The sequence below is a fragment of the Oncorhynchus masou genome, chromosome 9 (genome assembly GCF_036934945.1).
Source record: "Oncorhynchus masou masou isolate Uvic2021 chromosome 9, UVic_Omas_1.1, whole genome shotgun sequence".
Classification (NCBI taxonomy): Eukaryota; Metazoa; Chordata; class Actinopteri; order Salmoniformes; family Salmonidae; genus Oncorhynchus; species Oncorhynchus masou.
The window spans coordinates 8,806,908-8,860,964 of NC_088220.1; the positions used below are offsets into that span (position 1 = coordinate 8,806,908).

General features: G+C 45.0%; 1 protein-coding gene and 1 pseudogene across 1 annotated transcript; both read right to left on the bottom strand.

Moving 5' to 3' along the window:
* Positions 1–6,698: 6,698 nt before the first annotated feature.
* On the bottom strand, positions 6,699–36,905 carry LOC135545482 (ras GTPase-activating protein-binding protein 1-like). The gene is made up of 12 exons (XM_064973113.1): positions 36,761–36,905; positions 34,493–34,609; positions 13,379–13,460; positions 12,968–13,141; positions 12,754–12,844; positions 12,389–12,482; positions 9,381–9,609; positions 8,903–9,004; positions 8,485–8,602; positions 8,088–8,216; positions 7,613–7,722; positions 6,699–7,462 (listed from the first exon to the last, which is right to left on the bottom strand). Exons 2-12 carry the CDS (start codon positions 34,585–34,587, stop codon positions 7,220–7,222), a joined length of 1,467 nt encoding a protein of 488 aa, XP_064829185.1. The 5' UTR covers positions 34,588–34,609; positions 36,761–36,905; the 3' UTR covers positions 6,699–7,219.
* Positions 36,906–48,323: 11,418 nt separating this feature from the next.
* LOC135545483 (SPARC-like) overlaps positions 48,324–54,057 on the bottom strand; it is a 21,724-nt pseudogene continuing 15,990 nt past the window's right edge.

Sequence of the window (54,057 nt, forward strand, 5' to 3'; positions counted from 1 at the left end):
GGTGTACGTAACAACTCACTCCCCCTCCCCCTCTCCCAGACCACCCGGTCCCTTGGATGGCCCTGTAGTAAGTAGCAGGATACTACAGTGGGACTTACTGAAATGACATTACAGCTCACACTGAAAACCACCCCCAGGGCCTGAAGCCAGTGAAACATGAAGGCTTTGACAGAAATGTGTTTCTCAGTGTATGAAATAAGAGCATTTGGCCTCCCTCTCTGGTTCAGGCAAAAGATAGCACTTTTTGGCATTATGGTGATAGTTATGTTGTTTTACACAGACATTAGTTTCTCAGTGTTTAAAAACAGAGAATTTGCATTTGTTTGTGACCCTGCTCCCTATTTCACACTGAGAAACAAGCTCTGTTTTTGTTGTGTTGGTTGGTGATGACTAAAACCTTGGTGGTTTCACCACATGATAACGAAGACCTTGACATTTCTTCACACGCCAGGATGTGAATGTTAATAGATTCAAACAGTCTTAATGAGAGACTCGATCGCCTCCAACGTGTTGGCGTCTGTGTGCTTAAGTGCCTGTGTTGCATTCCTGTGTGTGTGTGTGTGTGTTCATTCCAGGGCTCCTCAGGCTATAGGCCCCTCTCTCTGGGTGAAACTGTGCTTGTATCCCTAATGGCACTATGTTCTAAAAGTAGTGCACTATGTAGGGAATAGGGTTTCACTATGTAGGGTATAGGGTTTCATTATGTAGGGAATAGGGTTTCATTATGTAGGGTTTTGCTATGTAGGGAATAGGGTTTCACTATGTAGGGTTTCACTATGTAGGGTATAGGGTTTCACTATGTAGGGTATAGGGTTTCACTATGTAGGGTTTCACTATGTAGGGAATAGGGTTTCACTATGTAGGGTTTCGCTATGTAGGGAATAGGGTTTCACTATGTAGGGGATAGGGTTTCACTATGTAGGGAATAGGGTTTCACTATGTAGGGTTTCGCTACGTAGGGAATAGGGTTTCACTATGTAGGGGAAAGTGTTTCACTATGTAGGGAATAGGGTTTCACTATGTAGGGGAAAGTGTTTCACTGTGTAGGGAATAGGGTTTCACTATGTAGGGGAAAGTGTTTCACTATATAGGGGATAGGGTTTCACTATGTAGGGAACAGGGATTCACTATGTAGGGTTTCGCTATGTAGGGAATAGGGTTTCACTGTGTAGGGGATAGGGTTTCACTATGTAGGGAATAGGGTTTCACTATGTAGGGATTCACAATGTAGGGAATAGGGTTTCACTATGTAGGGAATAGGGTTTCACAATGTTGGGAGTAGGGATTCACAATGCAGGGAGTATAGTTTCACTGTGTAGGGAATTGGGTGGGCTCTGGTAAAAAAAAAAGTAGTGCACTATGTAGGGAATAGGGTGCCATTTGGGAGGGGTTTGTCCAGCTGGAGGGTCGTATGCTCAGAGGGTTGTTGCCAGCTGTTCCAGCACCTTCTCAGCCCATGTGGGTCACAGGGTGGGGATACCAAATGTGATACGGCCGATACACCCTGAGAGGTTACGTTGCATCCTCCTCCACATCATGAATACTAATGAACACAGTCTCTGGCCAACTGCTTGAAGACCCTGTCCTTGTTCATGAGGAAATCTACAGTACCATTTGCTGGGGTGTGTTCATTAGAACACACTATAGCAACCCTAACCCTACATTCAGGTAGTAACTTTTATTTTATTTAACTAGTCAAGTCAGTTAAGAACAAATTGTTATTTACAATGACGGCCGACCAAAAGGCTAAATACCTCCTGTGGGGCCTCGGATTAAAAATACAAAAATAAAAAACAAATAACATATAGATAAAGAACAAAACATACATCACAACAAGAGAGACCACACAACATAACATAAAGAGAGACCACACAACATTACATAAAGAGAGACCACACAACATTATATAAAGAGAGACCACACAACATTACATAAAGAGAGACCACACAACATTACATAGAGAGAGACCACACAACATTACATAAAGAGAGACCACACAACATTATATAAAGAGAGACCACACAACATTACATAAAGAGAGACCACACAACATTATATAAAGAGAGACCACACAACATTACATAAAGAGAGACCACACAACATTACATAGAGAGAGACCACACAACATTACATAAAGAGAGACCACACAACATTATATAAAGAGAGACCACACAACATTACATAAAGAGAGACATTTACATTTTACATTTAAGTCATTTGGCAGACGCTCTTATCCAGAGCGACTTACAAATTGGAGACCACACAACATTATATAAAGAGAGACCACACAACATTACATAGAGAGAGACCACACAACATTACATAGAGAGAGACCACACAACATTACATAAAGAGAGACCACACAACATTACATAAAGAGAGACCACACAACATTACATAAAGAGAGACCACACAACATTACATAAAGAGAGACCACACAACATTACATAAAGAGAGACCACACAACATTACATAAAGACACCGAAGGCAACAACATAGCAAGGCAGCAACACATGACAGTACAACTTGGGAGTAACACAACATGACAACATGGTAGCAACACAAAACATGGTACAAACATTATTGGGCACAGACAACAGCACAAAGGGCAAGAAGGTAGAGACAACCATACATCTCGCAAAGCAGCCACAACTGTCAGTAAGTGTTCATGATTGAGTCTTTGACTAGGGGCTGTTGTAATGACCATATTACAGCCAAACTGTCAGTCGTTAGTCATGACCTCAGTAACATTACAGTGTGGGGGTGTTTTGCTGGTGACACTGTCTGTGATTTATTTAGAATTCAAGGCACCAGCATGGCTACCACAGCATTCTGCAGCGATACACCATCCCATCTGGGGTACACTTAGTGGGACTATCATTTGTTTTTCATCAGGACAATTACCCAACACACCTCCAGGTTTTGCAAGGGCTATTTGACCCAGTAGGAGATTGATGAGGTGGTGCATCAAATGACCTGGCCTTCACAATCACCCGACCTCAACCCAATTCAGATGGTTTGGGATGAGTTGTACTGCAGAATGAAGTAAAAGCAGCCAACAAATACTCAGCATATGTGGGAACTCCTTCAAGACTGTTGGAAAAGCATTCCAGGTGAAGCTGGTTGAGAGAATGCCAAGAGTGTGCAAAGCTGTTAAGGAAAAGGATGGCTACTTTGAAGAAGAAAAAATATGTATATATTTTGATTCGTTTAACACTTTTTTGGGTTACTACATTATTCCATATGTGATATTTCATAGTTTTGATGTCTTCACTATTATTAAACAATGTAGAAAATAGTAACAATAATGAAAAACCCTGGAATGAGTAGGTGTGTCCAAATATTTGACTGGTACTGTATAATTTTTTAGGAACTCAGTTGAAATTGCTAAATCTTCTCTACGCCCCATGGAGAAAAATGTGTAAAATTGCAGGAAACTTGCCTTAAAATGGAAACATATTCTCATCATTGTGTGGCAAAAATGTGCAGAATTCCAGGAACTGAACTTTAAAACATGGGTACTCATGATGAGTTCTGATTTGTTGGGGCCCCCATCCCCATCACAGTTCCCCATCCCTGGTCTAGCCTATACTCCAATGTTAAACAAATGATAGTAATCACCTTTTGAGTGTGGACTGTATTACTATGCATACTGGGTGGACAGGTTACCTGATGCTTTGCCCCAATACTTACTATCCATGAGTCTGGGAGAGAACGTATAGGCCTAGGCAATGCTGTTGGTTCATTGATTGTGCAGGGCGGCGTACAGTTAGCCTACACTTATAGTGACTGTCCTGTTGATGTTCCAAAGGTGTGCCTCGGCAGACTGAATGCGGCTTGAATGCATGGGGGTCTGGAGATGCTAAACATGTTTATGTTCATTGATGTAAATTACCATGAGACTTAGCATGACAATAAAGGCTGACAGAATTTCATGAACACCACAGCCCTGGTAATAACACTCTGTTTCAACCCTAAATTCAGGTAGTACCGACTAGTGAATACACCCAAGGTGTTCATTAGGCACCAAACTGAAGAAAACAGACTGGAACAGGGAGGCTGGACGTGTCCAATAACAAACTGATGTGTGTTTTCCTTTGGAAACTGGTGTGCCCTAATGAAGACCCTTGATATCAGTAGGATTTGGGAATGTTTTGCAAGACACGTTGACATTGAGGATAAGTCTTTGAGGCTTTGATTCAAGTACCTACATATCGGTAATTCAAGGATCTCATCTTTCCCTCGATCCTGACTAGTCTCCCAGTCCCTTCCGCTGAAAAACCTCCCCACAGCATGATGCTGCCGCCACCACCATGCTTCACCGTAGGGATTGTGCTCGGTTTCCTCCAGACGTGACGCTTGGCATTCAGGCAAAAGAGTTCAATCTTGGTTTCATCAGACCAGAGAATCTTGTTTCTCATGATCTGAGAGTCCTTTAGGTGCCTTTTGGCAAACTCCAAGCGCGCTGTCGTGCCATTTTCTGAGTGGATTCCGTCTGGCCACTCTAGCATAAAGGCCTGATTGTCGGAGTACTGCAGAGATGAGAGAACCTTCCAGAATGACAACCATCTCCACAGAGGAACTCTGTCAAAGTGACCATCCGGTTCTGACCAAGGCCCTTCTCCCCAGATTACTCAATTAGGCCGGGCGGCCAGCTCTAGGAACAGTCTTGGTGGTTCCAAACTTCTTCAATTTATAAATGGAGGCCACTGTGTTCTTGGGGACCTTCAATGCTGAAAAATGTGTACCCTTCCTCAGATCTGTGCCTCGACACAATCTTGTCTCAGAGGTCGACGGGCAATTCTTTCGACCTCATGGCTTGGTTTTTGCTCTGACATGCACTGTCAGATGTGCCTTTCCAAATCATGTCCAATCAATTGAATTTACCACAGGTGGACGACAAGTTGTAGAAACATCTCAAGGATGATCAATGGAAACAGGATGCACCTGAGTCTCATAGCAAAGGGTCTGAATACTTATGTAAATAAGGTATTTCTGTTATTAATTTTTAATACATTTGCAAACATTTCTAAAAAAAAAAAACAGTTTGTGTGTAGATTGATGAGAGGAAAGATAGTTTCATCCATTTTAGAATAAGGCTGTAACATAATAAAATATGGACAAGGGAAGGGGTCTGAATACTTTGCGAATGCACTGTAAGGCCTCTACTAGAGGAGTGCCACTGCTTCCGGTCTTCTGCCTTTTGGGGGATGTTCTCTCCTTTTCCGCGGCTCTTTGCCAGGTTTCTTTTTGGCGGCCACACTTCCTTTTCTAATAGTAATTTTAAAAAAAATGAAATTTACTGAAAATATAAAACTTAAACATCAGCTGAAATAACATATCCCAGAAATGTTCCATAAGCACAAAAAGCTTATTTTTTTGTAAACAGTGTTAACATCCCTGTTAGTGAGCGTTTCTCCTTGGCCAAGATAATCCATCCACCTGACAGGTGTAGCATATCAAGAAGCTGATTAAACAGCATGATCATTACACAGGTTCACCTTGTGCTGGGGAAACTAAAAGGCCACTAAAATGCGTAGTTTTATCGCAAAACGCAGTGCCACAGCGTGCAATTGGCATGCTGACTGCAGGAATGGTCAACAGAACCAATGCCAGAATTCAATGTTCATTTCTCTACCATAAGCCACCTCCGTTGTTTTAGAGAATTTGGTAGAACATCCAACCGGCCTCAAAACCGCAGACTACATGTAACCACACCAGCCCAGGACCTCCACATCCGGCTTCTTCCCCTGCGGGATCATGAGACCAGCCACCCAGACAGCTGATGAAACTGGGTTTGCACAACCAAATAATTCCTTTGAAACGGTCAGAAAACGTCTCAGGGAAGCTCATCGTCCTCACCAGGCTCTTGAACTGTTCTATGGCCACTGGCACAGTGGAGAATTGTGCTCTTCGCAGATTAAGTCTGGTTTCAACTGTACTGGGCAGATCGTGTATGGCATCATGTGGGAGAGCGGTTTTCTGATGTCAACATTGAGAGTTCTCCATGGTGGGGTTATGGTATGGCTAGGCATAAACTACAGACAACACAATTGCATTTTAAAACACAGATACCCATTGTCATGACATCTGCCACCATCACCTCATGTTACAGGATACCTCACCCATGTCGCAAGGACCTGTACACAATTCCTAAAAGCTGAATATGTCCCCGTGCTTTTTGTGGCCTGCACACTCAGATGAGTCACCCGTTGAGCATGTTTTGGATTCCCCGTATCAACCGCAGGTTCCAGTTCCTGACATTATCCCATCAACTGAACAGCCATTGGAGAGGAGTGGGACAACATTCCACAGCCAACCTATGCAAAGGAGACGTTGCGCTGCATGAGGCAAAATGTGGTCACACCAGACACCGACTGGTTCTGATCCACACCCTCTTTAAAAAGGAACCCGTGACCAGACGCAGGTGTCTTCAGTCGTGTCAAATCCATAGATTAGGGCCTAATGCATTTATTTCAATTGATTGATTTCCTTACATGCAATTCATATTTTTTTTGAAATCGTGGCATTTATATTCTTGCAGTGTATATAGAGGCAGCTTCCCCAGACACAGATTAAGGCTATACCCGCACTTAAGTTAAAAACTCAAATGGACAATCTACCAAAAACCTCCTTAATCTGAGTCCAGGAACCAAGTCCATAAAAAGCAACACAATGTATACAATACAAAAGTCAGGTTTAAAACAGTAAATAATGTTTATTCAGTTCTCTCATCGGCCGATTGGTATTGTCATGAGGAAGTGCATCAGTGAAAGGCAGACAGGACTTGTTACATGCTCGATAATAACCATTCAACCATGATTCAATTTGGCAATTTAAAATAAAACCATCACTTGCATTTGACCTGAAAAGATGGTGGTGGCAACACAGGACTGCCCAGGCAGCACATACACGTTCCTTTAAGAAACAGGGAGAGAACGCCAAAACCAAACTGGGCTGTTCCAATTCAACTAGTCTAAACTGACTCTTTACTTTCTTTCCACAAATTCAAGTTCGGGACGTAAAAGACGAGGAGAAAAGCCCAGATCATGTCAACGTCGGGAGAAAGGAGAGATGGATCACATTCCACAATCCCAGGGTAGAAAACAAAAAGAGAACGGGGAGGGAGGGAGGGAGAAGCCATCTTTGTACAATACTCGAGGAGACTGACATCAGCAGTTGTTAGCTGGCATGGTACATTAGACCAACAGTGTGATTTTCACTGACGAGGTCCCATGTAGCGACCTCCTTCACTGGGTCCAGTACCTCGTCCAGAGCCAAAGCTGGGTTTCTGTGCCATGCCACCCCTGGTGGGGGGGCCTCTGGGCCCTCCTATCCTCTCTCGGGGCCCTCCGGGGCCACCTGGACCTCTGGGGCGGATGTCTCGCCGGTCCCCTTCCCGGGCGGAGCGCGTCTTTTTTTCCTCCACGTTCAGTCGGATGTCTCCTCTGAACTTAATGGGCTACAGAAGAAAGAGGACTGTCAGTACTTTCATTAATATGATCAAAAACTACTAAAGATCAGAGTGAATCCAAGGCTTAACAAAGTAGAGTAAGGTTCATCAAATCAGTATGGGACTTAGTAATGAAAACATATTGAAACTCATTCTGACCCGGTTGCTTAGGATTTTCTGTACAGGATCAAAATCGTCAAACACCACGAATCCAAAGTTGGGAAGCTTCCCGCCACTGTTGATCCGTAGCTCAAGTACAGAACCATACTCTGTAGGAGGAACCAGGTCATATAAAAATTACAAATCAACCATTTCAATTCATGACTTCACTTGCTACAAAACATGTATCATATTCAGTGGCAGGGACACAGATCATTTAACATTACAGAACAATGATTTTAATACATTTCAAACCCCTTTTACAGGTCATTGGGGGGGGGGGGGGGGCTATGATTAATGACCAACAGAGTGACGTTCACTGACGAGGTCCCATGTAGTGACCTCCTTCACTGGGTCCAGTACCTCGTCCAGAGCCAAAGTTGGCACTTCGACACCCCAGCAGTCAGTTGAAGCCATACAGATCCATTCATTAACACTTTTTCACAGACCATTTAAATAAAAATGTGTGACATACGTTGGAAAAACTCCTTGAGCTCTGCCTTGTCCACATCATGGGGGACGTTTCCTACGAAGAGCTGGTGAGCGTCTGGATACCTCACCACACGGCGAACCTCCGACGTCTCTCCCTGCTCTCCTTCCCGCACTGCAGACCAAGAGCAGACATGAGAGGTCACTTTAGTAACGGACATGCAACTCTATCCACATGTCCGATGCTTCCTCAAACAAACCAGACCAACACAGATCGGATTACATTCAATGTAGACAGCACACTGTAGCAAAACTTAACAGATTTTTTTTATTTTTTAAATCCGTTCTTACTGGATGACGTCAGGTAGTACCGCCCAGTTTCGCTTCATTTCAAAAACGTTTTCTACATCCTAAACATGACCCAGCTGTCTGGTGGATGGTACCTCCTGGTCGGGGTCCTCTGTTGACTGGTGGGGGGCCTGGCCTTGCTTCCCGTGGTCTCTGGTCTCCTCTCGGTTGTGTTCTCTGTGCCGCGGCTTCCGTTTTCACCTCCACCCTGGGCTAAAGCGCCAAGACAAAACAACGACAAACCAGACTAGAAGACCAAGACAAGACAGACTTCAAGCGACACAACCAGTTGATTGAATGTGTTCATTGCCCTTTAAGAGGAAGCTTCATTAAAAAAAGTCAACAACTGTTTCTTAAACCTAATAGTTTTTCTTCAGCTGGAGGGATACATCCTAGATACGTAATAGGAGATTGTAGCCCATCTTAGTAATCAATGTAGTACATGGTGGTTGTTTCTCCTACTGGTATTTAATAGAGGATTTTACATTGAGAAAAGTAACAAAGTTAACGTACCGGCGCCGAGGGGACTTTGACGACGTGGGGGGGGATGCCAGAGACGGGGACAACGCCGCTAGGGGGAAGGTTCTTACTGGTGACAGACGCCCAGGAGAAAGGCTGGAGGAGAGACCAGACGGTATTAAATTAAGCTGAATGAGGTCTGCTAGCTGTACAGGGAAACCACTAGAAGCAAGGTAAAACTAATGAACAACATCAAGAGGCAAAAAGAATAAGGAATTTTTCAGCAATTGCTAATTTTGTAAATAAACAACTACCAAAGCCGATTGTCATGCAACCAAAATTGTTCTTAAACCAAAACAGAATAGGTGTCGACAGGTCACACATGGGATTGCCTAGTGACCTCAGCATTGACAGTGGATAACCAGCTAAAAACACAGCATCCAAAGACGATTAGACAGCCAGGTCACACATGGAAACCTGACCACCACGTTGACATGACCATACCGTAGCCAAAATGAGGGTTGAGCCCTACCCGGTTATCTTCAGCAGCGGGTGCAGGGGCAGGGTCAGCAGTGGTAGAGGGCAGGGGTGAGGAGACAGGACACTTCTCTGCCTGCTCCTCTGTAGTGTGGTGTTGCTGCTGCTGGGTCTCTGGCTCCAGGACCGGTTTTCCATCCACCACGTCTGGATCTGGCTCCGCCTCAGGTTCAGGCTCTGGGGTTACAGCTACCTCCTCCTCCACTAGCCCCTCTGGCTCGGTGCTGAAATAGCCCAGACACAGATCTAATAATAACCTCGAGCATATTTCTGGCCATAGACTTCACATAAAGAAAATAACGTAATTTGAGATTAGGAACAAGGAGAATATGCATTGCAGCATGCTACCTTCCATGTTACTCTTAACAAAAACTCAGGTGAAAGGCATGAACTGGTGCAAAACAGTTAAGAGGTGCCGACTAACGGAGACTAAATTGTAGGCTAGAAAAATCATGTTGCACTTATCTGGTAAACCAAGATGTCGGCATTAGTGCCTTAAGCGTTACGATGCATATAACCACATTATGCCAAAATGGTGGTTCTCCATCTACACACGTGGACACCTGCTCAAACATCTCATTCCAAAATCATGTGCATTCATATGGAGTTGGTCTCCCTTTGCTGCTATTAACAGCCTCCACTCTTCAGGGAAGGCTTTCTACTAGACGTTGGAACAGTGCTGCTATTAACAGCCTCCACTCTTCAGGGAAGGCTTTCTACTAGACGTTGGAACAGTGCTGCTATTAACAGCCTCCACTCTTCAGGGAAGGCTTTCTACTAGACGTTGGAACAGTGCTGCTATTAACAGCCTCCACTCTTCAGGGAAGGCTTTCTACTAGATGTTGGAACAGTGCTGCTATTAACAGCCTCCACTCTTCAGGGAAGGCTTTCTACTAGATGTTGGAACAGTGCTGCTATTAACAGCCTCCGCTCTTCAGGGAAGGCTTTCTACTAGATGTTGGAACAGTGCTGCTATTAACAGCCTCCGCTCTTCAGGGAAGGCTTTCTACTAGATGTTGGAACAGTGCTGCTATTAACAGCCTCCGCTCTTCAGGGAGGGCTTTCTACTAGATGTTGGAACAGTGCTGCTATTAACAGCCTCCGCTCTTCAGGGAAGGCTTTCTACTAGATGTTGGAACAGTGCTGCTATTAACAGCCTCCGCTCTTCAGGGAGGGCTTTCGACTAGATGTTGGAACATTCCAGCGGGGACTTGCTTCCATTTAGCCAAAAGACCATTAGTGAGGTCGGACACCGAGGTTGGGTGATTCGGCCTGGCTCACAGCAGGCGTTCCAATTCATCCAAGATGTTCGATGGAGTTGAGGTCAGGGCTTTGTGCAGGCCAGTCAAGTTCTTCCACACCAATCTTGACTAAACAGAGGAAAGGGCCTTCCCAAAACTGTTGCCACAAGTTGGAAGCATAGAATTGTTTAGAATGTCATACGCTGTATGGGGTAAGATTTCCCTTCACTGGAACTAAGGGGCCTCGCCAAAACCATGAAAAACATCCCCTGACCATTCCTCCACCAAACTTTAGTCGGCACTATGCAGTCAGGCAGGTAGCATTCTCCTGGAATCCGCCAAAACCAGATTTACCAGTCAAACATTGACACCTACTCATTCAAGTTTACATGTATTTTTATTACTATTTTCTACATTGTAAACATCAGAACTATGAAATGGCACATATTGAATCATTGAGTAACCAAAAGCTTTAAATCAAAACATTTCCTTATTTTAGATTCTTCAAAGTAGTCACCCTTTGCCTTGATAAGAGCTTTGCACACTCTTGGCATTGTCTCAACCAGCTTCATGAGGTAGTCACCTGGAGTGCATTTCAATTAACAGGTGTGCCTTCAGTCAATCTCTGGAATTGCTTTCCTTCTTAATGCGTTAGAGACCATTGTTTTGTGACAAGGAAGTGGTGGTATACAGTAGATTACACTATTTGGTAAAAAAAACAAGTCCATATTATGGCAAGAAACGCTCAAATACGCAAAGAGAAACAACAGTCCATTACTCTAAGACACGAAGGTCAGTCAATCCCGCAACATTTCAAGAATTTTGAGAGTTGGACTGCAGAGTGAAGGAAAAGCAGCCAACAAGTACTCAGCATTTGTGGGAACTCATTCAAGACACAGCATTCCAGGTGAAGCTGGTTGAGAGAAGGCCGAGAGTGCGCAAAGCTGTCAAGCCAAAGGGTAGCTACTTTGAAGAATGTCAAATATATTTTGTTTTGTTTAACACTTTTTTTGGTTGTGACATGATTCCATAGGTGTTTTTTCATAGTTATTTCAGTTCCAAATTGTAGAAAATAGTACAAATTTGGAAAAACCCTGGAATGACTAGGTGTCCAAACTTTTGACTGGTACTTGATGCAAGTGATTTCAGTATTTTTTTTGACCCCCACACATGTAAAAATGTCCAATAACAATTTAAAAAACGTTAATGGCTCGGCTAAATTAAATGAGAAAGGGCTAGATTGCGATTAAATTTGAAAACAGCCATTTCATTTAATTAAAATGTTCATGCAAAAATGGCCCATAGGACAGGTAATAGAAACAATACAAATATTACAGTAGGAAGTGTTTTTTTACTGTGTCGGAGACCTGTGCTAAGCATTTCAATTCATATCATTTTTCTTTATAGCAGGGATGAAGACGTAAAGGGCAATGTTTTGCTTCCCAATAACCCCTGTCAGTGTTGGTATGAGAACATTGTTCTACGTGGTTACAAATGAACAGGGTCATTTATATTCTGTTAGGATTAATTACAATAACCCAAATGTGGCTGAGCACCGTTGGTAGAGGTCCTAATGCGTTACACCCCCATAGCCGACACTCACTAACATACCGTCACACTATTATGAATGGCATGTTTGCCACCACTCATGCGCCAGTAATACAGACTTAACATTGAGGACATAAAAAAAAAAAGTAGAGTAGGATTGCTGATCTAGTCAAGACTGAAATGATATTAAGAGAAGATGGATAGGTTCCCTTACCATGGTGTCTGTTCGTAGAAGGCCGCAGCCTCTTTCTGGGTCACCTCTGGTGATGGTACCCTCTCCTCCATCTCCTCCACATCCTCGTCAGACTCTGAAACGTCAACATGAGTCCCCACTTACTGACGTTTTGGGGGCAGAATCAAATACCAATTCCATTTTAGTCATTTAGCAGAGGCATATTATTCACTAGTGTTCACTAGTGTTGACCCATATGCAAGGTAATGTATGAGTTAAAAAAGCACTACGATGGAGTTCAATAAGAGCAACACTTCTAACCATTATGTATTAGTCATGAGAAGTAAATGACATATGAAACAACCAGCCAACCGTAAAAGCAGCTTCCTAATCTTTAACAGGCTCACCTTCAGGGGGTTCTGAGTCAGAATCCCCAAACACTTCGTCTTGGTAACGGAATACATCGTTGTGAACGTAGAACTTGTTTGCTACAGTGCCCTGAAACACCAACGTCACTGAATTTTAACACAAAATTAACCCTATAGCTGAACTGGACCACACGAACACAATAATGAAAACGTTTCAAGGACAAATGTTCATCTACACAGTTGAAGGACCTACCTCAGGGGCCAGCACGAATGTCTGCATGAATTTGCGCATGGGCTGCATGTCGTTGGACAGCTCCCCCATAACTTGCACCACCACGCCCTCGTTCAAGGTCGCATGGGCGTCCACATGTCTGATCTTGGTGTGGCAGTCACGAAAGTTCAGCGCCAACACTTTTTTATGGATCTCCTTGTCACATAAATAAAAGACCTCGATGAGAATCTCAAACGTAAGTGCTAGCCTTGTATCAGAATGCCTAACTGATAATACATTAGCCATCTTTAATAACAATGATAGAGCAACGTCAAAATCATGAGTGGCTGTGTCACATTGGATATTTTACAAATTAAACCTATATTACTGCTTCACTAAGGTTTCATTAAGTATTGCAGACATAATTTAGGGAAATTGCTTTGCAGCACGCACCGACTGTCCATAGACCGCTTCAACTGGTTTGCCATTGTTGTCCAGACCTCCGTGTACATAGGAAGAGTTCTTCCCGTAAAACCTAAAACAAGTTGAAAAATCTGTTACTTCTTGTATTAGAGGCATAGAAAGCCCACTAATATAAACGCAGATCATTGAATAGATACTGGCGTGGGACCAATTCTCTAGCACTGTATTGGCTTTACCTGTGCAGGTAGTCAGGTGCCTGGTTGAGTAGTGTGTAGTACTGTATTGGCTTTACCTGTGCAGGTAGTCAGGTGCCTGGTTGAGTAGTGTGTAGTACTGTATTGGCTTTACCTGTACAGGTAGTCAGGTGCCTGGTTGAGAAGTGTGTAGTACTGTATTGGCTTTACCTGTGCAGGTAGTCAGGTGCTTGGTTGAGTAGTGTGTAGTACTGTACTGGCTGTACCTGTGCAGGTAGTCAGGTGCCTGATTGAGTAGTGTGTAGTACTGTATTGGCTTTACCTGTGCAGGTAGTCAGGTGCCTGGTTGAGTAGTGTGTAGTACTGTATTGGCTTTACCTGTGCAGGTAGTCAGGTGCCTGGTTGAGTAGTGTGTAGTACTGTATTGGCTTTAACTGTACAGGTAGTCAGGTGCCTGGTTGAGTAGTGTGTAGTACTGTATTGGTTTACCTGTGCAGGTAGTCAGGTGCCTGGTTGAGTAGTGTGTAGTACTGTATTGGTTTCCCTGTGCAGGTAGTCAGGTGCCTGGTTGAGTAGTGTGTAGTACTGTACTAGCTTTACCTGTGCAGGTAGTCAGGTGCCTGGTTGAGTAGTGTGTAGTACTGTACTGGCTTTACCTGTGCAGGTAGTCAGGTGCCTGGTTGAGTAGTGTGTAGTACTGTATTGGCTTTACCTGTGCAGGTAGTCAGGTGCCTGGTTGAGTAGTGTGTAGTACTGTACTGGCTTTACCTGTGCAGGTAGTCAGGTGCCTGGTTGAGTAGTGTGTAGTCCTGTATTGGCTTTACCTGTGCAGGTAGTCAGGTGCCTGGTTGAGTAGTGTGTAGTACTGTATTGGCTTTACCTGTGCAGGTAGTCAGGTGCCTGATTGAGTAGTGTGTAGTACTGTATTGGTTTACCTGTACAGGTAGTCAGGTGCCTGGTTGAGTAGTGTGTAGTACTGTATTGGCTTTACCTGTAATGGTAGTCAGGTGCCTGGTTGAGTAGTGTGTAGTACTGTACTGGCTTACCTGTACAGGTAGTCAGGTGCCTAGTTGAGTAGTGTGTAGTACTGTATTGGTTTACCTGTACAGGTAGTCAGGTGCCTGGTTGAGTAGTGTGTAGTACTGTATTGGCTTTACCTGTACAGGTAGTCAGGTGCCTGGTTGAGTAGTGTGTAGTACTGTACTGGCTTTACCTGTGCAGGTAGTCAGGTGCCTGGTTGAGTAGTGTGTAGTACTGTATTGGTTTACCTGTACAGGTAGTCAGGTGCCTGGTTGAGTAGTGTGTAGTACTGTACTGGCTTAACCTGTACAGGTAGTCAGGTGCCTGGTTGAGTAGTGTGTAGTACTGTACTGGCTTTACCTGTACAGGTAGTCAGGTGCCTGGTTGAGTAGTGTGTAGTACTGTATTGGTTTACTTGTACAGGTAGTCAGGTGCCTGGTTGAGTAGTGTGTAGTACTGTATTGGCTTTACCTGTACAGGTAGTCAGGTGCCTGGTTGAGTAGTGTGTAGTACTGTATTGCTTTACCTGTACAGGTAGTCAGGTGCCTGGTTGAGTAGTGTGTAGTACTGTACTGGCTTTACCTGTACAGGTAGTCAGGTGCCTGGTTGAGTAGTGTGTAGTACTGTATTGGCTTTACCTGTGCAGGTAGTCAGGTGCCTGGTTGAGTAGTGTGTAGTACTGTATTGGCTTTAACTGTACAGGTAGTCAGGTGCCTGGTTGAGTGGTGTGTAGTACTGTATTGGTTTACCTGTACAGGTAGTCAGGTGCCTGGTTGAGTAGTGTGTAGTACTGTACTGGCTTACCTGTACAGGTAGTCAGGTGCCTGGTTGAGTAGTGTGTAGTACTGTATTGGTTTAACTGTACAGGTAGTCAGGTGCCTGGTTGAGTAGTGTGTAGTACTGTATTGGCTTTACCTGTACAGGTAGTCAGGTGCCTGGTTGAGTAGAGTGTAGTACTGTACTGGCTTTACCTGTGCAGGTAGTCAGGTGCCTGGTTGAGTAGTGTGTAGTACTGTATTGGTTTACCTGTACAGGTAGTCAGGTGCCTGGTTGAGTAGTGTGTAGTACTGTACTGGCTTTACCTGTACAGGTAGTCAGGTGCCTGGTTGAGTAGTGTGTAGTACTGTATTGGTTTACTTGTACAGGTAGTCAGGTGCCTGGTTGAGTAGTGTGTAGTACTGTATTGGCTTTACCTGTACAGGTAGTCAGGTGCCTGGTTGAGTAGTGTGTAGTACTGTATTGGCTTTACCTGTGCAGGTAGTCAGGTGCCTGGTTGAGTAGTGTGTAGTACTGTATTGGTTTACCTGTACAGGTAGTCAGGTGCCTGGTTGAGTAGTGTGTAGTACTGTACTGGCTTTACCTGTACAGGTAGTCAGGTGCCTGGTTGAGTAGTGTGTAGTACTGTATTGGTTTACCTGTACAGGTAGTCAGGTGCCTGGTTGAGTAGTGTGTAGTACTGTACTGGCTGTACCTGTGCAGGTAGTCAGGTGCCTGGTTGAGTAGTGTGTAGTACTGTATTGGTTTACCTGTACAGGTAGTCAGGTGCCTGGTTGAGTAGTGTGTAGTACTGTACTGGCTGTACCTGTGCAGGTAGTCAGGTGCCTGGTTGAGTAGTGTGTAGTACTGTATTGGTTTACCTGTACAGGTAGTCAGGTGCCTGGTTGAGTAGTACTGTACTGGCTTTACCTGTACAGGTAGTCGGGTGCCTGGTTGAGTAGTGTGTAGTACTGTACTGGCTTTACCTGTACAGGTAGTCAGGTGCCTGGTTGAGTAGTGTGTAGTACTGTATTGGTTTACCTGTACAGGTAGTCAGGTGCCTGGTTGAGTAGTGTGTAGTACTGTATTGCTTTACCTGTACAGGTAGTCAGGTGCCTGGTTGAGTAGTGTGTAGTACTGTACTGGCTTTACCTGTACAGGTAGTCAGGTGCCTGGTTGAGTAGTGTGTAGTACTGTATTGGTTTACCTGTACAGGTAGTCAGGTGCCTGGTTGAGTAGTGTGTAGTACTGTACTGGCTTTACCTGTGCAGGTAGTCAGGTGCCTGGTTGAGTAGTGTGTAGTACTGTACTGGCTTTACCTGTGCAGGTAGTCAGGTGCCTGGTTGAGTAGTGTGTAGTAGTGTATTGGCTTTACCTGTGCAGGTAGTCAGGTGCCTGGTTGAGTAGTGTGTAGTACTGTATCGGCTTTAACTGTACAGGTAGTCAGGTGCCTGGTTGAGTGGTGTGTAGTACTGTATTGGTTTACCTGTACAGGTAGTCAGGTGCCTGGTTGAGTAGTGTGTAGTACTGTACTGGCTTACCTGTACAGGTAGTCAGGTGCCTGGTTGAGTAGTGTGTAGTACTGTATTGGTTTACCTGTACAGGTAGTCAGGTGCCTGGTTGAGTAGTGTGTAGTACTGTATTGGCTTTACCTGTACAGGTAGTCAGGTGCCTGGTTGAGTAGTGTGTAGTACTGTACTGGCTTTACCTGTGCAGGTAGTCAGGTGCCTGGTTGAGTAGTGTGTAGTACTGTATTGGTTTACCTGTACAGGTAGTCAGGTGCCTGGTTGAGTAGTGTGTAGTACTGTACTGGCTTTACCTGTACAGGTAGTCAGGTGCCTGGTTGAGTAGTGTGTAGTACTGTATTGGTTTACTTGTACAGGTAGTCAGGTGCCTGGTTGAGTAGTGTGTAGTACTGTATTGGCTTTACCTGTACAGGTAGTCAGGTGCCTGGTTGAGTAGTGTGTAGTACTGTATTGGTTTACCTGTACAGGTAGTCAGGTGCCTGGTTGAGTAGTGTGTAGTACTGTACTGGCTTTACCTGTGCAGGTAGTCAGGTGCCTGGTTGAGTAGTGTGTAGTACTGTATTGGCTTTACCTGTGCAGGTAGTCAGGTGCCTGGTTGAGTAGTGTGTAGTACTGTACTGGCTTACCTGTACAGGTAGTCAGGTGCCTGGTTGAGTAGTGTGTAGTACTGTACTGGCTTTACCTGTACAGGTAGTCAGGTGCCTGGTTGAGTAGTGTGTAGTACTGTATTGGTTTACCTGTACAGGTAGTCAGGTGCCTGGTTGAGTAGTGTGTAGTACTGTACTGGCTGTACCTGTGCAGGTAGTCAGGTGCCTGGTTGAGTAGTGTGTAGTACTGTATTGGTTTACCTGTACAGGTAGTCAGGTGCCTGGTTGAGTAGTACTGTACTGGCTTTACCTGTACAGGTAGTCGGGTGCCTGGTTGAGTAGTGTGTAGTACTGTACTGGCTTTACCTGTACAGGTAGTCAGGTGCCTGGTTGAGTAGTGTGTAGTACAGTATTGGCTTTACCTGTACAGGTAGTCAGGTGCCTGGTTGAGTAGTGTGTAGTACTGTACTGGCTTTACCTGTGCAGGTAGTCAGGTGCCTGGTTGAGTAGTGTGTAGTACTGTACTGGCTTTACCTGTGCAGGTAGTCAGGTGCCTGGTTGAGTAGTGTGTAGTACTGTATTGGCTTTACCTGTACAGGTAGTCAGGTGCCTGGTTGAGTAGTGTGTAGTACTGTATTGGCTTTACCTGTGCAGGTAGTCAGGTGCCTGGTTGAGTAGTGTGTAGTACTGTATTGGCTTTACCTGTGCAGGTAGTCAGGTGCCTGATTGAGTAGTGTGTAGTACTGTATTGGCTTTACCTGTACAGGTAGTCAGGTGCCTGGTTGAGTAGTGTGTAGTACTGTACTGGCTGTACCTGTGCAGGTAGTCAGGTGCCTGATTGAGTAGTGTGTAGTACTGTATTGGCTTTACCTGTACAGGTAGTCAGGTGCCTGGTTGAGTAGTGTGTAGTACTGTACTGGCTTTACCTGTGCAGGTAGTCAGGTGCCTGGTTGAGTAGTGTGTAGTACTGTACTGGCTTTACCTGTGCAGGTAGTCAGGTGCCTGGTTGAGTAGTGTGTAGTACTGTACTGGCTTTACCTGTGCAGGTAGTCAGGTGCCTGGTTGAGTAGTGTGTAGTAGTGTATTGGCTTTACCTGTGCAGGTAGTCAGGTGCCTGGTTGAGTAGTGTGTAGTACTGTATTGGCTTTAACTGTACAGGTAGTCAGGTGCCTGGTTGAGTGGTGTGTAGTACTGTATTGGTTTACCTGTACAGGTAGTCAGGTGCCTGGTTGAGTAGTGTGTAGTACTGTACTGGCTTACCTGTACAGGTAGTCAGGTGCCTGGTTGAGTAGTGTGTAGTACTGTATTGGTTTACCTGTACAGGTAGTCAGGTGCCTGGTTGAGTAGTGTGTAGTACTGTATTGGCTTTACCTGTACAGGTAGTCAGGTGCCTGGTTGAGTAGTGTGTAGTACTGTACTGGCTTTACCTGTGCAGGTAGTCAGGTGCCTGGTTGAGTAGTGTGTAGTACTGTACTGGCTTACCTGTACAGGTAGTCAGGTGCCTAGTTGAGTAGTGTGTAGTACTGTATTGGTTTACCTGTACAGGTAGTCAGGTGCCTGGTTGAGTAGTGTGTAGTACTGTATTGGCTTTACCTGTACAGGTAGTCAGGTGCCTGGTTGAGTAGTGTGTAGTACTGTACTGGCTTTACCTGTGCAGGTAGTCAGGTGCCTGGTTGAGTAGTGTGTAGTACTGTATTGGTTTACCTGTACAGGTAGTCAGGTGCCTGGTTGAGTAGTGTGTAGTACTGTACTGGCTTTACCTGTACAGGTAGTCAGGTGCCTGGTTGAGTAGTGTGTAGTACTGTACTGGCTTTACATGTACAGGTAGTCAGGTGCCTGGTTGAGTAGTGTGTAGTACTGTATTGGTTTACTTGTACAGGTAGTCAGGTGCCTGGTTGAGTAGTGTGTAGTACTGTATTGGCTTTACCTGTACAGGTAGTCAGGTGCCTGGTTGAGTAGTGTGTAGTACTGTATTGCTTTACCTGTACAGGTAGTCAGGTGCCTGGTTGAGTAGTGTGTAGTACTGTACTGGCTTTACCTGTACAGGTAGTCAGGTGCCTGGTTGAGTGGTGTGTAGTACTGTATTGGTTTACCTGTACAGGTAGTCAGGTGCCTGGTTGAGTAGTGTGTAGTACTGTACTGGCTTACCTGTACAGGTAGTCAGGTGCCTGGTTGAGTAGTGTGTAGTACTGTATTGGTTTAACTGTACAGGTAGTCAGGTGCCTGGTTGAGTAGTGTGTAGTACTGTATTGGCTTTACCTGTACAGGTAGTCAGGTGCCTGGTTGAGTAGAGTGTAGTACTGTACTGGCTTTACCTGTGCAGGTAGTCAGGTGCCTGGTTGAGTAGTGTGTAGTACTGTATTGGTTTACCTGTACAGGTAGTCAGGTGCCTGGTTGAGTAGTGTGTAGTACTGTACTGGCTTTACCTGTACAGGTAGTCAGGTGCCTGGTTGAGTAGTGTGTAGTACTGTATTGGTTTACTTGTACAGGTAGTCAGGTGCCTGGTTGAGTAGTGTGTAGTACTGTATTGGCTTTACCTGTACAGGTAGTCAGGTGCCTGGTTGAGTAGTGTGTAGTACTGTATTGGCTTTACCTGTGCAGGTAGTCAGGTGCCTGGTTGAGTAGTGTGTAGTACTGTATTGGTTTACCTGTACAGGTAGTCAGGTGCCTGGTTGAGTAGTGTGTAGTACTGTACTGGCTTTACCTGTACAGGTAGTCAGGTGCCTGGTTGAGTAGTGTGTAGTACTGTATTGGTTTACCTGTACAGGTAGTCAGGTGCCTGGTTGAGTAGTGTGTAGTACTGTACTGGCTGTACCTGTGCAGGTAGTCAGGTGCCTGGTTGAGTAGTGTGTAGTACTGTATTGGTTTACCTGTACAGGTAGTCAGGTGCCTGGTTGAGTAGTGTGTAGTACTGTACTGGCTGTACCTGTGCAGGTAGTCAGGTGCCTGGTTGAGTAGTGTGTAGTACTGTATTGGTTTACCTGTACAGGTAGTCAGGTGCCTGGTTGAGTAGTACTGTACTGGCTTTACCTGTACAGGTAGTCGGGTGCCTGGTTGAGTAGTGTGTAGTACTGTACTGGCTTTACCTGTACAGGTAGTCAGGTGCCTGGTTGAGTAGTGTGTAGTACTGTATTGGTTTACCTGTACAGGTAGTCAGGTGCCTGGTTGAGTAGTGTGTAGTACTGTACTGGCTTTACCTGTACAGGTAGTCAGGTGCCTGGTTGAGTAGTGTGTAGTACTGTACTGGCTTTACCTGTACAGGTAGTCAGGTGCCTGGTTGAGTAGTGTGTAGTACTGTATTGGTTTACCTGTACAGGTAGTCAGGTGCCTGGTTGAGTAGTGTGTAGTACTGTACTGGCTTTACCTGTGCAGGTAGTCAGGTGCCTGGTTGAGTAGTGTGTAGTACTGTACTGGCTTTACCTGTGCAGGTAGTCAGGTGCCTGGTTGAGTAGTGTGTAGTAGTGTATTGGCTTTACCTGTGCAGGTAGTCAGGTGCCTGGTTGAGTAGTGTGTAGTACTGTATCGGCTTTAACTGTACAGGTAGTCAGGTGCCTGGTTGAGTGGTGTGTAGTACTGTATTGGTTTACCTGTACAGGTAGTCAGGTGCCTGGTTGAGTAGTGTGTAGTACTGTACTGGCTTACCTGTACAGGTAGTCAGGTGCCTGGTTGAGTAGTGTGTAGTACTGTATTGGTTTACCTGTACAGGTAGTCAGGTGCCTGGTTGAGTAGTGTGTAGTACTGTATTGGCTTTACCTGTACAGGTAGTCAGGTGCCTGGTTGAGTAGTGTGTAGTACTGTACTGGCTTTACCTGTGCAGGTAGTCAGGTGCCTGGTTGAGTAGTGTGTAGTACTGTATTGGTTTACCTGTACAGGTAGTCAGGTGCCTGGTTGAGTAGTGTGTAGTACTGTACTGGCTTTACCTGTACAGGTAGTCAGGTGCCTGGTTGAGTAGTGTGTAGTACTGTATTGGTTTACTTGTACAGGTAGTCAGGTGCCTGGTTGAGTAGTGTGTAGTACTGTATTGGCTTTACCTGTACAGGTAGTCAGGTGCCTGGTTGAGTAGTGTGTAGTACTGTATTGGCTTTACCTGTGCAGGTAGTCAGGTGCCTGGTTGAGTAGTGTGTAGTACTGTACTGGCTTACCTGTACAGGTAGTCAGGTGCCTGGTTGAGTAGTGTGTAGTACTGTACTGGCTTTACCTGTACAGGTAGTCAGGTGCCTGGTTGAGTAGTGTGTAGTACTGTATTGGTTTACCTGTACAGGTAGTCAGGTGCCTGGTTGAGTAGTGTGTAGTACTGTACTGGCTGTACCTGTGCAGGTAGTCAGGTGCCTGGTTGAGTAGTGTGTAGTACTGTATTGGTTTACCTGTACAGGTAGTCAGGTGCCTGGTTGAGTAGTACTGTACTGGCTTTACCTGTACAGGTAGTCGGGTGCCTGGTTGAGTAGTGTGTAGTACTGTACTGGCTTTACCTGTACAGGTAGTCAGGTGCCTGGTTGAGTAGTGTGTCGTACTGTATTGGCTTTACCTGTGCAGGTAGTCAGGTGCCTGTTTGAGTAGTGTGTAGTACAGTATTGGCTTTACCTGTACAGGTAGTCAGGTGCCTGGTTGAGTAGTGTGTAGTACTGTACTGGCTTTACCTGTGCAGGTAGTCAGGTGCCTGGTTGAGTAGTGTGTAGTACTGTACTGGCTTTACCTGTGCAGGTAGTCAGGTGCCTGGTTGAGTAGTGTGTAGTAGTGTATTGGCTTTACCTGTGCAGGTAGTCAGGTGCCTGGTTGAGTAGTGTGTAGTACTGTATTGGCTTTAACTGTACAGGTAGTCAGGTGCCTGGTTGAGTAGTGTGTAGTACTGTATTGGTTTACCTGTACAGGTAGTCAGGTGCCTGGTTGAGTAGTGTGTAGTACTGTACTGGCTGTACCTGTGCAGGTAGTCAGGTGCCTGGTTGAGTAGTGTGTAGTACTGTACTGGCTTTACCTGTGCAGGTAGTCAGATGCCTGGTTGAGTAGTGTGTAGTACTGTACTGGCTTTACCTGTGCAGGTAGTCAGGTGCCTGGTTGAGTAGTGTGTAGTACTGTATTGGCTTTACCTGTGCAGGTAGTCAGGTGCCTGGTTGAGTAGTGTGTAGTACTGTATTGGCTTTACCTGTACAGGTAGTCAGGTGCCTGGTTGAGTAGTGTGTAGTACTGTATTGGCTTTACCTGTGCAGGTAGTCAGGTGCCTGGTTGAGTAGTGTGTAGTACTGTATTGGTTTACCTGTACAGGTAGTCAGGTGCCTGGTTGAGTAGTACTGTACTGGCTTTACCTGTACAGGTAGTCAGGTGCCTGGTTGAGTAGTGTGTAGTACTGTACTGGCTTTACCTGTGCAGGTAGTCAGGTGCCTGGTTGAGTAGTGTGTAGTACTGTACTGGCTTTACCTGTGCAGGTAGTCAGATGCCTGGTTGAGTAGTGTGTAGTACTGTACTGGCTTTACCTGTGCAGGTAGTCAGGTGCCTGGTTGAGTAGTGTGTAGTACTGTATTGGCTTTACCTGTGCAGGTAGTCAGGTGCCTGGTTGAGTAGTGTGTAGTACTGTATTGGCTTTACCTGTACAGGTAGTCAGGTGCCTGGTTGAGTAGTGTGTAGTACTGTATTGGCTTTACCTGTGCAGGTAGTCAGGTGCCTGGTTGAGTAGTGTGTAGTACTGTATTGGCTTTACCTGTGCAGGTAGTCAGGTGCCTGATTGAGTAGTGTGTAGTACTGTATTGGCTTTACCTGTACAGGTAGTCAGGTGCCTGGTTGAGTAGTGTGTAGTACTGTACTGGCTGTACCTGTGCAGGTAGTCAGGTGCCTGATTGAGTAGTGTGTAGTACTGTATTGGCTTTACCTGTACAGGTAGTCAGGTGCCTGGTTGAGTAGTGTGTAGTACTGTACTGGCTTTACCTGTGCAGGTAGTCAGGTGCCTGGTTGAGTAGTGTGTAGTACTGTACTGGCTTTACCTGTGCAGGTAGTCAGGTGCCTGGTTGAGTAGTGTGTAGTACTGTACTGGCTTTACCTGTGCAGGTAGTCAGGTGCCTGGTTGAGTAGTGTGTAGTAGTGTATTGGCTTTACCTGTGCAGGTAGTCAGGTGCCTGGTTGAGTAGTGTGTAGTACTGTATTGGCTTTAACTGTACAGGTAGTCAGGTGCCTGGTTGAGTGGTGTGTAGTACTGTATTGGTTTACCTGTACAGGTAGTCAGGTGCCTGGTTGAGTAGTGTGTAGTACTGTACTGGCTTACCTGTACAGGTAGTCAGGTGCCTGGTTGAGTAGTGTGTAGTACTGTATTGGTTTACCTGTACAGGTAGTCAGGTGCCTGGTTGAGTAGTGTGTAGTACTGTATTGGCTTTACCTGTACAGGTAGTCAGGTGCCTGGTTGAGTAGTGTGTAGTACTGTACTGGCTTTACCTGTGCAGGTAGTCAGGTGCCTGGTTGAGTAGTGTGTAGTACTGTATTGGTTTACCTGTACAGGTAGTCAGGTGCCTGGTTGAGTAGTGTGTAGTACTGTACTGGCTTTACCTGTACAGGTAGTCAGGTGCCTGGTTGAGTAGTGTGTAGTACTGTATTGGTTTACTTGTACAGGTAGTCAGGTGCCTGGTTGAGTAGTGTGTAGTACTGTATTGGCTTTACCTGTACAGGTAGTCAGGTGCCTGGTTGAGTAGTGTGTAGTACTGTATTGGCTTTACCTGTGCAGGTAGTCAGGTGCCTGGTTGAGTAGTGTGTAGTACTGTATTGGTTTACCTGTACAGGTAGTCAGGTGCCTGGTTGAGTAGTGTGTAGTACTGTACTGGCTTTACCTGTACAGGTAGTCAGGTGCCTGGTTGAGTAGTGTGTAGTACTGTATTGGTTTACCTGTACAGGTAGTCAGGTGCCTGGTTGAGTAGTGTGTAGTACTGTACTGGCTGTACCTGTGCAGGTAGTCAGGTGCCTGGTTGAGTAGTGTGTAGTACTGTATTGGTTTACCTGTACAGGTAGTCAGGTGCCTGGTTGAGTAGTACTGTACTGGCTTTACCTGTACAGGTAGTCGGGTGCCTGGTTGAGTAGTGTGTAGTACTGTACTGGCTTTACCTGTACAGGTAGTCAGGTGCCTGGTTGAGTAGTGTGTAGTACTGTATTGGTTTACCTGTACAGGTAGTCAGGTGCCTGGTTGAGTAGTGTGTAGTACTGTACTGGCTGTACCTGTGCAGGTAGTCAGGTGCCTGGTTGAGTAGTGTGTAGTACTGTATTGGTTTACCTGTACAGGTAGTCAGGTGCCTGGTTGAGTAGTGTGTAGTACTGTACTGGCTGTACCTGTGCAGGTAGTCAGGTGCCTGGTTGAGTAGTGTGTAGTACTGTATTGGTTTACCTGTACAGGTAGTCAGGTGCCTGGTTGAGTAGTACTGTACTGGCTTTACCTGTACAGGTAGTCGGGTGCCTGGTTGAGTAGTGTGTAGTACTGTACTGGCTTTACCTGTACAGGTAGTCAGGTGCCTGGTTGAGTAGTGTGTAGTACTGTATTGGTTTACCTGTACAGGTAGTCAGGTGCCTGGTTGAGTAGTGTGTAGTACTGTATTGCTTTACCTGTACAGGTAGTCAGGTGCCTGGTTGAGTAGTGTGTAGTACTGTACTGGCTTTACCTGTACAGGTAGTCAGGTGCCTGGTTGAGTAGTGTGTAGTACTGTATTGGTTTACCTGTACAGGTAGTCAGGTGCCTGGTTGAGTAGTGTGTAGTACTGTACTGGCTTTACCTGTGCAGGTAGTCAGGTGCCTGGTTGAGTAGTGTGTAGTACTGTACTGGCTTTACCTGTGCAGGTAGTCAGGTGCCTGGTTGAGTAGTGTGTAGTAGTGTATTGGCTTTACCTGTGCAGGTAGTCAGGTGCCTGGTTGAGTAGTGTGTAGTACTGTATCGGCTTTAACTGTACAGGTAGTCAGGTGCCTGGTTGAGTGGTGTGTAGTACTGTATTGGTTTACCTGTACAGGTAGTCAGGTGCCTGGTTGAGTAGTGTGTAGTACTGTACTGGCTTACCTGTACAGGTAGTCAGGTGCCTGGTTGAGTAGTGTGTAGTACTGTATTGGTTTACCTGTACAGGTAGTCAGGTGCCTGGTTGAGTAGTGTGTAGTACTGTATTGGCTTTACCTGTACAGGTAGTCAGGTGCCTGGTTGAGTAGTGTGTAGTACTGTACTGGCTTTACCTGTGCAGGTAGTCAGGTGCCTGGTTGAGTAGTGTGTAGTACTGTATTGGTTTACCTGTACAGGTAGTCAGGTGCCTGGTTGAGTAGTGTGTAGTACTGTACTGGCTTTACCTGTACAGGTAGTCAGGTGCCTGGTTGAGTAGTGTGTAGTACTGTATTGGTTTACTTGTACAGGTAGTCAGGTGCCTGGTTGAGTAGTGTGTAGTACTGTATTGGCTTTACCTGTACAGGTAGTCAGGTGCCTGGTTGAGTAGTGTGTAGTACTGTATTGGCTTTACCTGTGCAGGTAGTCAGGTGCCTGGTTGAGTAGTGTGGTAGTACTGTATTGGTTTACCTGTACAGGTAGTCAGGTGCCTGGTTGAGTAGTGTGTAGTACTGTACTGGCTTTACCTGTACAGGTAGTCAGGTGCCTGGTTGAGTAGTGTGTAGTACTGTATTGGTTTACCTGTACAGGTAGTCAGGTGCCTGGTTGAGTAGTGTGTAGTACTGTACTGGCTGTACCTGTGCAGGTAGTCAGGTGCCTGGTTGAGTAGTGTGTAGTACTGTACTGGCTTTACCTGTACAGGTAGTCAGGTGCCTGGTTGAGTAGTGTGTAGTACTGTATTGGCTTTACCTGTGCAGGTAGTCAGGTGCCTGGTTGAGTAGTGTGTAGTACAGTATTGGCTTTACCTGTACAGGTAGTCAGGTGCCTGGTTGAGTAGTGTGTAGTACTGTACTGGCTTTACCTGTGCAGGTAGTCAGGTGCCTGGTTGAGTAGTGTGTAGTACTGTACTGGCTTTACCTGTGCAGGTAGTCAGGTGCCTGGTTGAGTAGTGTGTAGTAGTGTATTGGCTTTACCTGTGCAGGTAGTCAGGTGCCTGGTTGAGTAGTGTGTAGTACTGTATTGGCTTTAACTGTACAGGTAGTCAGGTGCCTGGTTGAGTAGTGTGTAGTACTGTATTGGTTTACCTGTACAGGTAGTCAGGTGCCTGGTTGAGTAGTGTGTAGTACTGTACTGGCTGTACCTGTGCAGGTAGTCAGGTGCCTGGTTGAGTAGTGTGTAGTACTGTACTGGCTTTACCTGTGCAGGTAGTCAGATGCCTGGTTGAGTAGTGTGTAGTACTGTACTGGCTTTACCTGTGCAGGTAGTCAGGTGCCTGGTTGAGTAGTGTGTAGTACTGTATTGGCTTTACCTGTGCAGGTAGTCAGGTGCCTGGTTGAGTAGTGTGTAGTACTGTATTGGCTTTACCTGTACAGGTAGTCAGGTGCCTGGTTGAGTAGTGTGTAGTACTGTATTGGCTTTACCTGTGCAGGTAGTCAGGTGCCTGGTTGAGTAGTGTGTAGTACTGTATTGGTTTACCTGTACAGGTAGTCAGGTGCCTGGTTGAGTAGTACTGTACTGGCTTTACCTGTACAGGTAGTCAGGTGCCTGGTTGAGTAGTGTGTAGTACTGTACTGGCTTTACCTGTGCAGGTAGTCAGGTGCCTGGTTGAGTAGTGTGTAGTACTGTACTGGCTTTACCTGTGCAGGTAGTCAGATGCCTGGTTGAGTAGTGTGTAGTACTGTACTGGCTTTACCTGTGCAGGTAGTCAGGTGCCTGGTTGAGTAGTGTGTAGTACTGTATTGGCTTTACCTGTGCAGGTAGTCAGGTGCCTGGTTGAGTAGTGTGTAGTACTGTATTGGCTTTACCTGTACAGGTAGTCAGGTGCCTGGTTGAGTAGTGTGTAGTACTGTATTGGCTTTACCTGTGCAGGTAGTCAGGTGCCTGGTTGAGTAGTGTGTAGTACTGTATTGGCTTTACCTGTGCAGGTAGTCAGGTGCCTGATTGAGTAGTGTGTAGTACTGTATTGGCTTTACCTGTACAGGTAGTCAGGTGCCTGGTTGAGTAGTGTGTAGTACTGTACTGGCTTTACCTGTGCAGGTAGTCAGGTGCCTGGTTGAGTAGTGTGTAGTACTGTACTGGCTTTACCTGTGCAGGTAGTCAGGTGCCTGGTTGAGTAGTGTGTAGTACTGTACTGGCTTTACCTGTGCAGGTAGTCAGGTGCCTGGTTGAGTAGTGTGTAGTACTGTACTGGCTTTACCTGTGCAGGTAGTCAGGTGCCTGGTTGAGTAGTGTGTAGTACTGTACTGGCTTTACCTGTGCAGGTAGTCAGGTGCCTGGTTGAGTAGTGTGTAGTAGTGTATTGGCTTTACCTGTGCAGGTAGTCAGGTGCCTGGTTGAGTAGTGTGTAGTAGTGTATTGGCTTTACCTGTGCAGGTAGTCAGGTGCCTGGTTGAGTAGTGTGTAGTACTGTATTGGCTTTAACTGTACAGGTAGTCAGGTGCCTGGTTGAGTGGTGTGTAGTACTGTATTGGTTTACCTGTACAGGTAGTCAGGTGCCTGGTTGAGTAGTGTGTAGTACTGTACTGGCTTACCTGTACAGGTAGTCAGGTGCCTGGTTGAGTAGTGTGTAGTACTGTATTGGTTTACCTGTACAGGTAGTCAGGTGCCTGGTTGAGTAGTGTGTAGTACTGTATTGGCTTTACCTGTACAGGTAGTCAGGTGCCTGGTTGAGTAGTGTGTAGTACTGTACTGGCTTTACCTGTGCAGGTAGTCAGGTGCCTGGTTGAGTAGTGTGTAGTACTGTATTGGTTTACCTGTACAGGTAGTCAGGTGCCTGGTTGAGTAGTGTGTAGTACTGTACTGGCTTTACCTGTACAGGTAGTCAGGTGCCTGGTTGAGTAGTGTGTAGTACTGTATTGGTTTACTTGTACAGGTAGTCAGGTGCCTGGTTGAGTAGTGTGTAGTACTGTATTGGCTTTACCTGTACAGGTAGTCAGGTGCCTGGTTGAGTAGTGTGTAGTACTGTATTGGCTTTACCTGTGCAGGTAGTCAGGTGCCTGGTTGAGTAGTGTGTAGTACTGTATTGGTTTACCTGTACAGGTAGTCAGGTGCCTGGTTGAGTAGTGTGTAGTACTGTACTGGCTTTACCTGTACAGGTAGTCAGGTGCCTGGTTGAGTAGTGTGTAGTACTGTATTGGTTTACCTGTACAGGTAGTCAGGTGCCTGGTTGAGTAGTGTGTAGTACTGTACTGGCTGTACCTGTGCAGGTAGTCAGGTGCCTGGTTGAGTAGTGTGTAGTACTGTATTGGCTTTACCTGTGCAGGTAGTCAGGTGCCTGGTTGAGTAGTGTGTAGTACTGTATTGGCTTTACCTGTACAGGTAGTCAGGTGCCTGGTTGAGTAGTGTGTAGTACTGTACTGGCTTTACCTGTGCAGGTAGTCAGGTGCCTGGTTGAGTAGTGTGTAGTACTGTACTGGCTTTACCTGTGCAGGTAGTCAGGTGCCTGGTTGAGTAGTGTGTAGTAGTGTATTGGCTTTACCTGTGCAGGTAGTCAGGTGCCTGGTTGAGTAGTGTGTAGTACTGTATTGGCTTTAACTGTACAGGTAGTCAGGTGCCTGGTTGAGTAGTGTGTAGTACTGTATTGGTTTACCTGTACAGGTAGTCAGGTGCCTGGTTGAGTAGTGTGTAGTACTGTACTGGCTTTACCTGTACAGGTAGTCAGGTGCCTGGTTGAGTAGTGTGTAGTACTGTATTGGTTTACCTGTACAGGTAGTCAGGTGCCTGGTTGAGTAGTGTGTAGTACTGTACTGGCTGTACCTGTGCAGGTAGTCAGGTGCCTGGTTGAGTAGTGTGTAGTACTGTATTGGTTTACCTGTACAGGTAGTCAGGTGCCTGGTTGAGTAGTGTGTAGTACTGTACTGGCTGTACCTGTGCAGGTAGTCAGGTGCCTGGTTGAGTAGTGTGTAGTACTGTATTGGTTTACCTGTACAGGTAGTCAGGTGCCTGGTTGAGTAGTACTGTACTGGCTTTACCTGTACAGGTAGTCGGGTGCCTGGTTGAGTAGTGTGTAGTACTGTACTGGCTTTACCTGTACAGGTAGTCAGGTGCCTGGTTGAGTAGTGTGTAGTACTGTATTGGTTTACCTGTACAGGTAGTCAGGTGCCTGGTTGAGTAGTGTGTAGTACTGTATTGCTTTACCTGTACAGGTAGTCAGGTGCCTGGTTGAGTAGTGTGTAGTACTGTACTGGCTTTACCTGTACAGGTAGTCAGGTGCCTGGTTGAGTAGTGTGTAGTACTGTATTGGTTTACCTGTACAGGTAGTCAGGTGCCTGGTTGAGTAGTGTGTAGTACTGTATTGGCTTTACCTGTGCAGGTAGTCAGGTGCCTGGTTGAGTAGTGTGTAGTACTGTATTGGCTTTACCTGTACAGGTAGTCAGGTGCCTGGTTGAGTAGTGTGTAGTACTGTACTGGCTTTACCTGTGCAGGTAGTCAGGTGCCTGGTTGAGTAGTGTGTAGTACTGTACTGGCTTTACCTGTGCAGGTAGTCAGGTGCCTGGTTGAGTAGTGTGTAGTAGTGTATTGGCTTTACCTGTGCAGGTAGTCAGGTGCCTGGTTGAGTAGTGTGTAGTACTGTATTGGCTTTAACTGTACAGGTAGTCAGGTGCCTGGTTGAGTGGTGTGTAGTACTGTATTGGTTTACCTGTACAGGTAGTCAGGTGCCTGGTTGAGTAGTGTGTAGTACTGTACTGGCTTACCTGTACAGGTAGTCAGGTGCCTGGTTGAGTAGTGTGTAGTACTGTATTGGTTTACCTGTACAGGTAGTCAGGTGCCTGGTTGAGTAGTGTGTAGTACTGTATTGGCTTTACCTGTACAGGTAGTCAGGTGCCTGGTTGAGTAGTGTGTAGTACTGTACTGGCTTTACCTGTGCAGGTAGTCAGGTGCCTGGTTGAGTAGTGTGTAGTACTGTATTGGTTTACCTGTACAGGTAGTCAGGTGCCTGGTTGAGTAGTGTGTAGTACTGTACTGGCTTTACCTGTACAGGTAGTCAGGTGCCTGGTTGAGTAGTGTGTAGTACTGTATTGGTTTACTTGTACAGGTAGTCAGGTGCCTGGTTGAGTAGTGTGTAGTACTGTATTGGCTTTACCTGTACAGGTAGTCAGGTGCCTGGTTGAGTAGTGTGTAGTACTGTATTGGCTTTACCTGTGCAGGTAGTCAGGTGCCTGGTTGAGTAGTGTGTAGTACTGTATTGGTTTACCTGTACAGGTAGTCAGGTGCCTGGTTGAGTAGTGTGTAGTACTGTACTGGCTTTACCTGTACAGGTAGTCAGGTGCCTGGTTGAGTAGTGTGTAGTACTGTATTGGTTTACCTGTACAGGTAGTCAGGTGCCTGGTTGAGTAGTGTGTAGTACTGTACTGGCTGTACCTGTGCAGGTAGTCAGGTGCCTGGTTGAGTAGTGTGTAGTACTGTATTGGTTTACCTGTACAGGTAGTCAGGTGCCTGGTTGAGTAGTACTGTACTGGCTTTACCTGTACAGGTAGTCGGGTGCCTGGTTGAGTAGTGTGTAGTAATGTACTGGCTTTACCTGTACAGGTAGTCAGGTGCCTGGTTGAGTAGTGTGTAGTACTGTATTGGCTTTACCTGTGCAGGTAGTCAGGTGCCTGGTTGAGTAGTGTGTAGTACAGTATTGGCTTTACCTGTACAGGTAGTCAGGTGCCTGGTTGAGTAGTGTGTAGTACTGTACTGGCTTTACCTGTGCAGGTAGTCAGGTGCCTGGTTGAGTAGTGTGTAGTACTGTACTGGCTTTACCTGTACAGGTAGTCAGGTGCCTGGTTGAGTAGTGTGTAGTACTGTATTGGTTTACCTGTACAGGTAGTCAGGTGCCTGGTTGAGTAGTGTGTAGTACTGTACTGGCTGTACCTGTGCAGGTAGTCAGGTGCCTGGTTGAGTAGTGTGTAGTACTGTATTGGTTTACCTGTACAGATAGTCAGGTGCCTGGTTGAGTAGTGTGTAGTACTGTACTGGCTGTACCTGTGCAGGTAGTCAGGTGCCTGGTTGAGTAGTGTGTAGTACTGTATTGGTTTACCTGTACAGGTAGTCAGGTGCCTGGTTGAGTAGTACTGTACTGGCTTTACCTGTACAGGTAGTCAGGTGCCTGGTTGAGTAGTGTGTAGTACTGTACTGGCTTTACCTGTGCAGGTAGTCAGGTGCCTGGTTGAGTAGTGTGTAGTACTGTACTGGCTTTACCTGTGCAGGTAGTCAGATGCCTGGTTGAGTAGTGTGTAGTACTGTACTGGCTTTACCTGTGCAGGTAGTCAGGTGCCTGGTTGAGTAGTGTGTAGTACTGTATTGGCTTTACCTGTGCAGGTAGTCAGGTGCCTGGTTGAGTAGTGTGTAGTACTGTATTGGCTTTACCTGTACAGGTAGTCAGGTGCCTGGTTGAGTAGTGTGTAGTACTGTATTGGCTTTACCTGTGCAGGTAGTCAGGTGCCTGGTTGAGTAGTGTGTAGTACTGTATTGGCTTTACCTGTGCAGGTAGTCAGGTGCCTGATTGAGTAGTGTGTAGTACTGTATTGGCTTTACCTGTACAGGTAGTCAGGTGCCTGGTTGAGTAGTGTGTAGTACTGTACTGGCTGTACCTGTGCAGGTAGTCAGGTGCCTGATTGAGTAGTGTGTAGTACTGTATTGGCTTTACCTGTACAGGTAGTCAGGTGCCTGGTTGAGTAGTGTGTAGTACTGTACTGGCTTTACCTGTGCAGGTAGTCAGGTGCCTGGTTGAGTAGTGTGTAGTACTGTACTGGCTTTACCTGTGCAGGTAGTCAGGTGCCTGGTTGAGTAGTGTGTAGTACTGTATTGGTTTACCTGTACAGGTAGTCAGGTGCCTGGTTGAGTAGTGTGTAGTACTGTACTGGCTTTACCTGTACAGGTAGTCAGGTGCCTGGTTGAGTAGTGTGTAGTACTGTATTGGTTTACTTGTACAGGTAGTCAGGTGCCTGGTTGAGTAGTGTGTAGTACTGTATTGGCTTTACCTGTACAGGTAGTCAGGTGCCTGGTTGAGTAGTGTGTAGTACTGTATTGGCTTTACCTGTGCAGGTAGTCAGGTGCCTGGTTGAGTAGTGTGTAGTACTGTATTGGTTTACCTGTACAGGTAGTCAGGTGCCTGGTTGAGTAGTGTGTAGTACTGTACTGGCTTTACCTGTACAGGTAGTCAGGTGCCTGGTTGAGTAGTGTGTAGTACTGTATTGGTTTACCTGTACAGGTAGTCAGGTGCCTGGTTGAGTAGTGTGTAGTACTGTACTGGCTGTACCTGTGCAGGTAGTCAGGTGCCTGGTTGAGTAGTGTGTAGTACTGTATTGGTTTACCTGTACAGGTAGTCAGGTGCCTGGTTGAGTAGTACTGTACTGGCTTTACCTGTACAGGTAGTCGGGTGCCTGGTTGAGTAGTGTGTAGTACTGTACTGGCTTTACCTGTACAGGTAGTCAGGTGCCTGGTTGAGTAGTGTGTAGTACTGTATTGGCTTTACCTGTGCAGGTAGTCAGGTGCCTGGTTGAGTAGTGTGTAGTACTGTATTGGCTTTACCTGTACAGGTAGTCAGGTGCCTGGTTGAGTAGTGTGTAGTACTGTACTGGCTTTACCTGTGCAGGTAGTCAGGTGCCTGGTTGAGTAGTGTGTAGTACTGTACTGGCTTTACCTGTGCAGGTAGTCAGGTGCCTGGTTGAGTAGTGTGTAGTAGTGTATTGGCTTTACCTGTGCAGGTAGTCAGGTGCCTGGTTGAGTAGTGTGTAGTACTGTATTGGCTTTAACTGTACAGGTAGTCAGGTGCCTGGTTGAGTAGTGTGTAGTACTGTATTGGTTTACCTGTACAGGTAGTCAGGTGCCTGGTTGAGTAGTGTGTAGTACTGTACTGGCTGTACCTGTGCAGGTAGTCAGGTGCCTGGTTGAGTAGTGTGTAGTACTGTATTGGTTTACCTGTACAGGTAGTCAGGTGCCTGGTTGAGTAGTGTGTAGTACTGTACTGGCTGTACCTGTGCAGGTAGTCAGGTGCCTGGTTGAGTAGTGTGTAGTACTGTATTGGTTTACCTGTACAGGTAGTCAGGTGCCTGGTTGAGTAGTACTGTACTGGCTTTACCTGTACAGGTAGTCAGGTGCCTGGTTGAGTAGTGTGTAGTACTGTACTGGCTTTACCTGTGCAGGTAGTCAGGTGCCTGGTTGAGTAGTGTGTAGTACTGTACTGGCTTTACCTGTGCAGGTAGTCAGATGCCTGGTTGAGTAGTGTGTAGTACTGTACTGGCTTTACCTGTGCAGGTAGTCAGGTGCCTGGTTGAGTAGTGTGTAGTACTGTATTGGCTTTACCTGTGCAGGTAGTCAGGTGCCTGGTTGAGTAGTGTGTAGTACTGTATTGGCTTTACCTGTACAGGTAGTCAGGTGCCTGGTTGAGTAGTGTGTAGTACTGTATTGGCTTTACCTGTGCAGGTAGTCAGGTGCCTGGTTGAGTAGTGTGTAGTACTGTATTGGCTTTACCTGTGCAGGTAGTCAGGTGCCTGATTGAGTAGTGTGTAGTACTGTATTGGCTTTACCTGTGCAGGTAGTCAGGTGCCTGGTTGAGTAGTGTGTAGTACTGTTTTGGCTTTACCTGTGCAGGTAGTCAGGTGCCTGGTTGAGTAGTGTGTAGTACTGTATTGGCTTTACCTGTGCAGGTAGTCAGGTGCCTGATTGAGTAGTGTGTAGTACTGTATTGGCTTTACCTGTGCAGGTAGTCAGGTGCCTGATTGAGTAGTGTGTAGTACTGTATTGGCTTTACCTGTACAGGTAGTCAGGTGCCTGGTTGAGTAGTGTGTAGTACTGTACTGGCTGTACCTGTGCAGGTAGTCAGGTGCCTGATTGAGTAGTGTGTAGTACTGTATTGGCTTTACCTGTACAGGTAGTCAGGTGCCTGGTTGAGTAGTGTGTAGTACTGTACTGGCTTTACCTGTGCAGGTAGTCAGGTGCCTGGTTGAGTAGTGTGTAGTACTGTACTGGCTTTACCTGTGCAGGTAGTCAGGTGCCTGGTTGAGTAGTGTGTAGTACTGTACTGGCTTTACCTGTGCAGGTAGTCAGGTGCCTGGTTGAGTAGTGTGTAGTACTGTCGGACAAACTCCCGCCCCACGAGCTGGGCACTTGGCTTCTCCATCACCATTTCTTTGGTCAGCTGGAGAGAACTGAAAGGGGACATGGTGTAGTTGTCATCATGGTGTTGATCATTGACTGGGAGGTGAATAGCAGTCTGATCTCAAATTAAATTGGGTAGGTTGCATACAAATGATCTGTACCCGTTCTGGTCACCATCCGTTTCTGTTCAGTCTCTGAAATCCCACTAGCCATATAGTCAAGCTACTCTAGATGACCAAATGTATATGGACACCGCATCGAACTCTCCCCCCCCCCCCCCTTGCTGCTATAACAGCCTCTACTCTTCTGGGAAGGCTTTCCACTTGATGCTGGAACATTGCTGCGGGGACTTGCTTCCATTCAGCCACAAGAGCATTAAGGACCTGGCTCGCAGTCAGCATTCCAAATCATCGCAAAGGTGTTCAATAGGGTTGACGTTAGGGATCTGTGCAGTCAAGTTCTTCCACACCAATCAACATTTCTGTATGGACCTCGCTTTGTGCACAGGGGCATTGTCATGCTGAAACAGGAAAGGGCCTTGCCCAAACTGTTGCCACAAAGATGGACGCACATAATTGTATGCTGTAGCATTAAGATCTCCCTTCACTGGAACTAAGGGGCCTAGCCCGGACCATTATTTCTCCACCAATCGTTATAGTTGGCACTATGCATTGAGGCAGGTAGTGTTCAAGGCATCTGCCAAACCCAGATTTGTCCGTCAGGCTGCCAAATGGCGAAGCGTGATTCATCACTCCAGAGAAAGCATTTCTACTGCTCCAGAGTACAACAGCGGCGAGCTTTACACCACTCCAGCCGACGCTTGGCATTGCACACAGTGATTTTAGGCTTGTGTGCAGCTGCTCGGCCATGGAAACCCATTTAATGAAGCTCCTGACGAACAGTTCTTGCACTGACATTGCTTCCAGAGGCAGTTTGGAATTCGGTAGTGAGTGTTGCAACAGAAGATATACGATTTAATGCGCTTCAACGGTCCCATTCTGTGAGCTTGTGTGGTCTACCACTTCACGACCGAGCCGTTGTTGCTCCTAGATGTTTCCACTTCACAATACCAGCACTTAGTTGACCGGGGCAGAAATTTGACAAACTGATTTGTTGGCATCCTATGACAGTGACATGTTGTAAGTTAGTGTGCTCTTCTGTAAGGCCATTCTACTGCAATTGTTTGTCTATGGAGATTGCATGGCTGTGTGCTCGATTGTGGCTGAAAATATATATATATATATATATATACACATATATATACATATATATACACACACATACAGCCAATCATGAGACAAATGCAATCCGAGGACGTTACAGGAGGCTGTGCAAGAGCATAAATAATTTGCATTCCAACTGGCCTACTGTTAGCTAGCTAGAAATCTAGTCAAGTCAACCAAGAATTGGTTTCAGTTCAAAGTAGTATGAAATTCATTGTGGGAGACAAATGGGTCACCCAGACCCACCCAGCTAAGCTAGTTACCTAACGTTGGTTAGCCAATAGTGTCTACACCTAAAAATAAATAAAGGCCAAGATGCAACACCGGTCACGCCACGGACAGAATAATAAAATAAAAATGACGTTTTTGCTCTTCAGAAAAAAAGGGTATTTAGTTGTCCAGACAACTATCATATTAGCCAATCAGCTGACAGCTGGAACTAGCTTCGACATATTTCATAAACAGCACGTGCGGCGAAAAGAACGCTGCTGCCTAGCTGGCTAACTGGCTAGCTGGCTAACTTTTCCCCGTTCAGATTTTAATTCAGATAACAGTCTAAAACAGCAGACAAACTGTTCATCTTCGACAAACTGATATTGTAAACATTTCAACAAAGAGGCGTTGGATGGTAAAACATTTTTTTAAATACACCGCTAACTGGGCAAGCATGTCTCGCTAGCTGTTCCATTAGCTAAACTAAATAAATCAGTAAAGGCCTTTCAACCATCGGATTAGCTGACTATTTAGACAGTCAATTTGGGCATTGGCCGACTGATTAATCCCACGTCAACCGATGCAATGTCATTAGTCACACATTGAATAAATGAAGACACGAATTTTCTAGATGGAGTTGTATTCGTTAACAACTCCCAAGATGGATTTTAGCTTCATCATGCGAACTAGCGTTCACGTTAAGATTACGGGTATTAACAGCAGCGGATATTTATTTAATCATGCTACACAGGGTATTGTACTTACCAGGAGGCAATTGTTCAAATCGTTAATAAAGTGATTTCACTGAATCACCTCCGCTCTGCCAGGCGGTAGCTAGAATGATTGTTCTAGCAGGGCACCGCACAACGTGTTCGGCTGCTCTTACCGGTCTCAACTGTGGGACAAGGACAACCTACCGTGATTTTCCGCCCGAGATATGAACCAATTAATATACGGCAAGGGGAACTATGTCACCAATCAAATGTTTGTATTCTAAGCAGTTTAGTCTACAACCAATTGTTATGGAGTATGTGTTTACCTGTCGTCTCCTATTGGCTACATTAAGAACGTGGTGGATTCCGGTTATAGGCACGCTTGTTAAGAAATTTGACGGAGCAGCAGCACGCCGGATCATGGCCCCGAATTTAATTGTCGGGGGTATTTTTCCGTTGCACTTGGTTCAGCTCCCCCGGCACACATTTTTATTTAAGCTTTATTTTAAGAGGAAGTCGTGCTGAGACCAAGGTCACTTTCAAAGATGAGTCCACATAGCCGTATTTCTATTACAGCATATTGGATGACTGGAATATATTTAACAGTCACCCAGTTCAATCTACCATCAATAGGTTTTTAGGCTACCACATGATACTCAAATTGTCCCTATACCCATCACGAGGATGCTACAACCTAGCCTACGAATTAATGTTCACAATTTAGGTGCACACAGGTCGAGAGATTTGAGGTGATAGACAAAGACATGTAATGCCGCCTTGCACACTCTAGCCTGTATCTAGCTGATATAGTGCATGGTTTCTTAAACTCAGTCCCCTTGCACAATTGTTTTTTTGCCAAAACACTACACAGCTGATTCAAATAACCAATTCAGCATGAAGCTTTGATGATTTTAATCAGCTGAGTAGTACTAGGGCAAAAAACTGGGGCAGGACCAAGTTTTGATTACACCCTAGATCAGTGTTTAATCATTAGTCCCAACAGTTTCTATGGGACCAATACAGGTATGTTAATCCCCATTACATTCCGTTTAATTAAAATGTTTTTAACACAATTGGCAGAATGAATACAGCCCTGATCACATAAACAGTTCACTTTCATAGCCACAAAAAACAGATTGTTGTATTCCTTCTTGCATCTCTGCACTCCTCATCTCAACTTTTTCCCCTCGCTTGTGGACTTCAGTGCACAATACATCAGCTGTCTGACCAGGTGAAAAAAAAAAAACTTTCAAAGCCAAGCCTTCATATCATAACTGCTACATACAACTTACATCATTGTCACCATATTAGCTAAAGTAACATCATAGTCAACATAGCTAATAGATCTAACATGTTAGTAAACCCACTCTAATCATGCAGTACAGTCAGTAAGCAGTTTAGCAGTTTCACCGGCAGGCTCCGGTGGCAATACATTTATAAAACCAAAAGCTTACCTTGACTTGGAGTTCGTGTTGGATGGTCAGCCAGCTGGTTAACATAGCATCCCTCTGAGCAGGGTGTTTGAGTAGGCTAAACTAGCTAGCTAGCTGCATTTGCTCGCTAAATGACTGAAAACACTCCCCTCCATTTTTGGAAAAAATATTTATTCAAAATAATTCTCTTTCTAACTTTTAGTCAACTACTCACATGTTATGCGGTGCTAGCTAGCCGTAGCTTATGCTTTCAGTACTAGATTCATTCTCTGATCCTTTGAATAGGTGGACATGTCAGTTCCATCAAATTTCTCTTTGCTTACTTACAAGCCCTTAACCAACAATGCAGTTCAAGAAATTGTAACGATGTGTGTTGAGAGTCAGGAAGTGAGTGTTTTAGTAAATAAATGCAACACAGACATGAAACAATAACACCTGGGGAAGGAACCAAAGGGCGTGACATTATATATATATATAGGGAAGGTAATCAGGGAAGTGGAGTCCAGGTGAGTCTGATGACGCGCAGGTGCGAGTAATGACAGACGTGCACCATAATGAGCAGCCTGGTGACCTCGAGGCGGGGAGAGGGAGCACACATGACAGAAATAGAGTTTAAGAAAATATTTACTAAATAAACAAAAGTAAAAATAAAAAGTAGCACATGCTGCAAGAGCTCTGATAGGTTGGAGGATGTCCTCCGGAGGTTGTCATAATTATTTTGTTACTATGGAAGGGAATGAGAACCATGAGCCTCCTAGGTTTTGTATTGAAGTCAATGCACCCAGAGGGCAAAAACTAGCTGTCCTCTGGCTACACCATGGTGCTACCCTACAGAGTGCTGCTGAGGCTACTGTAGACCTTCATTGCAAAACAGTGTGTTTTAATAAATTATTTGTTGACGTAAATATAGTTTTACCTAAACGTTTCACAATTTTTATTTTTATGAAATCCACAGAGGATGGTGCTTGCCTTCCTCCTCTGAGGAGCCTCCACTGATCAATACACATTAAACACATCAATAGATTATACATATCAATGTACACATTTTACATTTTTGTCATTTAGCAGACACTCTTATCCAGAGCGACTTATAGTTAGTGATTTCAAACACATTCTTCAGTAAAAAGGTCTTCAATCAGCCTTTTGAATAGTGCAAGAGGCACCAAGTCATTCAACTTTAGAGAGCCTTGGAGATCATTCTACAAGTAAGGTGCAAAATAAACTAAAAACAGATTTACCTCTCAGTGGACATAGTTAGGGATCTCCAGAGTTAGCTGTCCCTGAGACCAGGTCTGGTATCTCGTACGTCTGTAACGATGAAGTAAAGTACAGTGGAAGATATACAAGGGGCCTCTGTAAACAAACAGAGTGCAATGCATCGATCTACAAGACTTCAAAGAGGGCCAGTTTACTTTCTTATACAGAATGCAGTAATGTGTCCTGAACCCATCCAGTCATTGACTGAAGCCATCGCCCTTAATAAAGCATGGTGCGCTAAGATAAACAGTGTCAAATGGCTTCAATACAGTGACAGCTTCACCTGGTGGGCACTGTTCTTTTTCAGCACCAATGGAATGAACCCAAAACTGAAACTTATGCCCAAAAGGTGCGACAGGCGAGTTAAATCAAGCCTGCCTATAAATTCTAGAGAAGTTACATATTCATCCACCAGGTGGCGGCACAAATCCACCCAGAACTCTTCATGTGACATGGCGTCTGGACTGAACTGTAACCGGTAGGGGTTATTCTCAATCCCTAGTTCTACGATTATGAATTTGTGTTCATCTGATGGTTGACCACTCATATGGAACCTTATCGTATATCAGAAGTTTTGCCCAACGTCTAATGAAATCATTTGCTCTGGGTCATCTTCCCTCCATTCTTTTGACTGTCATGATTCTTTTTTGTTGTTGAAGATATTACATTTTGCTAATTTTTCTAGGTTGGGTTATTAATGCATCCTGTTCAGCGACGACCCGTCATTCAGGGCAGTGCCCCACCTGTTATATATATAATATAAAATGTTTTCCTTGTTTTGCATGTTATTTTATTTTTCTATCGTAGCTTTGATTGGATGGTCAGGTCAACGTCATACTTTCAAAATATTAGCTTTCAATCATGAATCAAGTCGACAATCTACTGGCAAATCCTTTTCAATCTTTGTCATATGAAGAGAAATTATAGATAAAACGTCTAGGTGCTCATCATCCATTGGACATAAACATTACACAACAAGTTGTAAATATCGAATTCAACAATGAGTGCTGTAAGGAATCAGTGGCTAACTGCAAGCATTTCAAAGCTATCAGTAGCCTGCTATTCAGTGGAGTGGGTGTGTGGTCCAAGTCTGGGTTTAAGGGTCTCTTTTCCAAGCTTCCTTCACATGTCATGGGCCAGAAACGGTTGAATACATTGTCCATGCTGTCTATCCATCATGACTTCTACCGCATTCAAGACAACTGGAAACTCGGAACTGGGAAATCTCAGACTTCATTGAGTTCAAGACAACTGGGAACTCGGAACTGGGAAATCTCAGACTTCATTGAGTTCAAGACAACTGGGAACTCGGAACTGGGAAATCTTAGATTTCATTGAGTTCAAGACAACTGGAAACTTTGGATTTTTTTTTACTCCGACTGGGAAAATACGTTTTGAACGTTCATCCAACTCGGAATTCCAAGTCGGGAACTCCGGCCTCCTTCTAGAGCTCCGACCTAAAGATCACTGATGTCATGATTCGACCTTGTATCTCTCAGAATTCCAAGTTGTCTTGAAAGCACCATAAATCCAAAGAATGCCAGACTTTGATGACAAAGTTTGATGACAAAATTTGCCCACAAGAAGGACCGCAGGGCCACCTTCCTGTTCAAGTGAACACAGCACAACAAGGTGAGTCCAAAAATGACTAGTATGCTGCTGCATACATGATGTAATATTCCAGGGAGATATGCATACTGTAGCTAAGAAAGTAATACTAAGTGTCTGTTGTGTAGTAAGCTGTTAGTAGCCCAGGTGCCTCAAACCCAAATCGTTTGGTCCCTTTCCCCCTCATAACTTAACCCACTGCTCTGACTTGGTGGTGCACATGCAGTCTATAGCCTGTACATTTCCTGGCTCGCTCATTAATGTCTTCATCAAAATTATGGATGGCCTCTTATCCACTTGTCGTTCCCTTATGCCATAGTTTGTACATCTCAATAGTCAGTAGAAACCACATTTGTTTAATAAGCAAGTCAACCAGAGGTTGTAAACCAGCTTTGGCCTGGGCACGAGTGACACCTGAACATCAGACTGGCAAACTGACTGCTCATATAGCTGACCCTCCACACGTCCCAACAGATCAGAGAAGTACAGGCACATCCCTCCCCACAATCATCTCAAAAGGTAGCTTCTCCATTACCCCAACTTTGAGGAGGTATTTCTGACCCTGAATCTCAACTGTGAGCTCAGCTGTGGGCTGCTGTGACTGGTCACCATGGACACATTGGATCAGTGTCTGGTGACCGTAATCAATATCATTAACAGGGATATGACCTTTTCTGATCAACGACAGGGAACTGCCAGTGTCAATCATTGCAGTAAGACTTTTACCATTCCCTTTAACAGGTACCAAGCCTGACCCTTCCCCTCTCTGGGTACCATTCCCTTTAACAGGTACCAGGCCTGACCCTTCCCCTCTCTGGGTACCATTCCCTTTAACAGGTACCCAGCCTGACCCTTCCCCTCTCTGGGTACCATTCCCTTTAACAGGTACCAAGCCTGACCCTTTCCCTCTCTGGGTACCATTCCCTTTAACAGGTACCAAGCCTGACCCTTTCCCTCTCTGGGTACCATTCCCTTTAACAGGTACCAAGCCTGACCCTTCCCCTCTCTGGGTACCATTCCCTTTAACAGGTACCAAGCCTGACCCTTCCCCACTGTCTATTCTGAACCCTTCCCCTCTCTGGGTACCATTCCCTTTAACAGGTACCAAGCCTGACCCTTCCCCTCTCTGGGTACCATTCCCTTTAACAGGTACCAAGCCTGACCCGTCCCCTCTCTGGGTACCATTCCCTTTAACAGGTACCAAGCCTGACCCTTCCCCTCTCTGGGTACCATTCACTGTTACAGGTACCAAGCCTGACCCTTCCCCTCTCTGGGTACCATTCACTGTTACAGGTACCAAGCCTGACCCTTCCCCTCTCTGGGTACCATTCACTGTTACAGGTACCAAGCCTGACCCTTCCCCTCTCTGGGTACCATTCACTGTTACAGGTACCAAGCCTGATCCTTCCCCTCTCTGGGTACCATTCACTGTTACAGGTACCAAGCCTGACCCTTCCCCTCTCTGGGTACCATTCACTGTTACAGGTACCAAGCCTGACCCTTCCCCTCTCTGGGTACCATTCACTGTTACAGGTACCAAGCCTGATCCTTCCCCTCTCTGGGTACCATTCACTGTTACAGGTACCAAGCCTGACCCTTCCCTCTCTGGGTACCATTCACTGTTACAGGTACCAAGCCTGACCCTTCCCCTCTCTGGGTACCATTCCCTTTAACAGGTACCAAGCCTGACCCTTCCCCTCTCTGGGTACCATTCACTGTTACAGGTACCAAGCCTGACCCTTCCCCTCTCTGGGTACCATTCACTGTTACAGGTACCAAGCCTGACCCTTCCCGAGTCTGTCTATTCTGAACACCATCCCCCTCTCTGGGTACATAACAGTAACCTGAGAGCTTGGATTTACATAGCGGACACATTGAAGCTTTGTGCCCCTGTTGCCGGCAGTAAAAAACAGGTCAGACTCATCAGAGCGAACTGCATGATCCCTTACCTCCCTCCTCCCAGACACATAACACCCAGTTACCTCCACCATCTCTGATGTCCCTTGTGTCTCAGACTCCTTGGAGCGGGTGCTGCAGGTCGTGGTGGGCCCCCTTTACGTGCATTAAGGTACTGCAGTGCAAGCTTGGCCGCCATACGCCCGTCCTTGGGCTCGTGCTCTCGGACCCAGGTTCGAATGTCGTGTGGTAGAACTTGTAGAAGTTGCTCGAGGATGATGACCTCACCGATTTCGTCCTGTGTCTTCTCCTCCCGTCGAACCCATCGTCGGTAGAGACCCTTAAGGCGGTGGTACGTCTAGGTCGGCGACTCACCCGATGGCGTCGATGTAGCTCTTCAAGCCCTTGTAGATGTTGGACAGCCCCTCATCCATTGCTGTGTAAGCCTCTAAGGCCTTGCCCATGAGCAATAGGACAAGCTGGCAGGCCCACTCTACCTCCGGCCACTGCCACATCTTGGCCATGCTGTGGAGTTGAAGTCCCTGCTGCGTTGAGCCTTTGTCGTCCTGGTGTTGGCAGACCCAATCTTGGGCTCTCACTGACGAGTTCCACTTGGTGAGGAGCTGTGAGGATAGATTTTGCGTAGACCCTGTAACTCCTGCTTGAGGTCTTCGTCCCTCTCAAGGCAGGTGAACAGTGGCTGGAAAAGGGCTACCATGGTTGGGTGTAGTTCTGGTCCCCCAACTGCTCCTTCAGTCAGCTGGTCTTTTATGGCTGTATCTGCTGGTTCAACCGGTAGCTCAAACGGTTCTGGTTGTGTTTGGCCCCTTGGTCGAGCTCCTAGTTTCTCATACTTGACCTCTTCTTCACCAGACGATTCCATGGTATTCCACCCCGATTCAACTTCGGGTACCTTTTCTGACAGTTGATGCTGCTGCTGACAACGCAATCCTGTACTCATTCCTTTACCTCTCTTGTTGGAATTCACTGATTTGCGGAGCGCCTTCCCATCACTGCCACCATATGTCAAACCTAACCTCTATCACGTAGAGTAGGCCAGAAGGCTATACTGGAAAACCTAACCTCTATCAAAATAAAAAAGATGTCGGAGCCACAAAAGTTCTTCTGTGCTTCAGGGTGTTTATTTACATTGTGATTCCGGAACAAAAACCACAGTACTGCCATCAAACGTATACCTTATGGGACAGCTAAAAACAATACTGCCCCATTCACAGCTCAATCCAAAATGGCCTCTCCATGAACTGAAAGAGAGGCTCCTTTTGTAGGGCTAGCCCCTCCCCTCAGAACAATCAACACAAATTAATTAATCAATTACCTAGTCAAACCTACATTTTCCATTAACTAAACATACTAAAGGATATACATTGCAACACGTTTTTTTATGAAACAATATCCCAATATAACATTTACAACATTACATCATCTTTCAATATGCCCATTTACATGAATGAACCATTCGGGACAGGCACTACAAAGTCAGCCCAATTCCCTTAGCTCGGGTCCTTATCCAGCATACCCGGAAGCTACAGAGATAGAGAGAGAGGCACAGAACAAATAAACAACACGCTCATCCACAACATAGAGAAGTATAATAAATATTGCTTATATTGAATATGAACACTGACATGTGTGAAATGTATGTACTGAGACAGAAGTTAATTTGTGTGTCGACCCACATTGTTACGTTATCTCATAATGGAGCAGGGAGGGGTGATGAATGTGTGCGTTAAAGTACCACCTGCTGCCCGCGGCCAGTGACGGACCTCTACGTTAAGAGGCAGTAAATGAGGCTGAAGTAACTGTTTCTCTGCCAGACAAGGCTCCGCTGAAAGCCTGGTGTCGCGGTGGTAAGGATTTACTCCATGGTGCTGGAAAGAAAGATGTCGGGACAGCTTTGTGTAGGCCCTAACAGTTTATGGGAACCGTTTGTCACCGTTATAGTGCAATTCATGTATTATTTAGTGTTGTGTTGTGTAGTGGTTTTGCTGGCATGCACCTAAAATGGCGGCTTTTACCCACCAAGGTTTACATGCTAAAATGGCCACTGAGCTTTATGTTGGTCCTAGCAGTTTGTGGACACCGTTTGTCACCGTTAAAGTGAAATGAATGCATTGCTTAGTGTTGTGTTGTGTTGCGGATTTGCCGACATTCATCAATTGAATTGGTGTTTTTTGTTTGCCCCACCAAGAGTCACATTTTACATTCATACATGTTTTGTTTTTACTGTAGTTACATAGCAAGAATAAAGTAATTTGATATTTGCATATTTAATGAACAAAAATATAAATAAAACATGCAACAATTTCAAAGATTTTACTCAGTTTCAGTTCATAGAAGGACATCAGTCAATTGAAATGAATTTCACATGACTGGGCAGGGGAGAAGCCATGGGTGGACCTGGGAGGGCACAGGCCCACCCACTGAGGAGCCAGATCTGGCCAATCAGAATGAGTTTTTCCCTGCAAAATGGCTTTATTACAGACAGAAATCCTCTACCCACTCACCCCTCAAACGATCCCACAGGTGAAGAAGCCGGATGTGGAGGTCCTGGGCTAACATGGTTACACGTGGTTTGCGGTTGTGAGGCCGGTTGCTGTTTAATCAGCTTCTTGATATGCCACTCCTGTCAGGTGGATGGATTATCTTTGCAAAGAAGAAATACTCACTAAACAGGGATGTAAACACATTTGTGCACAACTTTGGAGAGAAAGAAGCTTTTGTGAGTTTGGAAAATGTCTTGAATCTTTTATTTCAACTCATGGAACATGGGACCAAGACTTTACAAGTTGAATTTATATTTTAGCTCAGTGTACATTACATCTAGAAGTATTTATTTTTATTTAACTCGGCAAGTCAGTTAAGAACAAATTCTTATTTACAATGTCGGCCTACCCCGGCCAAACGACGCTGTGACAATTGTGCACAGCCCTATGGGACTCCCAATCATGGCCTGTTGTGATACAGCCTGGAATCAAACCAGACAGATAGATAGTACTTACGCATTATAAATCGTGTTTTTAGTCATAACTACTATACAACATGAGCTTTTAAACCCACCCCTCAACTACTCTCAGTCCATCCCACCTATCTACATAAACCCACCCCTCAGCTTCTCAGTCCATCCCGCCTATCTGCATAAACCCACCCCTCAGCTTCTCAGTCCATCCTGCCTATTTGCATAAACCCACCCCTCAGCTTCTCAGTCCATCCTGCCTATTTGCATAAACCCACACCTCAGCTTCTCAGTCCATCCTGCCTATTTGCATAAACCCACCCCTCAGTCTAATCAGTCTAATGATTTCCATGTGCCATATATTTTTCAGCCATTCCTCAACCTGTGACCTGAAAACTGGTAAATTACATCGGGGCAATACCAACATAAGTAATCTAATGATTCTGTCTCTATGGTAGCAAAATCTACAGAGCTAAGATTATGTTCCATGTACATAACATTCTGTTTGTGGCAATCATTTTTGAAATAATAATTTAAATGGAAAAACTTGTAGTTTTGAATCAAGCGTTGTTTTGCGTATCAGTTCATAAACCATGTGACACAGAGTCGGCACGTCTAACATCTCTTCCAAAATATTTTGCAACCTGTATAGCGCGCAAGCAACATTTTGGTCTGTGTAAAGCTGATATATCATTTTTTTGTATTACTTTTTTTGTTGTTGCCAGTTTTGGTCTTTAATAATGGATAGATAAACAAGTTCCTCACCTTTTCCCCCTTCCACTTGCCTCCTCCCTTTTTTGTGGTAAATCTGCAATCAGTTTGTTGTAATTTTGGATAACTCCACCTTTCCTATTAATAATATCATTAAACAAAGATAATTAATTTTTCTTTAAAACATTTTCCACAAAGAATGATTTATTTAGTCTGGTTTTTTTTTCTGGGGGATGCAAGTGATCTATGGTCAATTCAACATCATGATAAAGGCGAAAATATTTAGTTTTAGTCAGAAGTATTTCTTTAATTCACATTCTTTATTCATCCCCAAAAAACATTGAGAATTGTTAACAATAATCTCATTGTATTCAACTGTTATTTCCTCCGTTTGTCTTGGAGAGAAGGGAGGACATTTCCCACTTGTGGAAGAAGGGGTGGTGCCTGTGGCTCAGTCGATGTGTAGGAGGCTCTACAGTTGTTCGGAGTTCCTGCCTAGCTGTACTGTCTGGCTGAAAGGGTAGAGATGGTAACAGGGTGCTGCTGTAACTCACCATAGGCTTCTCCTTTCCTCTGACTCTCATGGGACATTTCTTCGATTCTACAGAGAGGAAACTTTCAGCTTGTTCTGGTTTTTGACCAAATATGGAAATATGGCCATTTTGATCTTCTTTCTTTTCTGTTTTTAAGAGGATACATAAGATTAATTTCTCTGAAAAGTAAACTAAACTAAACTAGCCAGTTCCTGACAAACCTATTCATCTGGGTTCATTGGGACAGGTTGTCCAGCTGGTTTTTACAAACAATGCAATTCTATGGTTCAGTATTTTTCTCTTATGTCATTGCGTGCATGCCACAGAACCACACAGGACATTTTAACTGCATGAGGTGGTTGGTCTCGTAGGAAAGTTATTAGATATGTAGTTTATAGTTTCAAGCCAATGCAAAGTGCTGGTTTGAACTTTCCATACAGACTCTTAAAATAGAGGGTTAGAAAAAGTTTGCTTTGTGGAATATCAATGTTTTGACAAAAAATTACTGGATTCATGGGCCAGAACTACATTCATCACAGGACGTTGAGACGTGTACTGAGCCTGTAACTCATAGGACAAAGGCGTAGCCTACAATGCAGTACAGAACATCATGCACTGCAACTGTGTATGTGGCATTTCTTTCAATGAATTGATCCTTCATGATGATGTGCTTCATATCTGTGATATGGATGCTTTGGAGGTCTTTTTGTTTTGTTTTCAAAACTAATGTGTAAAAGACAACTAATTAAATGTCCCATGAAATGTTCTAGGTCAGTGTTTTTCCATTTGTACCAGTTGATATTGATCAACATTGTGAGGATACTGAATAAATGCAGATATGAAAGCATGCAGCAGTGTTGGAAATTCCAGTAACTTTTATTTAAGGAAAGAGATCTATTGTTGGTCACACAATGTCACAAAGTAGAAGAATGTCAGTAAACATGCTAAAGCTTGAGAAGAATGCTCAACCTGCAAGACGCCTTGTAGAGTTGAAACAATATTTCCTTTTATTCTCAATCATTTTTTTCAGTACACTTATGCCCTTGTTGTGTGGCAAAATCTATGTAAGAAAACAAACCTGAGGATAGTCAGGCCTTAATTTAAGCAGTAGTCAAGAGTCAAACAAAACAACGAAGATGACAAAATGAGTGAGGACACCAAAACAACTCAAATATTTTGAAAAAAAAGCAAATGAAAGAAGCATTTATTTAGAAACTTTATTTTTTTAGATTTTTACAAAACTTGTATCCTCCAAAGAATGTCCTATTTGATGTTATTAAATCCAAGCCCCGATCACATGAACACAATATACATGTTGTGAACAACCATTATCACAACCCATTCAACATACATTTACATCTTTCTCCCGCCAAAAGGTATCTTTCTGTTACCTCCTCTAATCTATCTGGTTAAAAAGGATTTTTTTATTTGCAGAAACAAGAAGAAAAAAAATTGTATCATGATCACGTTTTGTGATTTGTTAGTTCAGACTGTGCATATGTCTTTTTCAGCAATTTTAGTGGTGTCGGTTGGTCGTTAATTAGTTGTAGTTAGCACCGTTACTGTGTTCCTCTAATTTAGGGATCAGCTGAGCACCTCGTCCCAATAGAGACTTGTTTTCATACTGTAGGTCAGCTGATGAGCTTAGATGACAAGGTCCTGGTCGACATCCTCTGAAAAACAACAAAAACAAGCCCACCATTAACAAGCAATAATGAAATGGCCTGCTATGAACCGTTTCAATTCAAAACCAGACAGTAAAGTAGAAGGACGGGAAGATATGTCTGAAATGGTACCCTATGCCCTATACAGCCCATAGGACTCTGGTCAAAAGTAGTGCACTATATTGGGAATAGGATGCCATTGGCCATAGGACTCTGGTCAAAAGTAGTGCACTATATTGGGAATAGGATGCCATTGGCCATTCGACTCTGGTCAAAAGTAGTGCACTATATAGGGAAAAGGGTACCATTTCAGAAACAGACAATGAAGGCATTTGAATAGTCCAAAGAGGGCCTTGGTCCTCCTGTTTTTTTTCAGAGGCAGTAAAATAGCGAGTGTAAACTAAGAGCGAGGTGTTTTTAAAACTACTCACGCTCCTTGATGCTGAAGCAGTTGGCCCACTCCTCCAGGGCGATGTACTTGTCATTGTCAGCGTCACACTGCTCGAAGAAACGAGTGGTGCAGTGCTCCATGGGGATGAGAGGGGCGCGCAGGGGGGCCAGCTCTGTGTGGGACAGGAACCTACAACACCACAGAACACCTGTTACGAAGCACCTACGCAGGCCTTATAAAGGTTTATGAAGGCTTTATGAAGGCATTGTAAGCTATAGTGTTAGACCCTAGAAATGTATGAAGAGCACCAATGTAGCAATGTCAGCTTTTTTCGCTCATAAAACAATACATTCTGCCAATATCCTTTCTGAGACATGTTAGAAATGTTTCAGTATTGAAGTCCTGACGAGCACAGAGTTGAATCAAAGTTATAGCCCAAGAAAGCCTGTATTTGTGTGATGTTGAAACAATCCAGATGAAGCAGAAGACAGGAAACTCTTCTTCTCCTCAACCTACCCATCGACGGGGTGCTGGTCCAGCTGACCGAACTGCCAGTGGACGGGGAAAATGTACATGTTGTAGTTCTTCTCAAAGTCGTGGGCCAGCAGGTCCAGGGAGTGCTCTCCAGCCTGCAGTCTCTTCTCATTCTCATAGATCTTCCTCACCTGCAAGCCAAGTAAAACTGTTTTTTTTTGCAAACATTCGTTTGCCTAATAATCTTTCGAATAGAATAAACTGATAAATAAATCCCAGTAGGATTGGATACACAAAAGGAGTCGACTTCATAGTGAGAGCAGAATGTAAAATCCTATAATCATATTTTGGTTAATTCATTATTTGCGACCCATCTGCAGAGTTCGGTAAATGAACGTAAGCAAAATTAATTGGTTCTGTGCTGTGTTTAATAATGATTTTGACCCAATCTCATGAGGCAAACGTGCAGTAAATGGGTTCTGTGCAGTAAATGGGTTCTGTGCAGTAAATGGGTTCTGTGCAGTAAATGGGTTCTGTGCAGTAAATGGGTTCTGTGCAGTAAATGGGTTCTGTGCAGTAAATGGGTTCTGTGCAGTAATGGGTTCTGTGCAGTAATGGGTTCTGTGCAGTAATGGGTTCTGTGCAGTAAATGGGTTCTGTGCAGTAAATGGGTTCTGTGCAGTAAATGGGTTCTGTGCAGTGGCTATGTGGACTTACTCTGAGCTTCTGCTTCTCAGTCAGCAGGTTGCCTCGTCATGACTGGAGGGTGACCAGAAGGAGAATCTTCAGCCAGTCCCTCATACGCTCAGGGGAACTCATTCAGCTCAGCATCCATGCAGGCCTCGATGACTGGAGAATAAACAGGAAGGAGAATGAGTTATATGTCAGAGCTATTCTGTCCACACAGGGCTCAGTGACTGGAGAATAAACAGGAAGGAGAATGAGTTATATGTCAGAGCTATTCTGTCCACACAGCGCTCAGTGACTGGAGAATAAACAGGAAGGAGAATGAGTTATATGTCAGAGCTATTCTGTCCACACAGCGCTCAGTGACTGGAGAATAAACAGGAAGGAGAATGAGTTATATGTCAGAGCTATTCTGTCCACACAGGGCTCAGTGACTGGAGAATAAACAGGAAGGAGAATGAGTTATATGTCAGAGCAGAGGGCTCAGTGACTGGAGAATAAACAGGAAGGAGAATGAGTTATATGTCAGAGCAGAGGGCTCAGTGACTGGAGAATAAACAGGAAGGAGAATGAGTTATATGTCAGAGCAGAGGGCTCAGTGACTGGAGAATAAACAGGAAGGAGAATGAGTTATATGTCAGAGCTATTCTGTCCACACAGGGCTCAGTGACTGGAGAATAAACAGGAATGAGAATGAGTTATATGTCAGAGCAGAGGGCTCAGTGACTGGAGAATAAACAGGAAGGAGAATGAGTTATATGTCAGAGCAGAGGGCTCAGTGACTGGAGAATAAACAGGAAGGAGAATGAGTTATATGTCAGAGCACAGGGCTCAGTGACTGGAGAGACACACGGGAAGAAACATTAGGTACGGTCAGAGAGAAAAAAAATAAACAGGGAAGACCCAGGAACAGCTGAAGAAGGTTTTGTTTAATGACATATGGTCCCCAAGGTGCCAAAGGGTTTCATTTAATTAAGTCAAGTAAGTCATAGTCAGAAAGTTGTTTTGCAAGTAGGACATCCAAGTCAAACTCTCCAGTCCTATTTTTCAAACTATTATGGTCAAGCCCTTTGTCATAGATCATAAAACCAAAAACTCACACAAAATGTGACATTTGTGTCCATTGAAATGTATGGTTGATGCTCACAGCCCCATAGGCAATGATTTTGTACCTTCTTGTTTAATCCCGTGGTTGAATACTGTACCTGACATTTAGAGGCCATTGGTTTAAAAAAGTTTTCTTTAAAAATTTCTGCATCCACAATATGCAACAACATCATCTCCACCGGTGCCCTTCAGTCCTAAGGTACTCATCACCAACAGTGAGAGATGCATGGGTTTGATTCTGTTTAATGACAGACATTTAGCTGCAGATTCAGCGGTAGTTTGAGAAGGGCGGCGGTGCAGTTGGCATGCTACAGCCTGCTGCCCTCCACTCTAAGTGTTAGGTTCCTTAAGGCTAAATCCCTCTCTTTCAAGCCCATCAATCATTCCCCTGGAGAAGCTTTCAGCAGGGCTTCAGCTCTAAGACAACATAACCAGTCACACTGGGAACGGAGTCTCAGAGGAAAATGTGTCTCTGGGCGATTCTCAAAGATTAACATTTTTTTTTTGCACTGAATTGAATGATTGTATTAAAACGTTCTCAATGGTCCCTGTGGGGATAAAATACATTGAATTGAAATGAGTTTAATACAATTCAATCCATGAATGTTTGTAACTATAAAGCATAGCTCACATTTGCATGGCCCGATGTAGTCTAGGTGCAGCTTGTGGCCCTTCTTGGTTCCCTCCAGGCTGCACTTGTGGGCAAAGAAGTGGCAGGAAGAGTCGTAGGTTGTGTTGTCGGTGGCGCAAACCTGGAATACACAGATTATATTCATGATATAGTCAGAAATTACAGTATATCAAGAATTAGCCAATGATGCAAATAAGTAGTTGCATTATTGTACAGGTCAAGGTTCTATTAGGAACAGTGTTAAATATGAAACATCTAGGCCTACTTGATGTTGGTCTGAACAGATTAGAATATGATTTCTATAATGATAACTCACATGCTCAAACTCTCCAACGGCACTAGGGCAGGTAGTGGGTCCTGGCAGACACACATGGGGGTGTTCTCCTCATCCACCTCACACACCTTTCCCTTCTTGCAGTGGTGGTTCAAGCAGGGGCCTACGAAGGAATCGGAAAAAATTGTTCAAACATTCTGGAACATTAAAAATGGAACATATCGAAGTGTTCTTTTGCCCTTGAATTTAATGCTAAGTTATTCAACAGACAGATATTCCTGGCAGTATTTAGCAGTGGAGTGTGGCGGCGCCCCTGTCAATTAGGAGAAGGGTTTATTTTCTGTTTCCAAGAAGCTTACTGGAACCATTGGGTGGAACACATGATGATAGGTCTCGCTTTTTGAGACAGAAGAACTCTGTCATTACCAACGTGTCGCCCCCCTCTCGCTCTCTTTACCATCTAGCAAACATCTCAAAGTGTCGCCCCCCCCCCCTCTACCATCTAGCCAACATCTCAATGTGTCGCCCCCCCCCCTCTACCATCTAGCCAACATCTCAATGTGTCGCCACCCCCTCTACCATCCAGCCAACATCTCAATGTGTCCCCCCTCTACCATCTAGCCAACATCTCAACGTGTCGCCCCCCTCTACCATCTAGCCAACATCTCAGTGTGTCGCCCCCCCCCCCCTCTACCATCTAGCCAACATCTCAACGTGTCGCCCCCCCCCTCTACCATCTAGCCAACATCTCAATGTGTCGTCGCCCCCCCCCTCTACCATCTAGCCAACATCTCAATGTGTCGCCCCCCTCTACCATCTAGCCAACATCTCAACGTGTCGCCCCCCCTCTACCATCTAGCCAACATCTCAACGTGTCGCCCCCTCTACCATCTAGCCAACATCTCAACGTGTCGCCCCCCCTCTACCATCTAGCCAACATCTCAACAACACAGCTGCTACCATCTAGCTAACATCTCAACGTACAGCTTACCATTTAGCCAACATCTCAATGTTTCACCCTCTCTACCATCTAGCCAACATCTCAATATATACTAGCCCAAGGATCATCAACTACCATCCAGCCAACATCTCAATGTGTCCGGATCACTGCGGCCGGATATATATTTACAAAAAAAATGTGTAGATTGAAAATTCACCACAAGAAGCGCAAATAGATAAAATATTTGACTAAAACATAATAATTTTAAACCTTGCTTACATTTGAATAAGATCACATGTCTCTATGCGTGGGAATACCAGATTTCCAAAGTTAAAATCAATTGGAGCTGATTTGTCTTTTATGTCCAACAATAAAAACATATTTTATTATATATTTTTTCACTCAGATGACTTGGGGGACCATATAAAACCACCCTTGAGCCAAATTTGGCCTCCGGGCCACCAATTGGGGAACCCTGTAGTGGCTATTGTGTGTTGAACGTTACAATAATAGCTATACATTACTGTAGCCATGCAGAATGTTAGCTTGGTGAATGTTCCCAATTATCATTGTAATATGTGGTAAACTTGGACTTTTATATAAGCTTCCCTTCACAGAAGGCATTGGGGATTAGGTATTGTTTTCTCACAACGTCTGTCGAGCGACAGCAGATGATGACAATGACTATTGCTCACTCTCAGCGGTGACCTCCTCCTCCTCCTCGACATCGATGGCCTCGTCGAAGTCTCCAGTCTCTACCTGCACCGGG

Bases quoted from the DNA above. Each gene is read 5' to 3' on its own strand.
- LOC135545482 (XM_064973113.1), bottom strand. From the start codon at position 34,587: ATGGTGATGGAGAAGCCAAGTGCCCAGCTCGTGGGGCGGGAGTTTGTC. The intron at 13,461-34,492 runs GTAAAGCCAGTA...AACTTGTTTTAG, and splicing joins GCACCTGACTACCTGCACAG to GTTTTACGGGAAGAACTCTT. The intron at 7,723-8,087 runs GTATGTCACACA...TTCCTCCTACAG, and splicing joins GCTCAAGGAGTTTTTCCAAC to AGTATGGTTCTGTACTTGAG.